We start from the raw sequence: 70,586 nt of genomic DNA, 5'->3' as shown, positions 1-70,586 counted from the left end.
ATCCGTTTGAAAGTATTCTTTGTTTCTCCAAACTGAGTTTGTTTAAAATGTTAACTGTTGATACACTGTAAACTTTAATAAGTTCACAGAACTCAAAAATTATTTTGTAACAGATTACACAAAAGCATTTAGGTGATGTTTTAAATGTTTAAAGTTTACATAAAATAAAAATTACATTTGCAGTTGCCTTAAATTATCTCAATGCCATCTTATAAATATTGATGTTCCTCAACTTATAATTTGGGAGTACTTCACTCAAGATTTTCAACATTTTTCAACTCATAATATTTGTAAAATATACTCAAAATGTTAATGTTTTTTATTTCAAATTCGATAAGTTGATATAACTAAAAAAATGTTGTACTACACTAACCGTAGTGATGTGTCGGTCGCGAACGAACCGGCTCTAAGAGCCGGCTCGTCATTGGGAACCGTCCGCTCCCCTCCCCCCTTCCCCCCTGCCTTGGTGAAAGCTACAGGCGATTGGTCAACATGTGTAACTGTGTGTCCAGACTGTCCACACACAGAGCAGTAGGGGCGGGGAAGAGGGAGGATCAGACTCAGACAGACACAGCAGAGCACATGTGGAAGGAGGGAGACGAGAGGGAATGAGGAGGAGGAAAAAGGCGAGCGCGAGGGAGGAGAGCGCGACGAAGACGGTGAGAAAATGAGCGCCAGCAGTCGGAAAGTGGAGATTTCTTAAAGTGTTCAGTTATTAAATCCATAGAAATGATAAATATTTAATATATTGCTTTTTTACATTATTTTACATATAGTTTAGCATTATTTTGGTTATAAATGTACTCTGCGCAACAGAAAATCTGAGGAGCCACTTGGGAGCAGAAAGAGCCAGCTCTTTTTGGTGAACTGAGCCAAAAGAACCAATTCCCATCACTAACTAACCGAGATAAGTTGCTCTCAGGACATGATTCACTCATCCAACAGGTGAGAGTGAAGCATCCAAAGCCAAGTCAAGAACATCTCGTGTGAACCACCACAGTATTAATTAAAGTGGAACGGCACAGGGTGGTGATTCCTTTGACCAACCTTCTCACTTATGGTGCCAACATGATACAAAAAGTAACACCACATTTTCACCACTGAATGAAGTAATAACTAAGAACAACAATGCCCCACAATAAGTATGCATAAACACCCCATAATAGAACAGAACACTAAAAACATAACTACCCACAATGCACCTCACCCACCAGTTCTTTGTTGTGCCTGAAATCCACCTAAATTGCTTGTTTGTGCTTGTTTTTTCCTATAAATCTACAAATATTTTAAGAAATATATGTCTGTTTATCAGACACACTTTAAGTTGACATAAAGATGAATCGAATAATATATAAACATACAATTATAAATTAATATTTTTAATTCACATTACTCGATCAAGTTAGGTTGTTCTTTACTGATTTATTTAAGTTATGCTCACAAAAAAAATTATTTTTCAGATGAATAAAAACATTGGAGTTCTATGTACTTAAAACAAGGAAAAGTTTGAACTAACTCAACACATTTGTGTTCTATAAATAATTTTTTAATGAGTGTCACCTACTCAATATATTTGATTATTTCCAACATTTTATATTTGATTATTTCCAACATTTGGGTTTACAGTGTAGCCTTTCTGCAGAAACCCACTTTAAAGAATGCAAACCATCAATTTAATCCTTGTTTATCTGATTTGAGTTTACCAGTGAAAGTTCTATCTGTAAATAAACACTTGATGTTCCCTTCTTTACTATTTTAGAGCAAACTAAGCTGATTTCATATCTAAAATGATATTTGTTTGTCTCAACTAACTTTTCTAAAATCAGCATGTCTTTGATTTAGAAGAGCTATTGTTGCCATAACTGCTGCTTAGACTCTAACACAAATGAGTCTTCCTGGGCATCTTAAAAGGAAACCTCCTCCTCTTCCTGTTTAGTCTACATTCAGATTGGTCCCAGAGCTGGAAAACACACAAAAAAGGCTTCAGCACCACATTTATCAATCTGTGAATACAAGCTTAAAGACACTTAAAACGAACACCAAAACACCACAGCTGATAACTTCCTTCCTAATGTTTTCTATCTTCTAAAATCTCCCTTTTAGGGCATTATTTAGCTTTTAAAAAGGGACTTCCATGATTAGCTCATCCATCAAAAGCATCATGTGTTTCGGACGGTCCATGTTTTTTTTTTATGACTCACATAGGGTTATACATACAAACACTAAAACAACATTTATTTTAGGATTTAACATGAATGCCAGATCCATATTTAGTGCAGTGTCATTCTGCAGAAGGATTTTTTGTTGTAATTTCTGTGTTTTCTGTGTGGTATTGTTGAAAACTTGAAAATAAAAAGTAAGGAATAATGCCAGACAGACAATTCCTCTTGTCTGACTCTCGTGTCATGCAGACAAGAGGAGGAGGGGGAAAAACAAGGAAATTAGCTCATCAGCAGACTGACGTAACCCTTAAGTAAAGATAACCAGATGACAGAAAAGCAGACGTGGTGTCATTCTCCCACTTTCACACGGGCACACCTTATTAGGACATCTGCAGCCGGCTGCCTGTTGTTGCATGGCACGCTGCAGATGTTGCTTTTTGTTTAGTGATTTCTCCAGTCAGCCTCCCTCTCATAGCTTCAGACGCTCTGAGTCATGTGACCCCCCAGAAGGTCAGGCCACTCACTCAGCACGGGACTAGGAAGCGCTGTCAAAAATTAAACAGTGGTGCTGCTGCAGGTAAATTTCCTGAAACAGAGAAACTGACAAGCAGGCTTTCCCATAAATTAAAAGATAATAGATTTTTGGCGCAGCTCCGCAAAAGTGTCAAGTGAAATCCTGCCGTACAAAGCTAGGATCAGTTTGGGATGAATTACAGCCTTCACAGACAACGCAAACAAACAAATAATGGGTCATTTATAAGTCTCATATTTCTGCTCCGCTGATAAATCTTCCAGCTTCCCTTTCTGATTCCAGGACGTGCCCAGTTAAAGGTGCATTTTTCTGTCTGATGTTAAAGCTAACAAGGGCTAAACTATTCACAGACAACAATGAGTGACACGTCAATCTGTTGTTTCACCAAATAGACCTGCTTTTATTTGTTTTAAACTATAAAACATTTCCCCTCATCTGTTGTGGATTAGTTGTTTAATCAATACATTTGGTATCTGTTAGGAATGAATCCCTTGCAGGCAGAACTCGGGGTGCAAAAAAGCCCACAAACCCCTGGCCCAGCAGGACCAGTCTGCAACATCAGAGCTGTGCTTCAAACGGGAGGGTCTAGAGCAGGACTATTGAAGTTCGCCTGGAGTGTTTTAGTTTTAACTCTGTTTCAACACACCTGATTTCAATCAGCAGGTGATTAACAGGCTTCTGCAGAACCTGATGAGCTGCTGAACAGGTGATTCACAATGTGTTGGAGCAGACAAACCACTAAAACATGCTGGATACCTGCCCCCGAGGCCTGGAATTGAATAGCCCTGATCTAGAGTCTTATTTTCTGAAATTTAATCATCCTGCCTTGGATTGGATGAAAACAATGCGACTCTATTAGCCAGTGAGCCATCTCGCCGTCATTTCGACGGCCTGACCTCAAAATGATGGCCTAAACAATAAGTGACTGCTTTAAATTTTGATGGGAAGCCGTCCCCATTTTCTGTTAATATAAAATCTAGAATTTGCCTTTTGTAAAAGTAAGATAAAAATAGAGTCTTGGGGCTAACAAAAAGCCAACCCCAGCCCTCCACCTCTCACCTGGAGCTACTCCAACAATGGAGAGTGTCCAACCCCTCTCAAGGACTTGGGTTCCAGAGCCAATGCTATGTGTCGAGGTGAGTCCGACTATTCTTAGCCGGTACAGCTCAACCTCTGCTACAAGCTCCTGCTCCTTCCACGCCAGCGAGGTGACATTCCATGTCCCAAAAACCAGTTTCCTTGTCCGGGGATCAGACCGCCAAGGCTCCTGCCTCGGTCTGCCACCCGATCCACACTGCACCGGACCCTTCCTGTTCCTCCTGCGGGTGGTGGGTCCACAGTTGGATGAGCCCATGTATCCGGTTCGGCCCGGCCACCAGGCGCTCGCTCACGGGCCCCAACCCCAGGCCTGGCTCCAGGGTGGGACCCCGGTAACCCTCCGGGCCGGGTACTCCGACTCTTTGATTGTATATCCATGAAAGATCCTCTGAACCGTTCTTTGTCTCACCCTTTACCTAAGACCAATTTGTCATGGGAGACCCTACCAGGGGCACAAAGTGCCCCAGACAGCATAGCTCCTAGGATCAGTAGGGCACTCAAACTCCTCCACCATGATAAGGTGACGGTTCAAGGAGGGTATCAAATCAAACCAAATCAAATCAAAATTTATTTATGAAGCGCTTTTCATGCAAATGCAGCTCAAAGCACTTTACAATATTGAAAACAACCAGACAGCAGTCGGTTTCCCACCCCTCCCACACAGATTCACATAAGAGATCCCCTTTGTATCTTGCCTTTGTCTGTCTCATCTTCGTGTCAGTTCAGCGTGGTTGTACAAGGTATTGGAATGACCTTTGTACCTGCTTCGCTACATAACATTCATATCAACTCGGCACTTGCAAATGGGGTTTTCAAAGTAGCCATCCTGCCCAACTTGCCCATTAAAGGAATTGATCTTATCCTGGGAAATGATCTGGTGGGTGGCCTAGTACGACCAGTGCCTGAGATGGTGGAGATGCATGACACCAGCCCAGGATTTGACTCTCAGACCTCAGCTGACACTTTTCCAGCCTGTGCAGTCACAAGGGCCCAGACGAAAAAATATGACCTTGACTTGACTGACACTCTTCTCTTGTCGGAACACCCCTTCGATGGTGGTGAACAAAGATGTGGCAAATCTGCTAAGGCTGCTGGGTTGCTAGCTCCTATATCGGTAGAGTTGCCTGCCTCTAGAGAGGAGTTTATTACTGCCCAGAAACAGGATCCCTCTCTTGCACAATGTCACTCTTCTGTTCTGTCTCAGGAGGACTCAAAATGTAAAAGGGTGGCCTACATCTTCGACGTGGGTCTCCTGCTGCGCCGCTGGGTTCGCCGTGACCTAATCGAATGGGGTGCTGCTTATCAGGTAGTGGTGCCACAAAGCTTTCGATCCCAGGTCTTAGCCCTAGCACATGAGCATCCGCTGGCCGGACACATTGGCATAACCAAGGCATATGATAAGATTCTCAAACATTTCTTCTGGCCAGGACTTAAGTCTGATGTTTGTTCTTACTGCCATACCATACTTGCCGTGTCTGTCAGGTTTCCGGAAAGCCAAACCAGGTAATCCCCCCAGCCCCACTATCCCCGATACCAGTTATGGGTGAACCATTTGGGAGGGTAATTGTTGACTGTGTAGGGCCTTTGCCTAGGTCTAAACGTGGCCATCGGTTCTTGCTAACAATTATCTGTGTTTCTACTAGGTTCCCAGAAGCGGTACCCTTGAGGAGGACCACAGCTGCTGTGATCATTAAGGAACTAACAAGGTTCTTTTCAGTGTTTGGTCTCCCGAGAGTTGTCCAAACGGACCAAGGGACCAACTTTACATCCAGAGCTTTTGAACATGCTTTAAAAGCTTTAAACGTGGAACACATCCGTTCAAGCTCGTACCATCCAGAAAGTCAAGGGGCACTTGGGAGGTTTCACCAAACCCTGAAGTCCATGCTGAGAAAGTTTTGTCTGACAACTGGTAGAGAGTGGGATAAGGGCATCCCCCTGCTCTTATTTGCAGTTTGAGAAGCTGTGCAGGAATCACTAGGTTTTAGTCCTGCAGAGTTTGTGTTTGGACATGGGGTTAGAGGTCCTTTGCAGGTACTCAAAGAAAGGCTAGTGGTACCAACTGACACTGTTCAAAGTATCCCTGAGTACATTTCCAAAATGAGGGACCGTCTTCAGATGGTTTGCTCTTTAGCACAGAAGGCCTTAGCCTCCAGTCAGGCCCGGATGAAGAGACGTTTTGACCAAAGAGCAGTGGCTCATGAGTTTATCCCTGGTGATAAGGTTTTACTTTGTAAGGGGTTAATTTACATCTGTTTAACGAACCATAAGATGTAAGGTTCCATTGTAAATTTGGAATCAATCTTATGGATCTTTGGGTATTTTTAACCAGAAGATTGGAACTTTTTATTGCAGGGATTATGTAACACTTCATATTAACTGAGAGACAACAGAAGAGAGCGTCACCTTTAAAATTTAAGAAGATTTATTTCTAAACAATTTTAAACAAGACTAACTCTTAATTCTAAGTGAATGGATGGATCTTGGTGTGAATGAGACGTGAGATGAAGGGTGTATGTGTGAGTGATGTTTGTCATCACAACTCTCGTATCTGGAGAAGCAAGTCTGATAGATGTTATGATGTTTTGCTCTTAAGCTATGATCGGAGTTTCATAAACACATAACGCCATGTTGTCGCTCCACACATACCCTTAAGATGAGACCTCCATACGGATCCAGAATGTCAGGTCCTCAGACCCCTCCTTTCGGTACCGGAGCCGATGAAACAGCGTCAGCAGTATGACAGACTAGTCTTTGGATTGTCTCCAGGTAAAAAGCGACAGTTGGTTGACAGCGTCAGATGGACCCAGAGGATCCGATACTTCTCTTAGAATGCGGTGAACTGCAGTGAACTGTAGAGAACTCAGAGAACTGAACTAAGATGGCGTGGGGACTGTTTTTATTAATCTGGAAGTTTTGATTTATGGTTGAATCAAAGTTAGCAGATTTATAAACACCACAGAGACTATGCCACACTTCAGAAAGGAAGGTTCTGATTGGATGAGTAAAAGCAATTTGTCATGCGTTTACATTACGTGTCATCAGGGTGTCTAGTGCAGCTATATTAAAGTCAAATTACTTATTGAAACTTACTAATCATAACATTTCATTTCACAGATCGGTCAACATCTTATTATTGACTAACACTTTGTTTGATTAGCTTTATTAAAAATAGAGTTCTTTGATTTATTTTAAAAAAAGAGTCCTTTGTCTTCATTTTTCTCTTGGGCTGGAAAGAAAGCAGTTTAGAAGAAAATGCATGACCTTGAGGCAGTCTCATGCAGATTAGTTCTGTGTCAGAGGCATCATAGGAGAGAGGGTAAATAACCTTCGGTGGAATAGCTCCATCATCACGTTACAACTTCTACTGCCTGTTCTTGGTTCAGCCCTAGAAACCAAGTTTTCTGGGCCCTACACGGTAGAGAAAAAGCTAAGTGAAGCTAACTATGTTATCCAGACCCCCGACCGCCGCCGCAAAACCAGGCACTGTCATGTAAATATGATAAAGCCCTATCACGCAAGAACTGAGGGGGGTAGTCAAACCACTACAGGCCAGATTACTACAATATCCCCTGTGGCCAGCATGGCAAATCTCTGCTGATGAGAGCCATGAAGAGTCTGTCTGGTGCAAGGAAGCCCCTCGGTCTGCGAGACTTAGCAAGAGTGAAATATTGTCTAACCTGTCCCATTACCTTTCACATTTGTCTTGTACACTGGCGCAGGATGTTCAGAAACTCCTTTTGGACTTCCAGTATCTGTTTGGAGAAGTTCCTACTCAAACAATGGTTCTATCTCACGACATCGTTCTTAAAAGTCCGACACCATAAAACAAAACGCCTACCGTGTAAACCCAACAAAAAGAGAAAAATTGAGGAGTGAAGTAGAGTATCTTGTAGAACATGGCTTTGCTATTTGAAACTGTAGCACATGGAGCTCACCGTGTTTGCTGGAACTAAAACCAGATGGAAGCCACCGGTTTTGTACAGACTTTCATAAAGTGAATGCTGTGACCGTGACTGATGCTCATCTTTTGCCCCTCATAGATGACTGCATTGATGAAGTAGGTCTGGCAAGGTATGTTACAAAACTTGATATGCTAAAAGGTTACTGGCAGGCTCCCTTAACCAAGAGGGTGTCAGAGATTTCTGCCATTGTAACACCTGATAGTTTTCTCCAGTACACAGTGATGTCTTTTGGTCTTTGTAATGCAGCAGCTACATTTCAAAGATTAGTAAGCAAAGTACTGGGTAATGTGCCAAACTGTAGGGCCTATCTCGATGATACTGTGGTGTATTCTGATGATTGGGCTGCCCATATTGTGTCACTACAGGAGGTTTTTCAGCGCCTCTCGACTGCGTCGTTGACACTTAACCTGTCCAAATGTGAGTTTGGAAAAGGCACCATTATCTGTCTTGGTCAACAGGTTGGCGGAGGGAAGGTGTGTCCTTTGGATGCAAAGAACCGATGCAACACTCGTCACTTCCCAGTTCCTTCCAGCAGGAGGGAGCTCCGCCGTTTCCTGGGAATGGCTGTATTTTATCGTAGATTCTGTACAAACTTCTTGACGGTGGCAGCTCCCCTAACTTCCTTGACCAGCCCCGCTTGCCCATTTGTTTGGTCCGAGGACTACCAACATGCCTTCGAAAACCTCAAAGGTTTGCTTTCTTGTTTTCCAGTTCTGGCTGCACCTGGTTTTAACCCCCAGTTTAAGCTGGACATTGATGCCAGTGCACACGGGGTGGGAGCTGTCCTCCTGCAGGAGGACAAAGATGGTTTTGACCATCCGGTGAGTTATTTCTCCAAGAAGTTTAAATCTCACCAGTGCAAATATTCCACAGTGGAAAAGCTAACACTGGCTTTGATCTCAGCCCTTTGTCACGTTGAGGTTTATGTTGGTTCCACTGCGGACCCTGTTTTGGTCTTTACAGATCACAACCCATTCGTTTTTCTGTCTCGCGTGTGTAACCAAAATCAGCGCCTCATGCGATGGGCGTTGATTGTCCAGGAATTCAACCTGGCTATAGTCACAGAAAGGGGTCAGACAATGTGTTGGCTGATACCCTATCACTTGCATTGCGATTATTTGTTTTTTTACTTGATCCCCAAGCCTTAACCCAGTGACGTGCTAGGGTCTCTTACCTAGGCTCCGTGACCTTCAGACACCTTCAAGTGTTGGAAAAATAGGAGATTGGCTGTTACTTTATGGGTGGGGGTGTTACATGTCAGTGCCGGCTGGACATGTATCTTCTTTTCCTGGCTGTGTTTGTGTTTGTCATCCCCAGGTGCAGAGCCTGGTTAGAGGACTGCTGGTGCTGCTGGAGCTGGACTGGGTAATGAAGTGCCCAGTCCTTTGCCAACAGACCAATCTGGATCCCCGAAGGTCTCTGCTGGACCAATCAGAAGCCGAGGAGTCACTATAAAGGCTGGCTGCAATCACCGCGGCTCTCTCTCTCCCTGGCACCTGTTGCTGATTGACTCACCTGTGTTGCAGCTAGAGCCTGTCTTTGGTTTGAAGGTTTGTGGTGGGGGTTGTTAGTGGAGCAGGTAAGTTTGGGGTACCCTGTACATTTTCAACACTTAGTAGTTTCTGTTATAAACACTAGGGAGACAGGGTGGTGCCACCCTTGTATGGTTTTAACCCCCATTATTGTTAGACAAGACAGATAGTGTTTTATTTAAGTTTTGGTTTCTGAAGATGGCTAGAAAGCTAGGCCTGGTTTTGTTTTGCTGGTTTCTTTGATTTGGCACCACCTAGCTGTTCCTCTCAACCCCCCCCACTCAGTGATGTTTTTGTAATAAAATCTGATTTATACTTTGAAAGGTTGATTGTGTCTTGTCACTTCATTGTGGTTGTCGTGTTGCATCTCCCCTTATTTTCTTCCACCTGAGGGGTTGTAACAATAGATGCCTTTGATGTGTTTGGTTAAAAGTAACTCATGAGGTGAAAAAGTAGAAAGTCTAGAAACTGCTTTTCTGTAGGACTGAGAGGAGATGCAGGAAGGACAGGAAAATGCACATAAGAAAACAAAAGTGTTTGAAATGGAAAAGGAAGGAATCCCACTACATGTTTTACCCTTATAAAGCAATAATTTATAAGCATGTAATATTTATATATTTGATACAATTCACCTTGAAAACTCAGTCTCAATGGCGTAAATTAATCTATCCCAATCCGTGCTGACCCGTCAACTCTATCCTTGATCGAATCCACCTTCTGTGCCAGAGTCTGAATCTCAGCCAAAGTTCCAAGCTTACGACTCATCTCGACAATTATATGAGTCTGTGCATTCACAGCGCGTGTAGTCCATCCCTGAGCTCCGGGATTGAGTCAATATTCCTCGACAGCTCATTAATTTTCCAGTAAGCCAGGTAACCGCTTACCAAGAAACCTGACACCAACACCACAAATATCCAGACGTCTTCAGAATAATGCTGCACGATTTCATAATTTTATCCTTCTCAGCAGCAGCACTGCAGGTGCTCTCCATGTCCAAAATGTGCGTAAGTTGCGCACATTTTTCCGCCAAGTTTTCTTTCATAAATCCCAAAGTTTGCGTGGAAAGTTGCTTACGCAGTTTTCTGACCCCATTTTGTGCCTAAGCAAGCTTGATAAATGCGACCCCAGGGCTTTATTGGCAGAGGAAGCTCTTGATCGGTGTTTAGGGAATCTGGCTTTACACCTGTGTGCAGGTGGCCTTATACAGAACATCTGTAGGCCCCCAGGGTGACGGCGTTCCTTTATTTTGGCTGGTTTTCCACTTTTCTCCATTGTAAAAAGATTGAATACCTGGCTTATTTGTTTTTTATTAAAATCTCCACATTTTATATTGGCAATGTGGTGCAAGCCTGAAATATTCAAATTTAAAGAGGGAAACAAACTATTGAAGCTATAGTAAAAAAATCTGCAAACAAGCTAGGTTTTGAACGTAAACATGGAACGCTCGTCCCTCCCCTTGCGCATCTTGTCTGAGACGCTTAGTGCTAAACATCAGCCGCCATTTTATAGGTCAGAGATAAAAATGAACAAAGACACAAACACACACACACTCCTGCGAAGAAACATGGCCTTTCCATCATTTTAAATGCAGTTTTTACAGCAAAAGATGGATTTAACAAATGTGAATACAATCAAATATGTTTAATTCAAAGGTAAATAGCATAGTACACTAACACAAACACTAAGTTATTTACTTAACCATTTAGAAAGGAACTGGTCTACAAAACAGCAGCAGGAAGAGCAAAGTTTCTAATATCAACAAGCGAGGCAAACTGGTTACACACACACACACACACACACAGCAAGGGCACAGGGGGTGGGGTGGGAGGGGTTGGAAAACAGTAGGCGTGAGCAGAAGTGCTCGATGGAAATTCTTGCCTGATGTGAACAGAGGAGCAGCGGGCAGCGTGCAAATTTCATGAGCCATACGCTTCGCAGCTGATGTGATCTCGGCGTAAGGCATTCCCTGGCCAGCCAAGAGACATAGGCTGTGTCTCAATTCAGGGTCTGCATCCTTCGTCAGCCAGATTCGTCGGCCGGTTACGTCACAGCGCCGCGACTAGGCCTGTCCCGATTCGACGACTCCTTCAAATGTGGCCGACAAATCCGGCCTTCTTTTCGCCTGTATGAAGGATGGGTCCGGTGTATCCTTCAGTGGTTTACATTTCCCAAGATGCCTTGCAGGCCGGACAGCAATGGCGGACAGAGAAGCGGGAGCTGTCGGAGAGGATTGCGCATATAAATGTCAGTTTAAACTTGAAAACTGTTAGGTTAAGGACTTTTTGTGATACATGAACGTTATTTTAGTTAGAAATGTTACAGTAAAAGTGCTTGTATTGCGGTCTTGGCTTGTACGTTCGGCCGCTCGGTGTCGCACTTCTCCCGCTACGTTTTCCCCCTGATTTTAATAGAAGTTTGTATTTTAGGGACAAAAGACAAAACCAGGGACTTTATTAAGCTTAGGGCGGAGATGGACCACATGTTCACCGGAGCAAAGTATTTGGCATGGAGGTACAATAACATCTCATCTTTTAAAAACTGTCGTTTGAGTTTAGTTGTTTCTGCGAAAACATGAAAGGAATAACCCGTTGTCCTCTTTTCTCTTCCTGTTTCTTTTCTTACATGTTAGGACTATTCTGGAGAAAATGGCCATCCAGGGGTAGGTGACCCCCATCCAGGCAAAAAAAATGGGATAATTTAAAGAAAAAATATAAAGTATGTAGATGTGTGTGGAAAAATATAACATGTTTACATGCTAAATCTAAAAAGGTTAAACAGGTTTGTAGTTATTTGTGTAAACTGACTTTTTTTTAACTAGGATTGCAAGTATCCAGGGTCAGGAGAGGGGGTTAGTGGGAGGCCCACTTGGCCCTGGTTTCACCTCATGGATGAGGTATTAGGACAGAGACCCTCAACCAGTCCACCTGCCCTAATTGCCTCTATCTGTGAGGACACTCCAGGGTCAAGTACAGCAGTGGAGGAAAGGGAGGAGAGTGAGGATGAAGATGGTCAGCCAGGAGGAAGAAAAAGGAGAAGGGACTGCGATGACCAGCTTCTGGAGCTGATCAGGGAGGACGTGAGGCTGCAGAGGGAGGCAGAGCAGCAGAGGGCACAGGAGAGAAGGGAGAATTGACAGGTTTGCTAGAAAAAATGGTTAATAAAGATTAAACATGTACATTTAAAAGAAATATCTGAATAAAATCAGTTCTGTATTAAACTCTTGAATTTTATTTTTGTTTACAAATGTGAATTGTTTACTATTACAGGGTATCCTGCTGGGTCTGAAAAGTCTTAAAAGGTGATAAATCGGTTTTGGTCAAATTAAGACCCTTAGAAAGTATTAAAAACTATTATCTCATCTTTGCTCAGGCTCAGCTTGTCGAAAGTATTTTCTCAGAATTACCTCTCCAACAGTCCCAAAAACATTGTTAAAGTGTGTGATTTTGATCATTTTACAAAAAAAAAACATAAAATTTTGCCTATTGTGAGTGCGTTTGAATAGCCTCTAAAAGCACCACAGTGGACTTCTAACTCCTCCAGAACCAAGGAAATTATTAAAAAGCTAAATAAAACCCGTCAAGCTCCATCGTTTAAAGTTCCTTCTCCCTTCTGCTCAGAGGTTCCACTGTCGCTAGGCGACGGAACGTTCGCCGAGGGAGTGGCGGGAATTCATGAAGGCTAGGCCTGTCCAAATTCATAGCCGTTAACATCCGGCCTACTCGGCCGACGGAGAACCCAGTCCATGTCGGCCGAGTAGGCTGGGTCCTTCGAAGGATGCAGACCCTGAATTGAGACACCCTCATAGTCCCTTCAGCGTGGTTTGGGTCTTCCTTTAGGTCTTTTCCCAGTTCGACGTGCCCGGAAAACCTCACCAGGGAGATAACTAGATGCCTGAGCCACCTCAGCTGGCTCCTCTCGATGTGGAGGAGCAGCGGGTCTACTCTGAGCCCCTCCCGGATGACCGAGCTTCTCACCCTATTGTTAAGGGAGAGCCCAGACACCCTGTGGAGAAAACTCATTTCAGTCGCTTGTATCTGTGATCTATTTCTTTTGGCCACTACCCAAAGCTCATGACCATAGGTGAGGGTAGGAACATAGGTCAACAGGTAAATCTCAGCTCTCTCTTCACCACGACAGACCGGTACAACGCCCGTATCACTGCAGATGCAGCACCAATCTGCCTATTGATCTCACGCTCCAGCTTTCCCTCACTCGTGAACACGACCCCAAAATACTTAAACTTCTCATCTTGGGGCAGGACCTCATCCCTGACCCAGAGAAGACATTCTGCCCCTTTCTGACTCAAGACCATGATCTCGGATTTAGAGGAGCTGATTTTCATCCCAGCGGCTTCACACTCGGCCGCAAACCGATCCAGTGAGACCAGAGATCATGTTCTGATGAACCAACAGGACCACATCATCTGCAAAAAGCAGAGACCCGATTCTCAGGCCACCAAAACGGATCCCCTCCACACCTGGGCTGCGCCTAGAAATCCTGTCCCTAAAGGTTATGAACAGAATCGGTGACAAAGGGCAGCCTTGGTGGAGTCCAGCTCTCAGTGGGAACGAGCCCGACTTACTGCCGGCAATACAGACCAAGCTCTGACACCGGTCATACAGGGACCTGATAGTCTAAACCAGAGGGCCTGGTACCCCAAACTCCCAAAGGGCCCACCAAGGGATGAGGTCAAACGCTTTCTCCAAATCCACAAAACACATATACATTTGTTGGGTTAAATCCCACACACCCTCCAGGACCCCCCTAAGAGTACAGAGCTGATCCAGTGTTCCATGGTCAGGACGAAAACCACATTGCTCCTCCTGAATCTGAGGTTTGACCCTCCTCTCCAGAACCCCTGACTAGAACTTACCAGGGAGGCTCAGGAGTGTGATCCCCTGTAGTTGGTACAAACTCTGTGGTCCGCCTTTTTAAATAGGGGCACCACCACCCTGGTCTGCCAGGTCAGTGGAACTGCCCTTTGCTCTTTCTCCTCCTCTGATATTACTGAGTGGAGAACCTCATACCAGTGGTGTTCGGTTGCTAAATAAGTGAGTGTGTAATGAATGAAACACCCAGGAAAGTGTGGTTTAGCGAGACTGATGACCAATAGTCCAATATTGCTTTCAATCCAAATCTTGGTATTCGTAGAGGTTTTTAGACAAATGCGTGAGAACCGCTTTTTAAATGTATGTTTTTATTATTTTGTTTATTTTTTAATCTCCACAATATACTTATAGCTATACAATGTTAGAACGTTGTTAAGAGACATAAAAAAATGTTTAAAGTTAATTAGTTTTCTAAATTTGCCATTGCAGATTTAATTATCTTGAGTTCCTATTTTCTGTATTTAAAGCAAGGCACATGTCGAAACTGTACTGTTGTCATTTTTTTCAACAAATTTATTCAATTTAAGATTACAAATATTTGAAAGACTTTTTGTAGCCATGTGGGTGTGTGTTTCAGTGTGAATTTTATAGAAATTTCTTGGAAATGTAGATGTGTTCATTTGGACAAGCCATTTAACTCGTCAAAGTATATATTTGATGTTCATTCTGGTTCACGCTAATGTTATTTTATAAACCTTTTCATATTACTAAATCAAGTTCTTAAGCCATATGTGCTAAAATTACCCTTTACAGGGTTAATGAAATGTCACTCAGACCCCCACCATCCCCTGTGGCCAGCATACCGCACTTGCAACTTCAGAGTGGCAGTCCAGTCCCTGTTGGACTTAGTAAAGTGGAACTGACATACCTGGTGCTGTAGTCTGCCTCCAGCACATTTGCTGCACATTTTAGATCATGAACACAGCTGGTTTCTTTAATTCAGCGATTAATCACTCCTGTAGACACTAATGAAGGCAGGGGAGCTGTTTAAGGTGCTAAAAACATGAGCGCATAGCAAGATAAGTTTGATTTTTGCTTTCATGAACGGACACTAGGAGGTGCTAAAAGCAAGCCAAAACAGCCTAGTTGTCATGTTGTGTGATAGGTATCTAACCCATGACATACAGAATCATACGGAGGCGTTGGTAAGAGTTGTTAAACAATAATTTCTTTAAAGGGGTAACCAAGGGAACAGCATAAAACATAGCTGAGATTAGGTGTGGGAATCTGCGGACAGATGAGAGTTAGATCCAGTTCGAAGGGGGAACAACAGGGAATCTGAATTTGGCGGAGGACTTACAGTCTGGAGAAGGGGAGAGAGCTCGAGGGGGAAGTGGTCCGGTCTGGGTTGAGAGGTTATCCAGGGGCGGAGATCCCGAGGGTGTGATGTGGAGGGAGCTGAGCTTGAGGAAGTGCAGATCCAGGAGAGCATAGGTGGGCTACCGGAGGTGGTACCTGACCAGGGAGGGGCTGAGAGACGAACGGGGTTGGCGTTCCAGAGGGTAGGGGTTCCAGAGTACTCCAGTCAGAGGTGAAGGTGGAGGTTTGTCTGGGGAACAAGAGCAAGAGGCAAAAATGTAAAATCCAAAAATCCAAGAAACATCAAATACTTAAAAGGTTCAAGAGCTCGAATATAATACGCTAGGTGGCTGTTAGAAGGTACCCAGGTAGAGTAATCATCCAGCAAAGTGAAGGTGTCTCTCAGCTGCTTAAATACTCCCTGGCCAGCTGATGAGATAGACTGCAGCTTGGTCACCTCCGGACACGCCCACCTGCAGCAGGAGACTCAAAACCCAAAGAGGAAATGGTAGAAGCAACCCAGACCGTGACACTGGTATCCCTGTACTACTGCAGTCATACATGGTAATTTTGGTAGAAACTTAAAGAAATTCCTGCTGAATTGGATCAAAGTGCTTCATTTCGCAGCTGCTGTCAGTATTTTTTAAATAATGTTACACGATCTTCTCAAAGACTTTGAAAACTGTTTAAAGATGTGAACAAACCGCTGTTGGCTTAGTTGGTGCCAGACTAGCCATTAGCGTATCAATCCTGGGGGGGGGGGGGGCATAAACTCGTTTTCTCCAAAGCTATCTTCAGTGGGTAAAAAAGTACCAATTTATAACTTTTGCACAAAATAAAAAAAATGAGGCAAATACCCCTTTAGAGACTTTGACGCAACTATTTGACCTATTTAACCTGTTATTGTGTTTCTCGGACAGATAGCCCTCTACTCCATATTCCCGGACAGTAAACAATGAAATGGCACGTCATCTTCCCACACAGGTAACGCATTTCCAGAATAATCCTCTGCTTGAGATATGCTCGTTTATGTATTTAAACTCCACACACAGAAAGAGGCTACTGTAGAAACATCCGGAGGAAATTTCCTCTCCTTTCAGGGCTTACATTGCGGAGGCATCAAAAGCCTGGACCACTGCCAACACGTCTGCAACAATAGAGACTTTAAATTCCTAAAACTATAAAGTCACAATCTTTTATACCACTTTAAAAACACTGATCAATTTTTCTGAATAATGTCCCCAGGTCTGATTCCTTTGAATTTAGTTAAATAACTGGAAATATGACAGTAATTTCTGTAGATAAGAAGGTCTCAGAAAGTCGTTTCCTTTTATTAAATCCAATGCTTGTTGTACTTCTACGGAAAAGGTGTAACCCATGAGTGATTGAGTGGAGAAACATGGATTTACACTGAAACATATCCAGGAGGAACATAAACTATCCATCGACGGGAAGAATCCCATGAAAACACATACTTCTATGTTATTCCTCAAGTCTTGCACAATCACACTCAAAACACATGTATGCCTACTGAAGACTGACAGATTAAGTTACAAAACACAAGAGGTAACTCTGGTTTTGAGACCTGATCTGGAAAACAAACTAGTCATACAGCAGTCGTCCTGCCATACAAGGACACACTCCTCCCTGTGAGCGTTCCCTGTTGTTGTAAACATGAGGCAAGTGTAGCGATCAGTCCGGTTTGATCCAGCTCTCTGCCTCTGCATAGCACCGTCTGACACCAGAGACAGAAAACTGCACCATCAGAATTAAGTATGCATGAAAGATGAGACATAAGACTTTTGTTTAAGAAGAAATGTAACATCTCAAAAACGCCATATTAATCATTTCAGAGCAAAAAAAAAAAAAAACAACAACCGAAAGCGGTTCAACGGGATCTAGAACTAAACACAGTTTATGTTCTTATCTCAGTTTTATTATAAAGTGCTCAAATGTTCATAAATAGTTTGCATTTATGATGAAATAATGTAAATTTAGTTGGACACAACTTTTGGGGTTGTTTTGTGTAGACCCCCCCCCCCCCCCCATCCCCACCCCCACACACACACTTTTGTATCTATTTGCTATAATTTTGTAGCATTTTCTTTCCGAGTTTATGTCCTGTAGCGTTACTTCACATCATGCCGAAGGTTAGTTTGTATCATTTCGTTGTAAATTCATTCATTCGTTCATGCTGCTTTGCGCTGTATAACATACGAAAGATCAGACCATACCTAACACAACATGCCACCCAGCTCCTGGTGCAATCTACTGTCATTTCCCGCCTCGACTACTGCAATGCCCTTCTAACTGGTCTTCCAGGCTGTACTGTGAGACCTCTTCAAATGGTCCAGAACGCAGCGGCGCGTTTGGTCTTCAGTCAGCCAAAAAGAGCACACGTCACCCCTCTGTTCATTGAGCTCCACTAGCTACCGCTATCAGCACGCATCAAGTTCAAATTGCTAACACTAGCAGACAAAGTCCGAGATGGTACGGCTCCCATCTACCTGAATCCTCTTGCAAAGGCTTACGTCTCGGCCCGGTCGCTCCAGTCATCACAGGGTCGTCGGCTAGCGGTGCCTACACCGCGCTCAGGACAATCCAGAACAGGGGCTTCCTTTTCAATTTTCAAGAAACTCCTGAGGACCCTGCTCTCCAGAGAGCATCTTCTAAACTAGCACCATCCCTGCACCCATCCCCCCTCTCTACGGTCCACTCCTTGTTCCCTCCTCTCCATGACTGATGTCAAGTTTTTGTTGTTATTGTTGTTGTTAGCCTCAGGGGCAACATGCCGATTATCACTTGTAAGTCGCTTTGGACAAAAGCGTCTGCTAAATACATAAACATAAACATAAACATAAATTATGGTGCATTCTGTCATATTTTATTGCAGTACTTTAGTTGCATTAATAAATACCTATTTTTACTTTGTGCATCTTCACTGTCGAGTTCCTTTTAACCATGTTTTTTGTAATCATCATATGAATGTCCTGGGATCTTTCTGCATGGAGTTTGCATGTTCTCCCTGTGCACGCGTGGGTTCTCTCTGGGCACTCCAGCTTCCTCCCACAGTCCAAGAACGTGGCTGTCAGGCTGATTGGTCTCTCTAAATTATCCTTAGATGTGAGTGTGTGTGTGTGTGTGTGTGTGCATGGTTGTTCGCCCTGTGTGTCTCTATGTTGCCCTGCGATGGATTGGCAACATGTTCCTACCTGGAACACCCCCTTGAGAATGATCGAGCCAAGCTCCTGTGGGACTTCCAGATCCAGACTGACAAAATGGTGATGGCGAACCAACTGGACATTGTGGTGGTGGGGGACGAACAACAGAGAACAGCTGTTGTGGTTGATGTGGCGATACCAAGTGATGCAACATCAGGAAAAAGGAACACGAGAAACTGGAGAAGTACCAGGACCTCAAAGAAGAACTTGAGAAAGCCTGGAGAGTGAAGACATAGGTGGTTCCCGTGGTCATCGGGGCAGTAACCCCCAAACTGGAGGAGCGGCTAAAGGAGATCCCAGGAAAAACAGACATCTCAGTCCAGAAAAGTGCAGTTCTAGGAACAGCTAAGATACTGCAGAACCCTCAAGCCCCCAGACCTCTGGTAGAGAACCCGAGCTTGGAAGGATGAGACCACCCGCGGAGGGTGAGATAGAAATTGTATCTATTTTTTGGTATTTTTAATGTTGATAGTTTGCTTTTCGAAAAAGAAATGTCAAAGGTCACTTCAGTCCGAGGCAGGATGACTGTAAAATCTTATTTTTCTCAACATCGTAATAATTACAAATATCTTTTCAATTCAATTCAAGTTTATTTATAAAGCGCCAAATCATGACAAGAGTCGTCTCAAGGCACTTCACAAAATAAACATTCCAATTCAGGTCAGTTCATTAAGCCAATCTGAAAATAGTTTCCTATATAAGGAACCCAGCAAATTGCATCGAGTCACTGACTAGTGTCAGTGACTTGATGCAATCCTCATCCTAAGCAAGCATGCAGCGACAGTGGAGAGGAAAACTCCCTTTAAACAGGAAGTAACCTCCAGAGGATCCTGGCTCAGTATAAGCAGCCATCCATCACGACTCACTGGGGATGGGGATCTTCAGTAAATGACATCGTTGTTTTGGCATTCAGCTGTTTGTGGAAATTTCTTTTGCAAAAACAATTTGTGTGGAAATCCAGCCTATAGCCCAAGGCAAACAAGTCCTGTGACCGTCATCATGACTAAGTTTGAGTTACCAAGAACCGGTTTGTAGACTAAATGGTGACTGGCAGCTCTTACAAAAATCACATGAAGGCAAAAGTTCACAGGGTTGTTTTAACAGGTCTAGTGCCAGGAGTAGTTCAGAGACAGAACATGGTGTGTTTCTTCTTCTCTAAAGAGGAATCAGGCATCAGTTGGTACATAAATACCCTTCTTTTACACAACAAGCCCAAAGGCTGCAGATACCCATGAGTAAATGTCAGCAACACTTGATTTAGAGCCTTAGGAAAAAGAGAACTGGCTGTAAAACCCAGTGAATGGGTGCAGACCTATGTGTCGTCTTTTTTTTTACTTCCCAGATTTTGTGTTTGCCTGGTTTCCAATAATAGAAGGCTGACATCCTTATTGCCAAGATGGACACCAGGTCAGAGGTTACAACTCTTTATCGGTTTGTCCCACATGATTCGGGAACAACAGAAAAACATTTTGAGACCCTTTGATTGATTGGTGTTGGAAGGTTTCCCAGTCTGTTATTTATTATGTCACTGTCATGTTAGTAGGACATATTGCACTAGTCAAACAGCCAGTTTTCTGCCATCGTGCACATTGTAGTCCAGAATTTCCTTTGATTGCCCACAATGACTCTTAATTACCCCCTGAGAGGGCTGCTGATCTGTCACTCTCAGTCACAAGCAGAGCTCAGGGCATTTGAATTAATAGCTGCCAATCTGTATCTGAACAACCGGGCGTGTCTGCAGTAGCCGGACCCCACTGATAATAATGTTATTTCTGTGTTCCCATGGTACCCTGTTAGCTGGATTATAAGGCACAGAGACAGGCCAAAAGAGTTGTATGTTTCCCAACTTTAGAATGGAAGGGTGAAAAACAACAACTCATATTTTACCCTTTTATATATATTTTTTTACTAAATATTTTAAATAGAAAAAGTTTTAAAAAGCTCATCAGGGAATACTGTAAGTGCATTGCAGTGGCGTGTCCAAATCTTTTAAAATGGGGTGGCCCACATGAGGCACTGCTTGGTGCATGGGTGGCACCAATGGTTATGCATTTATTTTTTTTACCCCAAGCCTTTTGTGGACAATGAAAAGCCTGTTTAAAGGGAATTCAGTGTGGTGGCACCTGGGGTGGCCAATCAGATTCCAAGGGTGGAATTTGCTACCCCAGGCCACTCCCTGGACACGCCCCTGGTGTACTGGTTTTTGTTTTTCTGATTAATTAAATCAGTATCTCACCGGGTCGTGCCTACTGGAGACGACTTGGAGAAACAAAGTTATGAAAAAATATTCAAATTTGTTTTAAAGTTGCACTTTGCAATAAGTTTTTTATTCGGCTGGGTCATCACAAGTATTTTATGCTATTGCAGAAAAACTGTGACAGTCGTACTAAAATTTGGGTCCACACCACAAAACAATCATTATGAAACACTTTCACAGGCATGCCGAGCCTGTAGGTTATGGTAATTCCCCAAATAGTTGGTGTTTTTTTCCAAAAAAAACATTCCTTGGGCATGGAAAAATTGGAGGCGAGCAATAACTCTCCATAACATTATCCTTCATCTGTGGTCGTCTACGTAAAGCAGTGACCTGTAAAAACAACCGAGTGTAAACAAGTGTGATGTCAGAGCATTCTTATCATGTAAAAGGACACTATTAAACTAAAACCCTGGTTAGTTACATGCTGGCAATGGAGAATTAAAAAAAAAACTCCACGCTGGTCAGAGGTTTTTAAAAGAATCACTTTTTCTGCCATATATCTTCACTTTCGTGTGAACAACAGGCCAAACCATAGAAAAATATCCTTGTTTGAATCGTTTTATTGGAGATCTGGATATGTGTGTGCTGGGCCCGCGTGCCTCAGCTATGTGACGGCTTGATTTCAATTTGGCCACCAACCCTTCCTATGGTTTTCTTGCATTTTGCTCACTGTTTAGCTCATGAGAAGGGTTCTAAACATCTGCAACAACCCAGAGACTTTTTGTTTTGCTCATTTTTGATTCGGAAAATGCCTTCTCCGGGTCAGGGATGAGGTTCTGCCCCAAGTGGAGGAGTTTAATGGGCCATTCCCATTTGTACCGGGTCGGCCCGGGCCGGGTAGCCCCAGTTGGCCCCAGCCTGGCCTGGTTGATTCCACACATCCTTGTCTTAAGTACATGTGGGCTGATTCTACCCACCAATCAGAGGCTTGCTCTAATGGAAGGTGTGAATTTGCTGTCAGCAGTGGGTGTGTTGGCCCTGGTCGGCCTGAAGCAGACCCCCTCGAGAAGAGGGCTGAGAATGAGCCTTGGTTGGCCCGGAAAAATACCAGGCCACCCAGATATGTAAACAACCTACGCTACCCGGCCCGGGCCGACCCGGTACAGATGGGAATGGCCCATAAGTATCTCGGGGTCTTGTCCACGAGTGAGGGAAAACTGGAGCGTGAGATCGATACGCGGATTGGTGCTGCATCTGCAGTGATGCGGGCGTTGTACCGGTCTGTCGTGGTGAAGAGAGAGCTGAGTCAGAAGCCGAAGCTCTCGATTTACCGGTCGATCTACGTTCCTACCCTCACCTATGGTCATGAGCTTTGGGTAGTGACCGAAAGAACAAGATCGCGGATACAAGCGGCCGAAATAAGTTTTCTCCGAAGAGTGGCTGGGCTCTCCCTTAGAGATAGGGTGAGAAGCTCGGTCATCCGGGAGGGGCTCGGAGTATACCCGCTGCTCCTCCGGATCGAAAGGAGCCAGTTGAGGTGGTTTGGGCATCTGGTCAGGATGCCTCCTGGATGCCTCCCTGGTGAGGTTTTCCGGGCACGTCCAATCAGGAGGAGACCTAAAGGTAGACCCAGAACACGGTGGAGGGACTACGTCTCTCACCTGGCCAGGGAACGCCTTGGGATTTCCTCTGAGGAGCTGGCCCAAGTGGCTGGGGAGAGGGAAGTCTGGGCCTCTCGCCTTAAGCTACTGCCCCCGCGACCCGACTCCGGAGAAGCAGATGAAAATGAATGGATGGATAATTTTTTAATATGTTAAAATTTTCTGTGACTCACTGAATTGCCTCTGTGTATGAAATGTGCTATATAAATAAAGCTGCCTTGCCTTGACATGGCCAGGGGCGTGTCCAGGGAGTGGCCTGGGGTAGCACATGCCACCCTTGGAATCTGATTGCCCACCCCAGGTGCCACCACACTAATTTACTTTTAAATAGGCTTTACATTGTCCACAAAAGGCTTGGGGGTAAAACAAAAAAAGCATAACCATTGGTGCCACCCATGCACAAAGTTGTGCCTCACCTGGGCCACCCCATTTTAAAAGATCTAGACACGCCACTGGACATGGCATAGATGTCCTGCGATTTTCACAAGAAACATGTGCATTTCTTAACATTTTAGTAGTTCCGTCATAAAAGCTGTTCATAATTTGTTAGATTTACCAATCTGCCACTCCATGCATTAACTAGCAGCTAACTTGTTATGTTGCTAACATGCAATAAAAACATAATTCAATGTAATACAAGTGACAACGTAGTCAACTACCACTGCTTTGACCATTAGGATCTTCACTCATCCCGTGCGCAAAGGAATACCAAAGGCCTGTTTGCATGTAATGAATAGGTTGCTTGATGAAACCAACAGTCAGTACCAACATGGCCGCGTGCCACAGCATGCTCTGTACCTGCAGCTGCAGCCCCGACTTAAGTCAAAGGCTTAGATGCTGAGTCTGTTCTTTCTGAGCGTTTCAGAGGGCGGATCCCGTCTGAGATGGTCCATTATGTCAGCGTTGCCCCGAGAATAGTTCCACTGTGCCATGCGAAGCACTGAGGCGAGTGTGACGTCCAGAACTTAACTGTTGTTGGGCCGAACCCAGGAGAAACAGGGGCTCTACTGTTTCCTTCCATCAGGCACACCCCAGCCATGCACACAGGCGCAAAACACACATGGACCCAATTTAGGTTTTCCTGTGCCACTGTTCATAATGTCCCCAGGATAAACACTTGAAGCAGATCTCAGCCGGTGAGGCCGCCGATCGCCGTTAGAAACGAGCTGTGACGCAACGTAATGGAAGGTAGTGGGTTTCAGATGTCGCCCAAAATGATGGTGCACAGACGCTTAACTAAAGAAACACGAAACCTCGTTGGTGTTTTGGTGTTATGCCGTCTCACATGGCATCGTAAACGTACTGCAGTTTTTAAACCTCTTGTAAAGTTTCTAGTTGTCTATGTGATAAATCGGCTAAAGAGAAGGAAATAAATCAAACCCAAGTGGGAGATGATGAACAGATGTCTGTATTAGGGTTTAGATTAGCGTAACCAACAAGTGTACTGGGGTTGAACTCAAAACCTTCCCCAAACACTTCCCATGTCCTTCTGAGCAAATCAATAACGACACTTTGACAACAAAATGGCCCTGTAATCCTTTTGGTTTTCTTGTCCAACTTGAAGTTCTCTTGTTTCTGACATTACAAATAAAACGATGCACTGCTCGTTTTAACCTGCCAGTGAGTTAAAATCTTAAATATTCAGATCAAACTTGACCTATTCAGTCCATTGTTTTGTTTAAATTGTGTAATTTTGCTGGATTTACAGACAAAAGCAACTTATAAGAGCTAAACCGCTCGAGTTATAGAATGAGGCAGTTTTGGTTTGCTCTTAGCACCCCCTAGTGTCCGTTTGTAAAATAAAAAGCAAAACTTATCTCCTCGCTGTGCGTTCATCTTTTTAACACCTTAATCTAACAGCTGAAATGTCTCCTCAGCTTTCATTAATATCTACAGGAGCGATTAATCACTAAATTAAACAAATCTACTTCCGGACCACAAGTCCCCGAAAGAATGACAACAATGAATGCAAGTCAATGGGGCTAAAAAGGCTATTTTCTAATTCTGCTTGTTACGTGCCATGGATTTCACATATGACGTCTGTGAATTTTAAATATGCATTTTGATGCCTAGAAAATGCTCATTTTCGAAAGGGGGGCAAAATGTTAGTTTAGGTTTTGTGTGAAAATACGTCCTGGACAAATGCGCTTCACCAAAGTGACGTCATCGAACCTGACACGGAGAAAAACAGAGGAAAATGGCTGTAAGTTCAGCAGACTTCAAAGATTTCAGGAGGAAAGAACCACGATAAATCTGGTCATGTGGTAAGTAGCAGCTACGCTAGGGGAGAGGAAAATCTGTGGCGACGTCATTTATGCGACATGTGGATGTCTGATTGCTAATCACAAACTTTTACAAGCGGATGAATCTAAAAGTGCCTGACTGGCGTGATCAACACACACATCATTAAGTTGAAGTGTAACATGTGATTCAGGGCGTAAGGCAAAGCGGATTAGTCTCCGCATAAAGAACTTATGAAAAGTCATCATCTTATCCAGTGTTGACTGCTTCCTTGATGACTTCATTATGAAGAAACAACATTTACGTCCTATAGAGCTGATGAGTTTATTAAAATTCAAGATTCAAGATAATTAATTGTTATTGCACAGGTAAGAAAACTGACTTTGCGCTCACTAAAGACAGCTCGCGTAAAGAGGTGGTAAAATATAAGTTAAATAAAATTGGAAAAGGGTAGAAAGCCTTCTCCGGGTCAGGGATGAGGTCCTGCCCCAAGTGGAGGAGTTTACGTATCTCGGGGTCTTGTTCACGAGTGAGGGAAAGCTGGAGCGTGAGGTCGATAGGCGGATTGGTGCTGCATCTGCAGTGATGCGGGCGTTGTACCGGTCTGTCGTGGTGAAGAGAGAGCTGAGTCAGAAGGTGAAGCTCTTGATTTACCGGTCGATCTACGTTCCTACCCTCACCTATGGTCACGAGCTTTGGGTAGTGACCGAAAGAACAAGATCGCGGATACAAGCGGCCGAAATAAGTTTTCTCCGAAGAGTGGCTGGGCTCTCCCTTAGAGATAGGGTGAGAAGCTCGGTCATCCGGGAGGGGCTCGGAGTATACCCGCTGCTCCTCCACATCGAGAGGAGCCAGTTGAGGTGGCTCGGGCATCTGGTCAGGATACCTCCTGGATGCCTCCCTGGTGAGGTTTTCCGGGCACGTCCAACCGGGAGGAGACCTAAAGGTAGACCCAGGACACGGTGGAGGGACTATGTCTCTCACCTGGACAGGGAACGCCTTGGTATTCCTCCAGAGGAGCTGGCCCAAGTGGCTGGGGAGAGGGAAGTCTGGGCCTCTCGCCTTAGGCTACTGCCCCCGCGACCCGACACCGGCTAAGCGGATGAAAATGGATGGATGAATAAAACAAGGCTAAAATTGATTTTACACACACACTCTCTCTCTCTGTCTGTCACACACACACACACACACACACACACACACACACACACACACACACACACACACACACACACACACACGCACGCACGCACACACACACACACACACAGACACACACAACCAGTTTTAGGTGCAAAAAATGTAAAAGTATAATAGTCTGAGCACAGCTAAGAGCAAACCTTTACGCTCGCTTCACATAATAGTTATTTCCATTTAATTCTGTAATTGGAGCAATTCTGGTTCAGCAGAATTTCTAAACATTTCGCCCTAAATAAGTTTGTAACATGAAACTGAGCAGGACTACATGAAATTATGCACGAGCTGCTGGGAAATTTGTAACTATTTTAAAATGCCAACCACAATACACTTGGTCAGTTAGTCCTGTAGGGTATAAACGGTTATTTCTTCAAACAGATGCCTTTCAGGAAGTAATAATTCTTGGATATTGATATAGATAAAAATAGCTGAGTTGACATAAAAATATGTTTTGTTACTTCTTATGTAAAAACGTCTCTATTGTTTATAGATTTTGGATGTAAAACTATACATTTTGTTGATTTGATTAAAAAAACGAATGTCTAATTATTAAGGGACATGCACCAAGTTAAATTTAATAAAAACAAATGTCTGTGTGATAAATGACCCATAAATAGGTTCCAGTAAGTGAAACAAAGGCAGGTTAATTATTCCCATGTACTGTAGAGCCAGCCCAGACTCCCCTCCAGTGCTCGTTCACGTGTGTCGGGCTCGCGCCTGCGCTTTTTAAAAGCGCTGGTCGCACGCGCTGTTGTGATTCAGTCACTTTCCGAGCCACCCACACTGAGAGCACAGACCTCCGTGAGTCAGTCCGTTCATTAACTTCTCTCCGTCTTATCTACGTCTGGTGTGCGTCTGAGGAGCTCTGCTTACAAACGCGGGCAGGAGACGAGTGGAAGACAAATTCGGCCGAGTTTGTTAAATAAAAATTTCTTTTGAAGGACAGAAAGTGGAGGCAGATTTCGACTTTCCCCTGAATGCGCTTTTCAAATATCGCAACGGTTCACCTGAAGCGGACTCCGGGACGTCGTTTGCATGAAACTGTGGCCAGGTAAGATTAGGAATGGAAGCCGTGCACGTGGACAACTTTAGCTATCAGATAAATCCAAATGTGACTTGTTAGAAATGTTTCCTGTTAGGAATGTTGGTGTTTTAATGGAAATGGTGTGTTTTACAGGAGTGAGTTGAACGCAGCTTTTCGGGGTCATGCCTAATTACGTTATAAAAAAATGTAATTTTTAGTTCCGTTATGATTTTTAGAATTAAATGTTGTAGGAAAATAGTTTTATCATTATTATTATTATTATTATTTTTTTTTTTTTTTACAAATTTAGACTGGCAGTTTATTCGGCTTTGATAATTAAACTGAATATTACACGTAAATTTACGTAAAAGTGAATAGGAACCTAAATAATTTGCCTCGGTGCAGCAGCATAACTTGGACCAAACAATTTTTTAATTTAATTTTTGCAAGTTTCAAAATAAAAAATGCACTTTTGTCTCCAAAATTCCCCAAGTGTTCCACAGATGTATCAGAATAAATTCCAAAGTGATCCCTTTTGAAAGGATTTTGCATGCACTAGTAAACAAGTTGCACTTTACTCAAATTATAATCACTTCCTGCAATCCCAGTGACGTTCAAACTGCACATTTGAATTCTATCTGTTGAATTATTGATTTGCACCTGTGTGCAATGTGACACCAGTGTTATGGTTCTGATGCAAAACTGGTGGCGCAAGTACTTTTCCATGTTTTCGACCCACTCCTGCAACAGTATATGTGTAAGCCGAGGGGTCATTGTGGACTGAGGGTCAGCTTGCATCTCTGTTTTTGTGACATGACACAGACTCAAAAGCATGCCATTGTTTGTGGGAGAAATGGCTTTTAAGGGAGGGGGATGCAAAGCTGTTTCCTGCACTGGGGTTTTCTCCAACAATGGCCTCAGACGTGTTGTTGGTTCTCTGTGAGAAGCAGATCCAAGGAGGGAAACTGGGATGTTTAAAAGAATAGCTGAGAAATGAGAGAGGAGGAAAAAATACAAGCAGGACAATGGGAGGCCGGGCGTGGACATGTGATGCTGGATTGGGACGCTCTTGTTCATCAGCTGTGATAAAAGTACGCTATGATCTTGTTCGGTTATTCGGCTTTTGTTTGAACAGATTATTTTGGCTCGTCTCCAGTCCCATCTGCAAGTCAAACCAGCCTGTAAATGAACATGCAACTCTCTGGCTTGCATCTGAATATTTCACTCTGCGTGCGTCACAGGTGTAACCAGTCCTGTTTGGTGACCTTTTACCACTTTATGCTGACTTGCATTTTCCTCAAATGAACGGTGATGCAAAAACTGCATCGTACTGAGGTTTGAATACAAATTTTTATATGCCTCGTTCCAGATAAAAACGGCCACGCTCCGTTTGTCAGCCCTTCAGCTGAAAAGTCTTCCAAGCCCAGCTCCAAGGACGCCATGGCTCTTGGAAGTTTCCACCTCATGCAGACCCTCAAGAACTCTCCTGCCGCCTTCCGACGCCACTTCCGCCGCGACCGGACGGAGTTGCTGTCCCACGGCGACCCCCTGTTCAAAGTTCACTACCTGGGCACGGTGAAGATCTTCTCCCTTGATCGAGCGCAGGCTCAGGACGCCATCGCGCAAATGCTAGAGGGGAATGCTAACCGGAAGAAGCTGAGCAAAGACCACGCGCTGGTGGTGCGGCCGAGGTACGTGGAGGTCAAGGAGCTGAGCACGGGGCGGCAGCTGACCAAAACGTACCTGCAGGACATAGCGTACTGCGCTGCGGACGCCAACAGACCCAACGTGTTCCTGTACATCTGCAAGCATCAGGGACAGCAGCTGCAGTGTCGGGTGTTCTGGTGCAGCCGTGCAGAGCGGGCGCGGGACATGACCGCCTGTCTGGCTGACTCCTTCCAGCGAGCGCTGAGCGACTGGCAGGATGGCTCGGCCACGTTGACGCCCGGAGACGTGAAACGTGGAGAGGAGCCGTCCAGCTCTCCTTCCAAGAGCTCCACGCTGCCTGCTGGCTTCGGTAAAGGTGAGGCTTTTTTTTTTTTTTACTTGCGTTTGCTCCTTTTTGCAAGATTTTAAGATTCCTTCGTCACTGACCCACCTTATCTCCTCAGGTCGCTGGAAGAGACAAGGTTCTGCATCTCGAAGCCCCATGAGAGCCATCACCAGAAGAGGATCAGCCTCTGACAGCTGAAGCTGAACTTCTGCACCAAAACAAGGCTCCACGTTGGCCTGCTGGCAGCTTCAAGAGGGAAGGAAGGAAGGGAGGGACTGATCATAAGATGTCAGGAAGGGTGGAAGGGTTCAAACTGCCACGTCCATATTTGGGCGTGTTGTAACTGTGTGAGACGATGTCATAATTGGCGAGTGAGTGATGCCGGCGGATGCACCGTCCTATGTGGCATCGAATGAATGAGTTGGATGACGGACTCGACGTGGTCCTCGTCTCTTTGGGTTTGTTTCAGGCGACCAAAATGTCGCCGAAAGCGGAGAAAACCTTGTGTTTTGTGTTTTTTTTTTTACCTGTGACGAGTCAGATTAACCCTGGCTTTTATCGAAAGCTGGCACATCAGAAGCAACCTCTACCACCTTTTATTAAATCCCCTCCTGCACAAACAACAACAGTCATGAGTTATTTGCATTGACGTGCACAAGCTACCGTGGCTCCTGTGAACAGTGGGCACATTGTGCTCCCCTGTGGCATCTCTGTGAGGAATGCACGGATGTGCACCTGCATTCCACGCCGGGGAAATCTGAGACCAGGAATCTTCCCAAAAGCCTTGAAATCTCTTTTGTGTCCAGCCACAACATTCCAGTTTGAGCAGCTTTGTCCTGAAACTCCAAAATTAGTCATTTTTTAACCTGACTGTTGGCCAATATGTGGCGCGTTGCATAACGAGCCCTCATGATGGGGATTTCTGCAGGGTTTACAAGTGTTGGAGGATTAGTGCCACACTCCGAGGCTGCAAACGTCTCCTTTTTGTTTTCTGACAATATTTAAGCTACAAACTTTGCCTTTTTTTTTTAACTGAAAGTTTTTTTATTGAGATGCACCACGTTATTTAGTAAATTGTTTTTTTTACAATCCGTATCTCGCAAAACGCCCAACTTTTTTCTAGAGAAGGGGTTATATGCCTGCTGTAGGATGCATTTTTATCAGTGTTCTGTTTTTGTCTGTACATATTTATCTAAATGTGTATTTTACGAGATATTAAAACTTTTATACAATGAGTGCAAACTGGTTATTTTGAGCAAGACAAATATTTAACTTCTGCACTGTGAACCCTGATGTGTGGTTCTGTTTCCAAGTTCAACTTTAAAAGTTTATATGTGGCCTGGTGAACGGTCTTGTGGGGTGGTTGAAGGGCGAGGGGGCGGCCCGTCAGGTCCTGGGAGTTTGGAGCTATCGCACGACTCCGTAGTGTTGCCCTCACATTTCAGCAGACTTCACGTGAGCGTCTTCAGACTAAAGCTACAGCTCAGTCTGGCTGCTGCAACCACAACCAGCTGAGTTTAGACTTAAACTCAAGTTCAGTATAGTTTTCTTAAATTATAAAGAACTTATTTTACACATTAAAAGTAAATTAAATCACATTTGAATAGTTGAGATATTTGGAAGTGGAATTCTGCGGAAAGAACTTTTGATGGGTCTTTGAACAGCCTCAGTTTGAAGAAATGGAGATTTGTTCTGCGATTTAAAAGCTAACGACTACTCTGATCAAACTTGATTTCAGCCATCTTTAAAACTTATTTTTGGGAGCTTTGTAGTGATGGGAATTCCGGCTCTTTTTACAGAGTCTGTTCTTTTGGCTCAGCTCACCAAAAAGAGGCTCCCAAGTGGCTCCTTAGATTTTTTTGTTGCGTAGAGTACATTTATAACCAAAATAATGAAACTATATGTAAAATGATTTACTGATGTAAAAAAATGCAATATATCAAATTTTTCTATGGATTTATTAACTGAACACTTTAAAAAATATCCACTTTCCGACTGCTGGCGCTCATTTTCTCACTTCACGTTCACTTCAAAGAGTCGGCTCTTAGAGCCGGTTCGTTCGCAACCGACACATCACTAGAGCTTTGACCTAATCATGGGCTAGCATTCTTGTGAGTACTTGTCCTAACCGGTCCACATGGGTTGGATCCTCCCACTGCTAAAACAGGAAGTGAGCAGCAGTAAATTTGGATGGTTTAGCCAAATATGCAAACAAATAGTCGTCCAGATTTGGGGAAAACAAGAACGCATTTCGAGCATCTTCAAATCTGGACAGCCTCGTTGCTTTGCTGTGAAGTTATCAGCTTTGAAATGTGCACTCGGAAGGATACGGTCCCTGGATTTGGACACTGCCGAAATTTGCTTTGGATGTTTGCAAGAATAAATAATGGTGGTAGCAGCTAGCTCTAATACTTCCAACATGTGTTTCTGCTTGCTCATCATTGGAAAAAAGTTTAGAGCTCAATAGTTTTTTGTGAAGACAGCAGCAGGCGAATTAAACAAAAAAAATAAAATTTCAAATAACCTAAATGTATTTGTCAGAAATGTTTGTTTCTCAAATTTGACTTAAGGGTTTGGATACATTTTTTATTTTTATTGTTTTAAATAAAAAGAGCAATGTGATGCATCGCCACAGGCTAAACTCTCCCAGAGTTACCACAAGGACCTATTTGGTGTTCCACCCCAATGTTGTCTTTGGACCCATCTGGCCACCCTTATCAAAATTTTCTGGGGTCGCCCCTGGACTTAACATGATGCCAGCAGAAGGTTTATTCAGTGTACCATGCCACTTTGATTTTGGCTCTGCTTAGACTAGCCATTAGCCCATCAATCCAGTGAGAACTAATCTATTTCTCCAAACTGAGGTTGCTCAAAGAGCTATCTACACCAGATCAGGTGTTTATTTTTCACAAGCTTCCTACAGAAACTGTCCCCTCGTGGAGAATTAATCTCAAAGTGCCTGTTGCTGTGGAACGTCCTCGGAGTCGCTGTAACTCCAACAGAGACTGGACATGCAGACGCCTCAGAGGTTTCACCTCCTCCACCACTGAAATGAAAATGGAAAAGTAATCAATTAAGTCATTTAAACTTATAATTTACAGTAAATACTAAAAAAGAGATGGGCCACCTTTGTCATAGTGCAGCTCATCCCGGTTCCCGTACACCACATACGTCTCCAGGAAGTTGAGAAGAGCTCCAGTGACCAGGAAGCGATCTGGCAGGGGAAGGTTTTTGATGTAACGCATGTCCAAGGCGAAGGGGTTGGTGGGAGAAGGAACGGTGCACAGGGACACCAGCTCACTCAGAACATCCCACACACGGATACCTGCAGAAACATTCAGTTTTCCTATTAAAGCACATGCCGTCCGATCCGCCTCATGGAAACTCACGTAATTATTAATTCTCCACACTGAAATGGTAACTTTCTCTCAGCTGGAACTCTACTCATTGTTTTCCGTACTTCGTGTCTGCCAGTCAGTGATGGACTTTAATTTCATGGGCGTGTCCCTGACCATCGAGTCGGTGCCGCCGATGTTGACCAGGCGCTCGTGGTTGGAGCGGATCCAGGCGTAAGGGCGTCCGTACTTGACGTAGCCGGCCAATAAAAACAGGGTGCAGTTCACCTCCTGTAGAGGGTACAAGAACGAGTCTGGGAGATCACCTCAAAGGGGATTGATGTTGACGTTTTCTAAACTGGTTCTTTTAGCATTCTTACTGGTACTGCCATCTCTCTTTCACTGGGAGAAGCTGGGAGAAGATGTTCCTCACTGCTGGGCTCCCTGGGGAAACCATAAAGAATCACTGGGATGCAAGTTATCAGCAGTGGCGCACCCAAGGGGTGGCCATGGCCACACCTAGAAAATTGCTGACCCCCTCCCAAGGCCCAAGGAAGACCAGTGTTAATAAATCATATTAATGTTCACTCAAACCATAAATCCCTCTTATTTTTGCAAGAAATAAATGTAAAACCAAATAAAGAATTAAAAAAAGTAATCAGTGTGCCACCCAACAGTTTTGCTTGTCCACGTCTGGCCACCCTTACCAACATTTTCTGGGTGCAACCCTGGTTATTGGAGCAGATTTACAGTAGTTGACAACATAGGTACACCAACATACAACATGGCAAGAGATATCAGCAAAATCATCAGCCCGTTATTAGGTAACACGGATCAACGCTGCAAAAACAGCATAGAACTGGCAAAAGAACTAAAGGAGATTACAACAGAAGACAACGACATACTCATCTCACATGACGTCACATCCCTGTTCACAAAAACACCAACCCAAAAAACCATAGACATAGTAGTTAACAGAATCAGACAGGACAAGACTTTACACAAAAGAACAAACCTCACAGCAGACGAGGTATGCTATGATGTAAACTGGTACATTATGATGTCACAATGCTGTCGTGAGCCTGTGTGTGTGTGTATTTGTTAGCAGCTCCACCCTCTCGGTCTGCTAGGCAACCGTATTTGTTGCATTTTTCAAACATGAAGTGGGAGTTGAGTTAGACTCTGGTAGGGGGTGACTTGCTCTTTAAAACAGTTTCCAAAGGTCTTAAATTACCAAAGACCCAATAAACAAGATTCTTTTATTTCTATAAAATTTTTGTGATTTTCTAGTTAGTGTTCAGCATTTTTTGTGTACGATGTTGGCGTAAGCGGAACCGTACACATTCAGTTGGTTGTGAAAGGGGGCTATTTTTAGATGAGCACATTAGCTGGTTAAGCTAGTGGGCGCTTGCATCATGGGGAAGTGCAAGTTTAATCAACACATTCTCACACCCAAGGCGTCAAAATATGACGCGTGTGACCAAGCCTCAATATATGACCATTCGGGATGCCCCAGCGCGTCAGGATAAGATGATCAGGGACAAACTGGTGACGCAGCGTCCCAGAGCATCGGTATCCAACGCTGGTGGTGAGACGGACATTAGAACTACTTGTGAACTACTTAACTTCCCCTCACCCCAATCCTAACCTTAAGGTCACAGTTTATGAACCTTAAGGTTAGGATTGGGGTGAGGGGAACGTTAAATAGTCGAATAATGTCCGTGTGACCGCGCGCGTCAAACAGTGACGCCAGCAGAGCCACGTGTCCCAGCGTGTCCCTGATCGTCGTCTACTGATGCGCTGGGGCGTCCCGAATCGTCATATATTGAGGCTTGGTTACACGCGGGATATTTTGATGCCTTGGGTGTGAGAATGTATTGGTTTAATGGTAACTGGATGGCTAATCCCACGTTCGCGACGTGGTTAGCACCGGTTCTAGGCAATAGCTGGAAATTATAGCTTAAACTAAGCCCCCTGCGGCCCTACGTGGACAAGCGGGTTCAGAAAATGGATGGATGGATAAACTGAGTCCAACATGGAAAAAGGCTGCTTTAAAACCAGAAAAAGCCTAATGCTTCCTTTAACACCACTGTTTAAAACAAAACACATACATGTTAATGTTTAAGCACACAAAATCCCATATGTTACCTAGGTGTCTGCGGCTGTGTCGTGGTATGCGTGCGAGACCGGGAGTCCATTGTGCCCCGAGGCTCCCCGGGTAGGGGGGAGCTGCTGCCACTGTCCAGGCTGGGAGAGCTGCTGCTGGGAGAGACGCCGCTACTGCTACAGCTGCTGCTGGAGCTGTTCAAGGATGCTCTGGATACCAGAAAACCTGGAGAACGCCAACCCTGCAAGGCAGCACACGCAAGGGCAGGACCCGTAAAAGGAGAATAAGAAACGTAATGAATCTGCGTGTTTTTGTACACATTCATGATAAGAAACTCACCAGATCCTCGTTGACGACAGTCAGCAGCAACTCCTCCTTCCCCCTTAGCCATGGTTGGAAGTACTTAAAACCCTGTGGGGTAAATAACACTTACATCATGGCAGATATGAATTTCTAAAAAACATTAATTTTAAGCTTGTTTAAGGCTATATTTTTGCCACCACGCTGATATTCTACCCTGTGTGGACAAGAAAAAAATCCACATATGCACACTGAATTGTTGCTGTGTGAGTTCTGATCAAACCTGTAATGATCCAAGTAAAGCCAAGTCACTCAGAAAGTGCTGCAGCTTCCTCTTCTGCTCCCTCTCCTTTTTCTAGTCACACACACACACACACACACACACACACACACACACACACACACACACACACACACACACACACACACACACATAAATGAAAAAAAACATGACCCTGCAGCTCTGCAGGTGATGCAACACATCAGCATCCTCCCTTATCTTGCATCCTAGCAACAAACGCTACCTCCGCACGGCTTCAGTCATCTCCTTCCACACACAAAAAGACACCCTGAATCGTGCAAGTGTGTGTCTAATGTCACAAATAAGATAAACGAAACGGCTGACTGGGAAGAGAAGGCATTGCATGAAAGACCCTGCGCAAATCGTAGACTACTTACAGTGCTCATTTTAAGGAAAAATCGCAAGAGACGTCCTTTAAATCATGATCAAACCGCTCTTTATCAACACAAAAAACGGAATTTCTTACTGTTTAACCACACACAGTCCATTTAGAGCTAATTATAGCTGGCTACAAACCGACATGTAGCGCTCGTTTGGGTGTTGTCACCGACAGAGACCGGTGGTAGAAATACGTGGGGCGTACAGACCTCTAGTGGTCAGGATTATGAACTGCATCTCTCTGATAAATTGCTATAAACAAATGAATGAATTAACTTAACTTAAATAAATAAATAAATACATTTTTGGAGAAAATTTGAAAAGGAACCATGCCACCTGACACATGGTCTTGGATTTAGAGGAGCTGATTCTCATCCCAGCAGCTTCAAACCCATCTGCGAACTGCTCCAGCGAAAGCTGGAGATCACGTTCTGATGAAGCCAGCAGGACCACATCATCTGCAAAATGCAGAGACCTGATCCATGGGCCGCCAATTCAATTCAATTCAAGTTTATTTATAAAGCGCCAAATCACGACAAGAGTCGTCTCAAGGCAATTCACATAATAAAAATTCCAATTCAGGTCAGTTCATTAAGCCCATCAGAAATAATTTTCCTATATAAGGAACCCAGCAAATTGCATCAAGTCACTGACTAGTGTCAGTGACTATACAGCAATCCTCATACCAAGCAAGCATAAAGCGACAGTGGAGAGGAAAACTCCCTTTTAACAGGAAGAAATCTCCAGAGAATCCTGGCTCAGTATAAGCAGCCATCCTCCACGACTCACTGGGGATGGAGAAGACAGAGCAGACACACACACACACACACACACACACACACACACACACACACACACACACACACACACACACACACACACAATGTGTGTGACCAAGCTCTGACACCGGTCATACAGGGACCTAACAGCCTGTATCAGAGGGCCTGGTACCCCATACTCCCAGAGAACCACCAGAGTTAGATTTTGAGCTTTATTTTCAGTTTGGAGAGGTGGGTGGGGCTGACTGTTGGTTTTGCCATCTCACTGCTGCCAGTTTACCCAACTACAAAATGTGAATCATCGGAGGAGTTCCAGTTTTTGTACGGCTTCCAGGCAGACTGTCGTTCACACAAACTGTGGTTCATGAGCTGAACATCTCTGGATATCTGCTCCCACAAGAGCACCAAATGTTCAGAAGCGTAACATAATGTTAATAATAATAATAATCTCTCGCCAAATAGAATATTTATTAAGAAATCACAATGTAACCATAGACAAATTGCTTGGTGTGTGTGTGTGTGTGTGTGTGTGTGTGTGTGTGTGTGTCTGCTCTGTCTTCTCCATCCCCAGTGAGTCGTGGTGGATGGCTGCTTATACTGAGCCAGGATCCTCTGGAGGTTTCTTCCTGTTAAAAGGGAGTTTTCCTCTCCACTGTCGCTATATGCTTGCTTAGTATGAGGTTGCTGTAAAGACTCTATAGTCAGTGACTTGATGCTATTTGCTGGGTTCCTTATATAGGAAACATTTTTTCTGACTGGCTTAATGAACTGACCTGTGTTGGAATGTTTATTATGTGACGTGCCTTGAGACGACTCTTGTCGTGATTTGGCGCTTTATAAACTTGAATTGAATAAATATACCTGAAAAATAATGTGCAACGCCGTCAGAGCAGCGGCTCTACTCCCAGCCTCTCCCGGACATCAGAGCTTCTCAAATATATAGAAAAAAGGAAAGAAAGAAAATGTTCTTGTCTATAGCGCCTCTCAAGATGAAAATCACGAGGCGCTTCACAAAAACAAAAAATTTTAAATATAAAAAGGATTTTTTAAAATGATTAATAATTAAATAGAAATATGACACACACATTTCATAGTTTCGGTTGAAGCTATGATTTTTTTGTGACAGTTTGCAAAAATGACATCCACATTTTTTTTAATATCCACAAATCTTTTATTCATGTCGATTGGCGTATTTACCTCATTAGTAAAGACATGGCTTTTATTCTTTGGAAAAAACGAAAAAGGCATTAAAACAAATGGGGGGGGGGGGGGGGGGGGGCACACTTTACTTAATGTGATCCACAAGTCCAGGATCAGCAAATCGCCTCCTTACAAATTCAGCATTTTGCGCACGAAGTAAATTAAATCAGAGTAACTGAGGATTTCATCTTTGAAAGCAGGATCATGGATCCTCAGAAGAGCCAGCCTAAAGGTTCCTGGAGCTGAAGTGGACAAAGAAGGTCCTGATCTCTTTGGGTGAGACGGTCACGGTAAAGTCTTCATCTCCACTGCTCGGACAGGATTCATTCTCTAAAACAAAAAGGACACTTCAATATTTTACAGGGAATACATTTTTAAAAACATTTATAAAATATGTCTATACTTCTACGGAACCGTACTTTTTGCTAAAGTATCAGCAGTTTTCCACTTCCACCTCTGCAGACCTGTGACATCCCAGGTCCCTGTGAGAGAGCGCTCCTCCAGCACCGTCACTTCCCCAATGCCTCGCAAAATATCCTGCTCACATAAGGAACAGGTGAAAAAAGTTTTTAAGAGCTTACATATGTATTAAAAAGTACTTGAAATGAGTATTTGTTTAATCTGCACCTTTAAGTTTATAGTGACTGGCTTTGATAGCTCCGGGTCTTCCTCCTCCTCAAACAGATGCATGATTCTCAGCAAAACCCGATCAAAGTCTGGCTCAGAGACCAAGTCTGTACCTATATGAAAAATAAACGAGTAAAAGAGCAAAAACATGGATTTTAAACTTTTGAAACTCAGAAGATGTCAAGGTGCTCCTCATGGCTCACTTGAGTGAATGTGGCTGAGGTGGATGCTATGATGGGAGCTGTAGTTCCAGCCTGGGATGCTGAGGCTGAGCAGGTGGAGGTTGGGAGGGAGAACAACCGGAGGCACCGGGGTACTCAGTGTGAGCTCCTTCTCCTTCTGGGGCAGCCCTACAGAAGACATTAAACTCTGTTTTTTTTCTTTGTTTCTACTGTCAATGTTTATCTCAGAGTTATTAATGAGGTAATTAATTAAATAATACCGATAAAAGTACAAGAGCAAGTGTAAAACCTCAACAGATGTAGCAGAATTTACAAACAGGAAAAAAATGGGTATAAATCATCGACATATATAATGGACAATTCATTTCCATAGACCACAATATCACGTTTTTTGAGGGGAAATGGGAGGTGGCCACCACCGCCATTTTGACCGTGTCACAGGTTCCGTCAAGCCCAAACAATCCCACAAAAGGGAAGAGAGGAGGAGCTGAGGGTGTGGCTGTAAGGCTGGGATCAACTGACGACACCCGGTCGAACTAGCTACAAGCTAATCTGAAGCTAACCCAAAGCTAACGCGGAGGTGGGAGCTAAGCTAACGGAGGTAGCAACCTAGCTACAACCGGAGTTAACTGTGCACAACACCAGAGCTTCTGAGTCAGAGATACGCCGGGCTGACAGCTGGGTAAAACCGGGTAGAACACAGAGGTCTCCCGAGAGCTCCACAAGCCGGCAGCCGCACAGCAGACAAATGCAGCTGCAATCTGAGACGCGCAGAGCTGCCGCTGGGGAGAACCGGGTGGAAAGGTTTCCATCCCAGAGCTCCACAAGCTGGCAGCCCGCGCAGCAGTCAGAAGCCGCGATCAGACAGAGATGCGCCGAGCTGCGGGGAGGAGAGAACGGGTGGAAAACATCGGTCTCCCGAGAGCTCCACAAGCCGATAGTCGGAACCCAGCTCCACCAACATGTTATATTTCAACCCATTTTCTAAAGTGCAGCATTATGTTAAATGCACTGGGTTTTACCCTATTACATTTAAATTTCATGGTTAAACAGTACATGTTAAAATGTAAGCTCAGCTCGGCAGTGACCTAAAATACATGAATATAATTTTACTTACCGAAAAAAATGAAGTGGAGACTCCTTGGACGCTCTATTAGTGCAATTAATGCCACAGCAAGTCATTTTGTCCAACAATTACACAAATAATATCCAAAAAAGAATACACAAACACAGAGACTCAAAATCCCAGAGCAGTTTCCAAGCCAGGCCGAGGCTCTACTGAGGCCTTTCCCCGGAGCTAGCTCTGTGGTCACGTGGGTCTGATGCTCATTAATTATACAGAATTTTAGGCTTTTAATACACTTAAACAGAAGAGTGAGAAAAAAAAATCACCCCCCTCAGAGTTGTCTTGAGTATAAACTAGATCATTTAAACAAAAAACATGTTTTGGAACCAGGCTGTAAACATGTTTATTTCTGCTGTGAAATTGGTATTTTTAACATGGGAGTCAATGAGGATTTGCTCGCTTCTGACACCAGCCCCTAGTGGATGAGGGTGGAACTGCAATTTATTTAACTTTATTGGCCTCAATTTCTGTCCCGCATTGTGGGGGCTTGATTTAAATAGTGGTGAAGTCCTCATGTGGATATATTTTTATGTTTTACAGCTGGAAGAAAGTGTTTGTGATAACAGAATTAGTTTGGGTGTTTATTCATTTAAGTTAAGAACAGTTTTGGTCACCGTGATAGTTGTGCTTCCATTGGCAAGAAAATCAAATCATGTCATGTTTACATATCTACTCCACCTAACCCGCACTAGGTAGAATGGACTTTCTAGTGTCCTTGCCAAGAACATACTTGTCTAGTACACAAGAACGCAGCGTCCCTGAGTATTGAGAAATGGCCAGTGTGTGCTCACTGTTCAATTGTAATTCTTTTTTGTAGGAAACATGAACGACTTTTATAAATAAATACTTCCTTATCTTTGTAACTGATATTTGGCCCAATAAATATTCCCAGACTGCCCACCACAAATAAATAAAGTGCTCTATGTCAGGGGTCACCAACCTGGTGCCCGCAGGCACCATGGTGTCCTCGGGAACCATAAAAGTGTTTGTCTATTAAACGTGAACTTTAGTTTAACTCTGATCTATTCAAAGGTCACTTGGTATCAACCTGGTAGCCCTACATATGGATCAAAACCAGGCCCCCACAATCTTGGGAAGTGGCTAAAGTTGCAGTTCCACCCTCATCCACTAGGGGCTGGCACCAGAAGTGAGCAAATCCTCATTGACTCCCATGTTAAAAATGCCAATTTCACAGCAGAAATGATCATGTTTACAGCCTGGTTCAAAAACCCATTTTAGGTTTAACTGATATAGTTTAGATTCATGACAACTCTGAGGGGGGTGAACTTTTTTGTAACTCTTCTGTTTAGGTGGAATTAAATGCTTAAAATTCTGAATAATTAATGATCATCAGACCCACGTCAGAGCCAGAGCTAGCGATGGGAGCTAGCTCAATTGAAGGCCTCAGCCTCGACATCAAGTTCATAGGTGTTTGGCCATTTTGACTCTGAACTTTGGTTGCGCCCGCTGTGTGTTCGTGGTTGGATGTTAATCATGGTGGAATTATTTGGACAAAGAGGGCAGGCTGTGGCTACTAACTGCACTAACAGATCGTCCAAGCAGTTCCTGCTTCTTTTTATCAGTAAAATTATATTTCTGTACTTGTTTTTGATGGTTGAACAGGGAAATGCTGTGTCTTTTAACTGCTTGGTCAAACATGTTAGTGGGGCTGCTGGCGGGATAAAAAACTTGAGCGGATGTCGGTCTTCTGTCTCCTGTCCGAGACGAGTTGCTAGAGCAGGCGGCTGGCTGTTCCCATTTCCCGGGGCAGCCGGGACAAGCGGACCGGCTCAAATGAGAAGGCTCTAGTCATGCTGGTCACATCGCCGTTGTGACAACGGCGTTGTCGACGGTCCCGACTCTGAAAGTGTCAACAGTACCCGGCTGTGTGTCGACACAGAGCTGGGAGTCAAGTTGACGCTCCCGTCGGGACCAGTGAGGCCCGATGTCCTCAGTCTGCTTACCTAGTTATCACTTTGTTACTAAGCAGGCCGGAGGTGCCTTCACTTTGGAGTCACTCCACCGCGGTTTTCTTGCTAAACATGGAAGAAAAAAACCCGTTAGCTTTGGGTTAGCATGTAACTAATGTCCTGCTGATCTCCGATTGTAGAGTATGAGCCGATGTAAAAGGCCACGGTGTTATGATCGCAGTGTTCTGTGCCTCGCACGGAGCCAGTCGGCCATGCGCGGGTGGGCTACCACAGTCCCCGGAGTCCTTCTTAGCTTCTTCGGCTAACTAAGTAAGCTAGTAGCTACATTGGTTCATTTGTTCCAACTGTAACAGCCCCACCCTCAGCTCCACCTCTTTTCCCATTCTTGGATTGTCTGGGCGATGCGTGTGACAAGGTCAAAAAGGCGGGGGTGGGAACCTCCCATTTTAAATCAAAAACTTATAATTCGAGCCTATGGGCATGATTTCTCCAGTATATATGTCGATGCTCAAAACCCATGAAGTAGCTCTCAGCTTCCCAAAGGTTGGTGACCTTTGTCTGAACATTTACTCACTCAACATTACTCACATGGGAAAAATAAGTTTTGGGGTATTTTTATGAAATGGGACGCTATTTTAGATAACTTTATTGAACAAAGTATGCAGAAGAATTCAATACATAGACAAGAGTCCAGGGGTGTAATTATACAACTACATACAAAAATTCACATATGAATTGTTTTGAGCCGTTTTGTTTGTATCGAAATATTGATTTTAGTGATTAGATGAGATTAAAATGGAGCACAATGTAGTTTGTCTGAGTGGTGTTGCCGTAATGAAAACATTGTCTAAATTTAATCACACAAATTTAGTATTAAACTAAATAGAATTATGTAGAAAAGTAAAACAGTATTAGGCCAAGAACACAACCCTGGGGAATCCCAACATACCACCCAGACTGAGAAAAGATTGTGATTTAAACTGTGTAAGGGACTACAGATATTTGGGTAACTGTTTACACTTACGAGGCTGGTCTATTGGCATGATGACAGGTCTGTGCTGCAGCTCTACTGCTCCCCGCGGATGCAGTTTGGAGGTGGCGCCTACAGAGCCCAGCACCATCCAAAGGGTTGGTGTCACCACCGAGCTGTCGTTTAAAGTCAGGTTGTAGCCAAGATTCCAGGCTAAATTATTCCAGAGCCGTCGATGGAGCATAACCTGAGGGAAGAATCCCATGGTGAAATGTTCCTGTGACGAGAAGCTCTAAGAAGGAGAGGTTTTTTTTGTACCTCTAGTTGTCCGTTGGCTTGACTGGACACACCGTGAGCTCTGTCACTGAGGAGCACCAAACGACTGAGATCATCTTCAATGTAGGCTGTCCGAACCATGGGGAAGTAATTCTACAAAACGATGCTTTTCATAAATAACATTCTTACTTCTACCAGCAATTATGCCGAATTCATCCACCTACCCTTGCTAAAGTGTTATTGGGGAATTTCTTGTATATCCTTTTCATCATCTGGTAGCCATTGTCATCCGAGTACAGAGTTCTGTTGTTCTTAAGGGACGAGCTGGTCCTGAGTACTACCTCGGTGTTGATATGAAGGGGACCTAGTGAGTAGCTCTGCTCCAACCTGTGGCACTGCAGTACGGTCCCAGAACATTCAGGGACACGGGTAGTGATTGAGAAAGCGTAGTCTTCATCACCGTCCTCTCTACAAGATGAAACGCGTAAGTCTAGAGTAAGTCTGAAGGTGTTACAACAAAACAGATAAGAAAACTGGATGGATTGTTGTACCCACCTGTAGAAGTACTGTCTGATCTCAGTAACAATCTTTCCTGGGATAATCTCCATCGCCACAGCCTTGTAGGCCCGAACAGCCGAGCCGTTGGCGCTGAAGATGTAGTTATCAGAGATGGGACCAGCTTTTACGTCTCCATTTGCATCGTATTCCCAGAAATCCTGTGTCATTCTAACTCGTCTATTTTCCTGACTACCAACGACAAAACAAGACAAAATGTTTAGTTTTCTAGCTCACACGTGATAAAAAAGTAAAGGCAAAAGCTTAGGCTGAATGAAACTTTACAGAACATACAGGTAGGTGATGCTGTGCAGGAGATTGGTGTCCCGGTCAAACATCAGTTTGTAACTTTCACTCAGGACTGGTAGAAGTCGCCGTCCTGTTTTCCTCCAGTCCTTCACACTACGCCTCTCAAACACTGCTGCTTTTGCTTCATACGTGTTCAAACATTTGGATTTCTTGGAGCATGGTGTCCCAGAGACCTTGATCAAGTATTTCTTGTGCTGAAGGCCGCCCAGTTCCACAAGGATGAAAAGATCGTAGGATATGTTGGACTGTGCTGAACGCTGGATCTAGCAACCAAGAACGTCTAATTAGATGACATTCAAGACAAGGTCAATCACAGCAAACAGGATGAGGAATACTTGTGCAGGAACCGGCTGTCCGTCATCATCGTAGACGATCGCACTTGGGAATGTTATGGTAACGTTAACCATGGTGGTGACATTCCAGGCTAACGGGTTGTAAATGATGACATGCTGCTCCAAACTATGATCAGCATCTGGAAACAGGAAATCCCGGATCAGCTCATTTCAATTCAATTCAAATTCAAATTCAAAAATACTTTATTAATTATTTCAGAGTAATTTTTCCAGAACTTTCCACAATGCGTCTCCACTTCACCAGGTTGGCCAAACATGTAGTTTACCAGGCCAATTTCAGGAGCTAATGGAGCACCTGGTCAGGGGTAGGTAACCCACAACATCCAGAGCTTTAAGGAACTCTGGGAGGATCTTGTCCACCCCCGGAACCTTGCCACCAAGGAGCTGTTTGACCACCTCAGTGACCTCAGCACCAGAGATTGCAGAGTCCAACCCAAAGTCCCCAGACTCTGCTTCCTCACTGGAAGACGTGCCAGTGGGACTGAGGAGGTCTTCGAAGTATTCTGCCCACCGATCCACAACATATTGACTCGAGGTCAGCAGCACACCGTCCCCACTGTAAACAGCGTTGGTCCACCAGCGGGTTCAGGGATTGCCACCACGACAGGCACCGACGACCCTGCGGCCATGTCCGGTCATCATAAGGGGTCTTTGGGCTGCTCTTTGTCTGACCCCTCACCTAAGACCTGTTTTCCATGGGTGACCCTACCAGAATAAAGCCTCAGACAACTTTGCTCCGAGGATCACTGCGACAATCCAACCCAGAGGTGGACCTTTAAAGGGCCCGGGCGCCAATGGCTTTAAATTTTCTTGTCGGGCGGTAAATAATTGACGACTTACCACCCGGGTGGCGCCCAAGCTTTGTTTGTCATTTACACACCGGCTTTCACCTCCCCCTGTGGCCGTGCGTAGTAGTGTTGGGATACATCATGGCCGCGCCCTGTAGGAAGCCGCCGTTTTCGATTCCACTGCGCACTGCACAGGTTCATGTGACTAGAGGCGAGTTCACTGTAAAAGACGGAGTGAAACCACACTAGAAACACACAAACACGCAGGAAGATGGCGCCACCACAGGGATGGGACTCCCTGATGAAACCTCCGGCAAAACGGTTTAAAACTGGTGAGGAGAAGCGAGACAGTTCGAAAAGGTATGAAGCAGAGAAGCGTGTGCGTAGGTGGAATGATTCTTGGCGGTTTAAAGAAGACGGGAGGCACCAAGAATGGCTCGAGTACAGCAAAGCGGAGGAGGTGATGTATTGCGTTGTATGCCGGAAGTATGCAACGACAAAATCGAGTTTTGTTGAGGGAACAAACAAATTCAAACTAGAATACATTAAAGACCACGAAAAAACAGCGAGCCACATGAAGGCAGAAAAGACTGCAAATACAGCAATGGTAGGAGAGTCGCCAGCTGCAAAGGCCCTCGTGGCGACGACGAAAGCACAGCAAGATAAACTGGAAAAGCCAGCCATAAACGTATGGTTTCATGATGTCCAACGGCGAAGGCGTCTTGATTTCATGGATGGAAAGACTCCCACTGCTGCTGAGATGGACGACGCAGAGCCAGAGGAAGATTTCATGTGCGTGGGTCAGCGCCGCTTGCTCTCCACGATGAGCAAGAAATAAGAGGACGAGCTTGACAAGAACTTTGAGGTGGAGTAACATACTAGTCCACCACTAGCCAAATATTCAGCCTGCATCACAATGGTGCCAGAGACTGACACAGTGCTGGTTGTAAATATGTAAATATATACAGAAAAGTTTATTATGTTCATGAATGTGTACAAAATAATGGTTTATTATATTTAAAACGGTTCAGTTGTTATTTTGACTCGTTTTGGCAGCTGACCTGTGGGGCCGGTAGATTTTCCGCGTGGCCGGTTGGTTTTGAAGTTAATGTCCACCCCTGCAACCCCTCCACCACAGTAAGGAGGCAGCCCAGGGAGGGGCAATTCCCTCCTCTCATAAACTACCGTATTTTCCGGACTATAAGTCACACTTTTTTTCATAGTCTGGCTGGTTCTGCGACTTATATACCAAATGATGTAGGCTATACCGCGCTGCTGCTGGCCGGCTCCGGCCCAGGAATGAGCTCCCCTGTCCCACTGGGAGGGTTTGAAACACCGCCATCCTCTGCTGGAGACCGTGGCGCACTGCTGCGCATACCGCTGATGCAACAGCCGGTTGTTTCTTCTGTTATTGTTACCGGTACTTGTCTTGCCATGTGAAATGCTTGGTCTCAGATTTTGTAAGAAAAATAATAAAATTTCCCCCCAAAATGCGACTTATATATGTTACTTTCTTCTTCATTATACATTTCATGGCTGGTGCGACTTATACTCCGGAAAATACGGTATCCTGAATTCTCACCAGTGGAAACATGCCTATTAAAATAAAGATCTGATGAACCTTAATTAGTTGTTCCACTGTTACGATGGGTTACAGTGGATGATTGGTTCAGACAAATACGCAGGAGCCTGATCACGAAGAGTTTAAAAAACAAAAGGGAGGATCTTTAACGTCATTCCGTGAAAAACAGGAATCCTGTATGAGTTTAACATATATAGGGGTCAAATGCGAACATGTATTTGTGCTGGTTAGAAATGAGCTGCTGCATTTTGGACTTTCTGCAGACGTTCTAGAGCGGACCCAAGAGAAGTGAGTCCAGCCTGGATGTGATGAAAGCACGAGAAATCTGTTTAAGCTGTGCAACGTGACCTAGTTGAATGAAGCACGATTTGACAGTGGCATTTACTTGACGTAACACAGAGAGGCCCGAGTCCAGTTTAACCTCCAGGCACCGCTTTAGATGAACAGAAAGTGAAGACAGGTGTGAGATAGCGAGGGATTCTGGAGAAGAAAACTGGATTCTACCTATTAGAGCAACATGCATTTAGAGGCCCTCCTGTGTTCATGGAGGCCGTCGCTTTAACAAGCCGATTTGCACCTTTTCTGTGGAAGTTCGTGTCCCGGATGTTGGAGGCGGCGAGGTTATGCGGCAGCAGAAAGAGCGCGGCTAAAAGCTCGTCCACTCCCATCATGGCCTGGACGAGGTGCTGTGTGTACATTTCAGCCACTTTAGGAGACTCCGTACCAGTGATGCCATCGTGATGCTGGACCTGAGAAAAAACACTGGAAGTTTTATGTGAAAATTTACCAAACTGTTTTTCATTCAGATGCAGACGGGGACTAAGGCCTAGTCCACACGTAGCTGTTTTTTTTTTTAAACGAATATCCGCCCCTCCAAAAACTTGCATCCACACCACCTCGTTTTAATAAATAACTCTGTCCACACGTACCCCGATAAATACGTTGTTAAGAGCGCAGCTCTGAGGGCATCCATGCTGTCGGCTAGTGTGAACACAGGTCACACACGTGATGTCAGCATTTTTTTGTCGCGGAAAGTGACGTTGCGGACCTTAAAACTCCGGTTTTGTCTGTCCACACGCAGACACCCAAAACGGAGAAAACGCAGATCTTCACTTTGGCCGGAGTTTTTAAAAAGATCCGTTTCCGTGTGAAAAAACTCAGTTTTCGTGTGGATGACAGGCCAAAACGTAGAAAAATATCTACGTTTTGGCAGATCCCCGGCTACGTGTGGACAGGGCCTAAGAAATGACCTCTGAGACGGCCCAGCGCAGAGCTCGGAGTTTTTCCAGGGCCCAGTCCTTCGCTACAGGCCCATCTGGGAAGCTGACTCTGTAACGGGTGAAAAGAGTCTCTGCTGCGTACAGCTGGGAACTGGCCCGCCTCGCCACTCCTTTCAGAACGTTCCTGGAGGCGTAAAACCCCGTCCATGCCTGGTACGGCTCTAGGAAACATTACACATTAGTTCTTACTGATTAGAACGAGTTCTTTCCTGGGCTTTTTTTTATTGAGACACACATTTCTCACCAGACGAATAAGGAAGAAAGTCTTCAGCCCCGCGAACATCCCAGGAGAGATTTGTCTGATGGACGGATTGGAAGTACTCGCTCAGCGTGGCGTACTGAACCGTCACACCGAACTCTTTGCTGTTCTGGTTGATGTACTTCATTAGAGGATCCATGTTTCTGAACTGCACTGAAGAGTTATAGAACTGTTTGTCACACCCCTTAAAAATAAAAAAAAGCACACCTAGTGAGAAACTTTTCAAAATAAAAGCCCACATTAGCCAAGTTATTTACTGACCCAGGGCCAGAGAACGTGGCTCGTCCTGAACCAAGCAGCCCTCTGCTTGATGTTCTCCACCATGGTCTTGGCGTAGAGTTGTACCGTCTCCTTGGTGACGGGGAGGCTCATGTTGGGGTAGACACCATCTATAGGAGGGTCTGGGAACAAGGCGATGCCGTTCCAATAGAAACCAGAACTGATGAGGACGAAGAGCTCATTTTTAAGATGTGTTAGCTCAGAAATGCTTCACTTACATCTGAATACGTAAAAAAAATTTTAAGTAAAATTAATTACATGATTTGTTTAAATAACAAATGTTAACAAATTGCCTTTATTACCAGTTATTTTGACACATATTTAGTAAATAAATCGTTTAGGAATGCACCGATATGAAAATTTGGACCAATATTCATATTTGATATTAATATTCCTGTTATGGCCGATAACTGATGCTTACAGATTTTTAAAATTATATATATATATTCACACACACACACGAAAACATAGAAATTACAAATACATACATATATTTTTTATGTGCACACATCAATGCTTCTGAGATGGTTCTTAATATGGTCACATGACCAGACAATTACAGCAAAACAAAACAGACAGCGTTGATGTTTTATCTCCCCAAATAACACAAGCCTGGAGGAGTTCTGCTGTGTGGTGGAGTTACTAATGCTAACGGTTAGCTTCTACTAGCCGAGACGTTCTCTGCTGTTTTCTAGACGCTAAACCAACAGCAGCCTTCCCCGTTGTGAGTCAAGATGTGAATGTCACGTGACAGTGTGACGTAGATCTGTCAGGATTTTTAATCCTAGAGTTTCAGCGTCTATTTTCTATCAGAAGCTAATGCAGTAGATAGGTGTAGGAGAATATTTTCATGTTAAACTCAGGGTGTGTGGTAATTTTCAAAAGTACTAAGTAAAATGTGGTTTCTCAGTGAAGGACCTCTTTAATACCACCAGTATGGTTAAAAACAGACTAACATCAGCTGATACTGATGTTGATGCCGATATCTTGTGCCTCCCTAGTGACTTCTTCTTCCGGCTCTTGGAGGGTGCAGACGCTTTTTTCCTCCTCTCCTCCCTATCTTATCCTCAAGGCCTTTGTCTTTCTGTGTGTGCTGGTGCACGGCTGCTTCTGCATTTTTCTGGACACTGGAGACTGAAATACACTAAAATGGATCTCATCAGTTGGTCACTCAACGCGATTGATCACATTTTTTCAACAGTGAGAACGGGAAAAGGGGCTCCTGGATGCCCCGCCGGGACAGACCCAGTTGGACACATCATGGACTCGTGGAAACAGCGGAACTTGATTTGTTTATCTCAGCTGTCTGTGGAGGACTCAGAAGACGTGTGGATATTCGTGGTGTTGGTCTCAGGTTTCCTGCTCATTGGCCTTGGAGGCTACCTGGCTGACCGGAAAATTAACGAGCTGTCGAGGAATATTGGCCTGATCCCACAGCTCAGAGATGGTTTGCACCGCGCTGTGAATTCACAGACTCAAACAATTGTCGAGATGAGTCGTAAGCTTGGATCTTTGGCTGCGATTCATGCTTTGGCACAAAAGATGGATGCCATCAAGGAGAGAGTGGATGAATCAGCACAGATTGGGATAGATTAATGTCCATTATTGGATTTTGAGAGGTTGAGGACCAACAAACTGTAAGACAGAGAGGATTTTATCTCTGTCTGGCCCCAAAACAGTTTCTAATCAGAATCTGGCGTCCTTGAGCCTGCAAGACTCCAACGAAAACTCCCCCCTCAGAAGATATGTGGAATGTGCCGTCGCTATGGCAACTCAACTCTGTCTCCTATCCCAGCATGGGTGGGACTGCGGGAAGGCTGCTGAAACATTCCAGGGTCACTGCAACCCTCCAACCCTCAATGCTCCTCCCCCTATCCACACTGAGGTGACATGCGCTGCTTATCGTGGCTGCAGGAACTGAAGTTGGGATAGTCCCAACCCACCACCCCACCTAGTGGACACTTATGTTGTGTTGTCTGAAGTCTGTTGCATATATGTATGAGGTGTTTTTTGCAGAGCAAAGCTGCCCTCCTGGTGGGAGAGTAACTCTGAAGTTCCTTTTTTTTTCCCTCCACCTGAACCAATCCTCATGTAACCCTCTTATCTCTGTTAAGGTAGCGTGACTCAGGGTTGCGAATGACCACAGTCACCAATTCGTGTCATGTGTCTTGCCCATGTATGTCTGATCTCTGAATTGTGTGTAATGAAACTCTATTTTCCCTCTGGGATTAATAAAGTATCTTTGATTTGATTTGATTTGTGTTTAGTTTCAAGAATAAACTATTAATAATGCACAAATTGTTGGTTAAATTTCAAAATGTTGAAAAATGAGGGCAGTATGAACGTAAACATGGTTCACCTGCTGGAGAATGGCAGGTGTGACGGCGTGCAGTAGCTGAACTGGTCCATGGTGTGGGTGAAGATCTCCTGCTTGGCTTTTAAAGAGGGCGAACCTCGCCACACAAACTGTAGCTTCTATTTAAAAACAAGAAACTAAGTGAACCATTAGTCTGTTTTCACCATCCCCGCGACTAAGAGTGTTCCGATCCGACCTTGTTTTTCTGCATGCTGTGTTTCAGGTCGTAGTCGATGCGGGAGATGAGGTGTGCGTCAAACCCGGCCAGAGCGAACAGGACCGGCGTGGTGGCGGAGGCTCCAAATGGATCCACATGCCAGGAGAAACGAGGGCGAACCCCGAACGTCTGGTACAGGAACCCGTGGCCCTCTGAAACAACGGTGACCTTAAGTCTCAGAAACAAACCTGAAGGTTAGAAAGAGGTCCTGGATTTACCCGTCATCTGCAAGATCTGATCGTCCAGATCCGTCACGGCCTCGTCATGCATCACTTGGCCTCCGATGATGAACTCAAGTCGACCTTCTGTCACAAGCTGTCGAACCTGGAAGGACATCGACACACAAAGGTCAGCTGAGCTTTCGCGGGATAAAGAACTAGATGTGTTGCATCCCGGTTTTCATTCAGACATAAGTTTAAGGTTTATTTAAAATGTCTACGAGATGTTTGGATAAAAATACCTGAGATACAGAACTCCGGCTTCTTTTTTAACAGTTTTAGAGGCAAACGACAAGAGCTGCTGGTCATCAGAGCAGCATTCCTGTTGCATATGGATGATGCAACCAGTCACAACATGGAATGTTGAATTTCCAACTTCCTTACATTCTTGGAATGAAAAAAGGGCGCGACCACCACATAGTTCTGTCCTAACCTTTACTGGAACTGAAAGTGTTGAAAAGTAACCCAAACATAAAGATAAGTGCTCCGCAGAGGATAAAAGTGCATGAATTATTTAAAAACAAACAATGTAGTACCACTAAACTGCACCTCCCCACGGCTCACGCCCCCACTAGTTAAAGCAAACAGGGGCAAATGTATGTACCCATAAATAAAGATTGTCTTATTTTGGTGTTTTTGATTCAAGAAAACTAAAATGGGATCATAATGTGTGTCTTTCCTGGTAACTAAGCCCCCAAGAATGAAAATTTCAGCTGATATTTTCATTGATGAATGCAGACACAATCATCTGACTAAAGAACTGAGTTCTTACTTGTTTCTTTAGGGAGTCTGAGGCGACAGTGTCCCACCACAGGCGAAAGAACTCCTGTTCCACAGCGATGAACCTTCGATCTTTGTACTTTGACAGCTCCTGGGTCACACTGGTGTACACGTTAGCTGCATAGGCATGCATGCTCTCCTGCAAAACACACACACACACACACACACACACACACACACACACACACACACACACACACACACACACACACATACACACACGCACGCACGCACGCACGTTTAGAGGGGAAAACACACATATTCATTTGGAATTCAAGATCACCCTCCACTACCTGAATGGTGTAAACCCAGCCAACATCCATGTGACTGTGAGGAATGACAAACGTTTGAATGGGCTGATCCTCAGCTGTCGATTCATGTGAACAAAATAAACAAAAACACACAAAAACTGTAAAAAACATATTTTTTTCCATCCTGAAAATGAGAAAATTCGTTCGACAAAATCCACCAGCTTCACTTCCTTATCATGTTGTTGTTTAGAATGACTGGCATTTCATACGGAAGCCCTGGTAGCCCAAAAGAAGTGACGCGAGTGACGTTCAACACTGGTGTTACATTCAAATGCGCCCCCTATTGTGTTTAAATCATGCCCATGCTATTTCACACTTATATAGTTCAAAATAATTTTAAAAAACTGCTATAAGGAAAAATCTTCATAAGTTATTTTTAAACAAATTTTAGCAAGTAGCAAACTGAAATAAAACAAAAAAATCTCAGTGTTCAGTTGGATAATAAGCTCACACATATCAAATAAATGAACTTATCTCATATTGTCAAAGACAATTTTGTTCTTTGAAGCTAAAATGTGTAAAAGTTAGCAAGACGGAAAATATTTTGATGTCTAGTTTGGGAACATTTTCAGCGGACACATTTCTATGTAGAACATATCATGACGTAATGGCCGGAAGCTGTCGCTGTAAACGCAAGTAAACACGCTTGGAGGTGAGAGACCGCCTCTGATGTAAGAAAATGTCCAAAAACGCTAAAATAGTGTTAATATTCGGAGGCTTCGTTACGGCGGTGGCCGCTGCGTTTTACCCCATATTTTTTTATCCTCTAACACACAAAGACGATTACAGTAAGTGCTTATTTTCCAACACGAGCACTCAACTGCTTCATATTGTGTTTTAACTTGAAATCCAGCAATGCTAAATGTTGTTTGACACGATTGAAACGCTAGCTAACTTTAGCTTGTTTACCACTGACTTTCTATGACAGAGTTTTTAATCCCGTAGTGAAGAAATCAAACCAGCAAAAATAAAATAAAAATCTTAACCAACAAATATGTTTTAATATTAATCTTGTGTTCTGTGTTTCTGTGATTTTGCCAGGAGAAGTCCAAAAGGTAAACCGGGCAGGAATTAACCAGGCAGATGTGCAGCCAGTTGGTAAGAACTAATAATAAAACAAAAATCAGCAATAGTGATCGGCTGTTATCTGGGTCACTCCATTCCCTCAGACTCTACCCAGCTGTTGCCGCCATTACTTTCTGTTATTTATCTGTATATTCAGTGTTTTGATACAAAAAGTAGATTTATCTCCCATTTAATTAAATTCCAACCCTTAAATCACTTTCAGCTTTTTTCAACTAACAAAATCAATTTATTAAAATGTACCCTTAAAGCTCATTATCTTAAATTTTAATTATTATTTTTATTTATCTCACTTATCCGTGGGTCCAAGGCATTTTCTAGGACTGTAAGAAGTTCAACTTCTTTTTTGTAGAGCTCGTTCTGCCCTTCAGTTAGTCTTTCATAAAACTGCATTCATAAACTCTGTTTTTCTGTCAATAAGGGGTTCTGTGTGTACAATGAGAAAAAAATGAATGTATTGTTTTCCACAAAAACTGCAATATAAGAGGAAGAAGAAGAAAATATAATTTCTATAGTGCCTCTGAAGATAAAAATCATGAGGTGCTTCACATAAACAAAAAATGTAAAAATATCAAAAAGAATTTAGAAAATTGTTAAAATATATTTAAAATTAGCAAAAAAATAATAGACAATTGTGATTAGAAAATGTAAAGAGAGAGAGTGAATAGGAAAGAGGGAAATCAGTGGATCCTGAGGAAAGTGGAATAGGTGGGGAGAGCAGAATAAAGAGAGAGTGGTGAAGAAGGTCATGCAAAAGCCACTTTGAACAGCTGATTCTTCAGCTGCTTTTTGAAGGAGACCACTGAGTCCACTGATCTCAGGCTCAGGGGGAGAGAGTTCCAGAGTCTGGGGGGCCACAGCAGCAGATGATCTGTCACCTTTGGTCTTTAGCCTGGTGCTGCACAACCAGTAGGCTTTGATCACTGGCCTCAGGGACCTGCTGGGGGTGTAGGGACTAAGAAGATCACCAATGTAAGATGGTGCTTGTTCATGTAAGGCCCTGTAGACCTGAACCAGGATCTTGAAATGAACCCTGAAGTTGACTGGCAGCCAGTGAAGCTGGAGGAGAAGCGGGGTGATGTGGGTGTGTTTGGAGGACTTGGTCAGAAGCCGAGCACAGGCATTCTGAACCACCTGTAGACGGTTCAGGGAGGTTCTGCTCAGACACGTGAAAAGAGAGTTACAGTAGTCTAAGCGTGAGGAGATGAAGGTGGGGGTAACGATCTCAAGTTCAGAGTGGGACAGAATGGGACTCAGCTTAGCAACGTGCCTGAGATGGAAGAAGGAAGAGCGAACAAGAGAACTGACATGAGAATCCAGGGTGAGAGCTGGGTCAAAGGTCACGCCAAGATTCCTGACGGAAGGTTTGGTGTGGGAAGCAAGCTGACCAAGAGAGTCTCTGACTTTGGGAACCAGCTTGTCTGGGGCACAGATGAGGATATCAGTCTTATCTTCATTCAGCTGTAGAAAGCTCCCAGCCATCCAGGTTTTGATAGAGTCTAAGTAGGTGTGTAACATCTGCAGCTTAGACATCTCATGGGGCTTAAAGGAGATGTACAGCTGGATGTCATCTGCATAAAGATGGTAGGAGATTCCTTTGAAGGAGCTCAGGATGTGCTGAAGAGGAAGCAGATAGAAGAGGAAGAGCAGAGGCCCCAGCACAGAACCTTGTGGGACACCATGGGTAAGAGAGGTGGTGGAGGACCTAAACTTGGAGACGGCCACAGAGAAGGAGCGCTCAGAGAGATAAGAGCCACTCCAGAGCAGTTCCTTGATATAATAAAGTAGGGCTGCAACAACGAATCGATGAATTCGATGAAAATCGATTACTAAAAGCGTTGGCAACGAATTGCGTCATCGATTCGTTGTGTCGCACAACTCTTCCAAAAGCGCCCCCCCTTCCCGCCCACCGTTGCGCGCAGACAGATCAGCGCGAGAGAGAGCCGGCAGTTGTTTGGAAGAGGAACATGACAGAAGCAGCGAGAGTCAAAAAAGTAAAAGCTTTTTAAGTTTGGGAGCATTTTCAGTTAAATCAGGCGAAGACATGCGTTACCTGCAACGTTTAGGTCAGACTGGGATGCACGGGATGATGCAGCGTCTTAAACGCAAGCATGTCGGGATCATCAGCGAGGAAGGAGAGAACTCTGTGTCCGGGTAAATTAAAAACTTTTCAAAAGTGATTCATCCAAGTCCCGGATTATTACACAGGCTAGACATGCCCTAAATTCGTAAAAAAAGAGTCTAAAGTCGTGAGCGCGACGCTTATTAGATGAGCGGGGGGACTCGCACTGCTGCGAACCGGTTCCGCCCAAGGCCGGATTAACTGGGCAATTGCCCAGGGCCCACGAACTCTAAAGGGCCCAGGGCACGAGCACAATACTGTATCTATAATTTCCCGCTTTATGAGGACTATGGTGACCGTACGTTCCGTTTTCCCCGGCCGTGTCCACTTTTCACTCTCTGTCCGGCGCGTCCGGACTGCGGGTTCTTGTATTGATGAAAATGTCCGGCTTTTCATCCAGGAGCAGGGATCGAATTATGGGGGAGCTGTATATCCTACACATCCGGGGAGCCGGAAAAAGTTTTCTATATTATATCATTTTTGGACTCTTTTGAGCAGAGAGCGGCACAGCGCATTGCTGCGCAGCGATCCAGGCAGCTGCTTCCAGCGCACGGTCCATTCTCAAAGTGGCCCAACCAAAAAACTATAATTAGCACACGATCGTTCATGTCTGCACATGTTCTCTATTTTCTGTCTTATTTGTGCCTGAAGCTCGCTACTGCGGAGCTCATCACCTGTGCTGCGGTGATTTCACCTCACGCAGCATCGAAAACGCGCTCTGCGCTTTGTGGTCACGAGATCTTTGATCTGCTCAAAAGTAACTGATGAGGTGAACAAGTAAGAATCCAGGCAGCAGTTTTTCTGGAGAATTAAGAGGAGATGTAGGAAGAAGAGAGACAGACAGGACAGGAAAATAGTTCAATAAAAACAACAAAACAAAAGAAAGTGTTGAAAAGTAAAATGTAGGTAGATTTATCTCCACGACACATGTTTTTACCTATAAAACAATAAGTTACACACATGTAATATTTATAAATTTGATATTATTCAGGTCACCTTCAACACTCAGTCACACACCCAGGGCCGTTTCAAGACATTTTGGGGGCCAAGGCAAAATGACCCCCCCCCCCCCAACTGGGCTCCCCAGAAGCCTCTGTGTAATTCATACCCTCTCCAGTAGTGTTAGTTATACAGTGTTTATAAAAGCCCCTCGGGCATTACTGACATGTTCTAATATTATCAGATGAAAAACTAAATTATCAGACATGCTGTCTCATCTGCTGCTTTTCTAAACTTGCAGAAAGTAACAAAACCATTCGAAAGCCACTATTTGTAGATTCTCTGAAAGTTTCCATGGAGTGTGGGACAACTTATTTTTTCAGTCATTTTTGGAAATAGTGATCAATTTTGATTAATTCACAGCCTATGTATGATTACATTTAAAAATTAGTTGTTTGACATCCCCAGTTATAATAAATTTCTACAGATGAGATCAAACAAAACAGATGAGAATTGCCCTTAAGCTGTTTAATTGGACCAAGCATTTTAGGTCACAGATAGATGTAGCTTAGGGTCTCTGTCTATACACCTTATAAGACAATTTAGGCGATGGCATGTTGTTTTTCTGCTATTGAACTGTTTTCTAATAATGTTGTGTTAAATAAAGTGAAGGAAGGAGCGAAATAACGTTTCCCTAGCAGTTTTAAAAAATTTCCCCATGTAATCCGATTAATCGATTAATCGTGTCGAGACCCCATCCGATTAATCGATTATCCAAATAATCGTTTGTTGCAGCCCTATAATAAAGACTTACAAACTGATGGGGGTCTGAATACCTTCTGTACCCTCTGTAAGTGTGTGTGTATGTGTGTGTGTGTGTGTGTGTGTGTGTGTGTGTGTGTGTGTGTGTGTGTGTGTGTGTGTGTGTGTGTGTGTGTGTGTGTGTGTGTGTGTGTGTACTTTATATGTTGAAGTGGGCCAATTTTTAGTTTAACCTGCATTTAGCTGGTCCACACAATGCTACGATAATGATAAATGACCTGCACTTGTGTAGCGCTTTTTAGAGTCAGAGGACTCCAAAGCGCTTTACACTACAGTGCATCATTCACCCATTGACACACAATGATGAGGATGAGCTACATTGTAGCACAGCTGCCCTGGGGCGCACTGACAGAGGTGAGGCTGCTGAATACAGGTGCCACTGACCACCACCAGCAAGCAAGGTTAAGTGTCTTGCCCAAGAACACAACAGCAATTGGGAAATTACAGGTAGGGGACGATCTTTAGAAGCTGTTAAAAGTAATTGTTTAGCTTACTCTTCAGATTGGGCCCAAAATTTCCGTTTTGAGGAAGCAGCAGTCGGCGGGATCTGACTAATTACTGGAACGGCTTGGACTAATTTGTGAAAGACACTTCCAACCAGCATAAGCTGGTTCAAACTCCCATCAAGTTGGTGAAAGAGTCACATGTAAAAAACACTAAACTACAATCTAACAGCCAAGCTACGCAAACTAAATAATTATACTAGAAGCTTTGCTTGGACTCTGACTCAATGCTAATGCTAACTACAGCACAACTCACTTGCGGCTAATCCGAGCCCCGACTGCTACAAGGCTGGTTGAGACCGCAGTGCTTTTATAACCTACAGCCACAGAGCTGCTACTTAGTACTTTTCTTAGCTACGTAGCATCGTTCTCGTTAGCCATTGGCTAAAACCGACTCGAAATAAACATGGTCTATACTTTTGAGCTGAAGAGGGCGCTAGACTGACGTCTTTAGACAGAATTTAGAGTTTTCAAAGAAAATGCATCAAAATGCAAAAAGAATGGCTACATATGTCTACAACACTATTAGACACTCATTTATGCTAGTTATCATCTAAAAAAGGTTGATTTTGATGTGACTTGCTCTTTAAAGATGGTCATCATAGATGGTGTCAGCTAAAACGCTTCAACCAATAATCTACAGTCAAACAGACATTTACCTAAGAAAATGTCCGTGTTTGGTTTTTGAAGCCCCAAACCAGAAATGTTCATTTTTGTAAAATGGAAAACATGCAGAAGATTCTGGGTTTTTCATTTTCTTCTTTATACAAAAAGTAAAGTTACACTCATTAACATCTAAGCTTTTGCACAGATAAGTGTGCAGATTGTTGTTAAGCGAAGAGGAGCAAGACTGTTTTGTTGGCTTCCCTCTGGTTTATATGATGCAGGGACTCTAGACAGATTTTATAGATTTGTATATGCAGTTTAAACATTTGATAAATGTAGATTATATCAGATTAGAGTCTCTTATCTGCTCAAAACACTCCTGCAAGCACTTTTCTTACATGAACATAAGTCAGGTTTGTTCGATGTGATTTTTCCATTGATCTAATTGAAAACAAGTGAGTACACACTGAAATAATCATGTAAACGGCTATAAATAAACTATTTAATGACGTGTAAAAATATGTTTGCATCCATGCTACCACTGTTTTTGTTTGTTTGGTCCAAAGGGCTGAAGGTGTGGTCTGATCCATTCAAACCAGCAGATAAGTGATGGCTGGTGTGAGCTGGGCCTTGGGACATGTTAATGAAGAACGTCTCTGATGAGTGCTTAGTGTGCGTCTCAGTGAATTTTATTGCATTTTTTCATTGTAAATAAAGTTTAATGGTTCAAGAATGCAACTCTGGTGTTGTTTTTTAAATGTGATATTTGGCCGGATGTAAAAAAGAAAACATTAAAATAAAGGCTGTCCAGTAAAATTCATAATGGTGCTAATGTGTTGTCCAACAGGGGGCGCCCTGTCCCTTCTGTGTTGGACCTAAAAAAGGACTGAACCTTGTAGGGTTTTATTTTTGGGGGGAAACTTTGTATTTCCAAGTTTCACTCTGGTATGCAGCCTGCAGGAAATTATAACAAACAGCAGAAGTTTGTTTACACCATTCTTTTCAAAACATGGTTGGTGTTTTATTTAGTATTAGTTCATGTCAGAGCTGTAAAATCTCTTCAGCCAAAATAGGAACAACCATCTCCAGTAATCTGTTGAATCCTCTTCTTAAAACGGACCAGAGTTATTCCAAGACGCGTCGCTTTAGATCATCATTTCCCTGTCACAGACGCAGGGTTTAATTGGTGCCCAGCTGGGTTAACTGGCCTCTGCTTTGCCTTTAGGCTGAAGGGACACGGCAGATCTGCGGTCAGCTTGTTCAGAAACCCACTCCATTCGATCCAGACTCCCTTTATGAGACCACTGGTGCTGTAAAAGCAGAGAATTCCAAAACTGCTATTTTTTCCCCTGTACTTTTGTGGTTTCCTGACATTGACCAGCTTCCCCCTTTAGGAGTTTTGTCCATCAAAGTCCTCTTTGGAGGAAAGTTGGATTAAGAACGAACTAAAGCATGTGTTTATGGTTCTTCAGAGATGGTGCAGTTTGAAAAAAGAATGACCTTAAATCTCTTACAGTCCTCCGTGTAGCCTGTACTTTAGGGATTTAAGGGCCGTTGGGCGGAACTGCTGCCAGTAGAGCTGCAGGCCAACGATGGCCACTCTCCCTTTAAACTCCCCCCACACCCCCCTGCAATCAACAAGCCTCTTTTGTTTATGAGAGGTTGTTATTGTTGGACGGCATTCAGAAACAAGAGAAAACTCAAGAGCCCGGCTGTGCTGAAAGGCATCCAGAGCGAAGAGAGCAAGGGGACGAGGGGGTGGTTAAGGGGAAATCGAAAAGCAGAAAATTCCTCTCATTCCCTGCCGGTGTTTTCCAGATTCCTCAAGCGACAGCTCCGCGGCTGTGTGAGTGAAGTAGGCAACCCAAGGGGGAAACTGAAGTGAACGACGAGAGGAAGAGAACCACATTCTTGAGGGGACGCGTCACCTTCACAGAGAATAGGACACTCGATCTGTTTTCTTCCCCGCCAGGGTGGTGTGGTCCTTTAGGCCTCACGAATGAGGGTTTGAATCCCTGAAGTTTCCTTGGATGTGTCCATAAAGGCAACACTCTTAAGTTGCTGGCAATCTGTTGTCTGGTTCTATTTATGTGCTTCTCATCCCATTCCGAGGAATATGTAGATAGACACCCATCTCTATAAAACCAGGAATCGGGTCACGGCACAGTAATGACCCAACGCCGTCCCAACAACGTCCCCGCTGAAGGACTTTTACTATCCTACCATTAACCCATCACACAAATCTCTCCCTTCCATTGAGAGCGTCTTGGAAGGTAGTGACTCGTCTTCGAGCGCTTCGAGGAGTTTGTTGCGTCGCGCTAATTGGCTGAGGTTTTTAGCTAATTGCCATGGGAACGGGTCGGCAGGCAGGTCTGCAGAGACAAGAGGGAGTGTACGGGAAGAGGACTTGCATGTAAAATAAAAACAGACCAAACATTTCTTGTTTCGATGGCAGACAGCTGCGGCATTCATTTGTTTCCCTAAATGTTTTGCCTTAAGTCTTCTTTTTTTAAAGACTGTTTTTGATGTTTCTTTGCTTTTCATCAAAGAAAATGGATTTTCCCCGCATTCATAACCCAGAGACATTTGTTAAATTTAGACTTTTTATGAGTTACTGTTGCTTTCTTCTGATTCAAGCAGATAAACTGTGAATCTCCACAGTTAAGAGCCTACGCCTGTAAGAGGAGTCAAGAGGTTTATGGAAAAATGATTAAATCTTGGTTAAAATGTGTGATTGGACATGAAAATTCTTTAGTCCATTTTATATAGTTGGAGCTCCAAAAGGAAAATATTCTCTCTAAAATGTACAGAACAGTACAAATACTATAAAAATCAGTGTTAGGTATTAGTATGCCCAGAACCTCACCAGGCTGGGACTGTTGTTGGCTACATTTAGACATGAAATCGTGCAACTTTTCACTTGTAATCGCGTGACTTTATGTATGTTGTTGGGTCAAATGGTACATAAACGTAAGTGAAAACAAACTGCAATAGTTATGTGAAAATATGTTCTTGTTGTATTTCCAGTGTGATTCCATTTGTTCGAGGTACTTTAATTGTATTAGCTTTTTTCCACCACCCCTTTTGAATTCCGTTTATTCCTTCTGACTCAAGAATGTTAACATGAGAAGAGTTCCAGATTTCTGCAACAATCCTGTGATATTTCTTGGAGGAAATTTGCTCTTTGACGTTTTTTGCCATAAATTTTTATTATTCAGACGTTTTAACAACACCGTAACACACCACTCGACAACAAACTTCCTGTTTATAACGTTAACCAGCCCTTCCCCGTGTCCACCGGTCAGTATATCCCACACCAGTCGGTAAGTATTCTTATTTGGGGTTCGCAAATCAAGTCTATCCAGGATGTCGTGGTATCTGAAGTGATTCTTTGCTGATGATGGTAAATGGCTTGCATTTGATATAGCACCTTCTAGAGTCATAGAACCCTCCAAAGTGTGTTATAACACAATCAGTCATTCATCCATTCACAAACACATTTCACACCCTGGTGATGAGCTATATTGTAGCCACAGCTGCCCCTGGGTGCACAGACAAAGGTAAGGCTGCTGTGCACGGGTGCTACCGGTCCATCCAACCGTAGATATATAAAAGCTACATGGCTCACCTGCACTGTTTGCCAATGGAGTGTGACGTAGCAACGTGGCGGCCATCTTACCTCAAACAGCTGCCCCCTTTTCCAGCATTGGTGTAAATGCTGCATGTACTATTTAAAGCGGCATTCCTTAATTTGGAAAACAAATTAGCTTAAAACGTTTATTTTTTTCATGCCTCTTAACAACGTGCTAACGTAGCATGGCTATAAATATATTGTGGAGATTTTAAATGGAAAATTTTTGCATTATTTGAAGGAATGCATGAGAAATTTGCCACTAAAATACTAGAATGACTGCAATGGAAAATTACGTAGTGAGAAGATTTTGCTCAGTCTACTGGTCCTTGAGTATGTGTTGGGTATTTCTTTCAGCTACAATAATGTCACTGTTACTAGGTTAGTGCTGTTTTATTCATGCCAAATGCCCTGGAACATTTGAAGGGGTGGTTTTGTGCAAAGTGGCAAGAAAGAAGAAAGAAAGATTTATTTGCAATAGTGCCTTTCAAGACAAATCACAAGGCAGTTCGCAAGCACAATAAAAATAGAAAATAAAAACATAAGAGAGATAGAAATACACAGAAATGACAGAAACTCAAGCAGGAAAACATCCCTGCTGTTCAGGGGTAAATTCCAGATGGCTTCTTGCGGCTTTCCAAAGCTGTTTTTTTTTTCTTAACCTAAACGAGAATTGTCCCGTGTGGTCCAGGGGCCATTTGCAGCTGATTTTGTTTGGCCCCCATGTGCATTTCTAGACTTATCACCAGTAGGCTGTTGATGTAGACTGATACTTTCTAATATTTTTATGTTCCAATTTTTATTAACATTTTGGCCAAGTTTGAGAAAGTCATCTTAAAATAGTTTTTGTACTTTTTAAGTGGAAAAAAACATCACATTTGTTGCCTATGTGGACAATTAACATGATGATTATCACCCTTGTCTTGAATGGTTTGGACACCCCTGACCTTAGCCATGTAAGATAGGCAGCTGTTGGTTTTAAAAGACTTATTCACAGAGAAACCGTTTAATACTTTTTTCTTTTTTTAATACGACCAGTCACTCTGAGCTGCATATACATATGGTGTGGTGTTGGTGTCAGGTTTCCTGCTTTTTGGCCTAGGAGGCTACCTGGCTTACCTGAAAATTAACGAGCTGTCGAGGAATATTGGCTCTTTCCCGGAGCTCAGGGATGGATTACACCGCGCTGCGAATGCACAGACATATATAATTGTCGAGATGAGTCGTAAGCTTGGAACTTTGGCTGAGATTCATGCGTTGGCACAAAAGGTGGATGCGATCAAGGAGCGATTGGACGAATCAGCACGGATTGGGATAGATCAATTTACGCCATTATTGGATTCAGAGGGGTTGAGGACCAACAGAACTTTAAGATAGGGAGGAAATTATCTCTGGCCCCAAAACAATTTCTTATCTGAATCTGGTGCCCTTGAGCCTGTGAGGCTTAAACCCTCTGATCTCTATTAAGGTAGCGCGACTCGGGTTGTGAATGACCACAGTCACCAATTCTTGTCATGTGTCTTTGCCTATGTTTGTATGTCTGATCTCAGAATTGTGTGTACTGAAACTTTAATTTCCCTCTGGGATTAATAAAGTATCTTTGAATTGAACTGAATTGAATTGAATATACAGGATAAACGTGAACATTTTCTTCAGCCCCCATTGCCTGCCTTAGGACATAGATGGGGAAAATTTCGGGTCAGAAAAAGTTAGTTCCTTCTATATCACAGGGAAAAGTAGCATTCACTGCCCCGCCTACCTAGGCTTGGAACCGCCCATGGGAAGGATCAAGCAGAGCGTGTCTGCGCTAGTAGAAGCAAACCATTAGCAGCTCTGCAGCGTGGCGGAACACATTCAGGTGTATGGTGTTGTTGGAGATAACACATAAACATTGTCCTTTGATAATATTAGGTGAAGACCCCTGGTTTAATCTCTCATTTTTGTTCAAGTGGCAAAGTACTCTTCATTATTTCTGTTGTTTCTTGTTAGCTAACCAGCATAACCAACATAGCTGCGGCTGTCCCACAGAAACATAAGCTCATATGTGCTTTTCTCATATCAATTGGATGATCTGAGCTTGGGGCCAGACTCTCTGGGCCCTACGGCTTACCAGTGAGAATGAGTTGAGCATGCACACTGATTTTGGATATCCCATGTTTAAAACCAACACATTCTCACAACCAAGCGGCTAAAACTGATGAAGGGTGACCAAGCGTGTGTTTCCGACGCGTTGGGTGCCTCAACGCATTGTGAAACGGAGATTTCACCAAATTGTGAACTTCACCCTCTTACAATTTAACCTTCCCCTCACCCCCATCCTAACCTTAACCCACTTGCGCATGCAAATCTTTGATTCTAGTTGCATCGTTCCTCTCAAACATGTTAATGGGAAATTTAGAACGAGAAACTGAGTTAAGGTTAGGATGGGGGTGAGGGGAAGGTTAAATCGCTAGAGGTTAGACGTTAAATGTCGGTGAAATCTCCATTTTACTGTGGGCATCAGAAAGCGACACTCTGGCACAGCGCGTCGTTGAGGCTCCCAAAGCGCCGGAAACAAATGCTTGGTCACCCTTTGCCAGTTTCAGCCGCTTCGGGTATGAGAACGTGTTGTTAAACCAGACGCTGATTGGCCAGCACAACAACGGCCCCATCCCTGATTTTTCAAGAATGAGCTGGTCGGTATCCTGGCAAAAACTTAAACATCAATATATTTGTAACAGAATCTTCTTGGTGACAGAACAGGTTTTTACACAATATTACTTTGAAACAAATCATTATGTTCCACTGAAAGCTAGGGCTGGGCAATAAATCGAAAATGTATCATTATCAAATTTTCTGACACTTATCGAGATAAATTTTTCCATGCCAATAAATTTGATAATAAAAAGATGTGTGTGTAGGTTGGCAACATTCAGCTGTACCACCGTGAGTCATGTAAAAATGTGACTCCATGTAGTACATGTGACAGCCCCGTCTCGTGGACAACTTTTGTTTCTGCGCATACCTGTAGTTGTCGTCCATTTATCGTTATCGAGGTGAAATCCTCAAATATCGTGATATTGATTTTAGGCCGCATTGCCCAGCCCTACTGAAAGCACAGAGCTCCACGTCGCCGTTTGGCGGGGCCCGGCGCCACTGGCCCCACCTACAGAGACTTAGCTGCATGCCGGGTATAGCGTGGTCACATTTTTAATCGCACCAATGTTCGTGGTGTTTAATTTAATTTACAGTGAAGACTTTTGTTTCATCCCCTAAATAGCATCTGACCTCAGTGAGGTCTTTGTCAGTGGGTGAGTGTGATGAAGCAACGCTTCTGAATGAGGTACGGAGGAAATTATTAAATATAAAACCCATCTGCTGGCAGTTTTCCACTCACACAAACCTTTAGAGGAAACGTTTAAGTAATCAGTTGGAGGATAAGGTTAACAGACAACCCTTTTTATTTCCTTTATTTTTATTTCATCGATTTTTCTTTTTTTTCCCCCTTTTAATGGAGGAAAATCCTATAATCAGATCACATTTTCCTCTATGCAGTCTGATGTTCCACCAATTCTGTGGAAGCAAAATCCTGCAAATTACAGTGACATTGTACTTGGATCCATCTGATTACCTGACAACCATACACACACACACACACGCTAGCTGATTGAGACATCACCATCAGCTCCCCGGTCAGCACGTGTCGTCAATCATGTCGTACGGCAGCTTTCCGTTTTACTGGCCCATTATAATCGTTAAAACTTTCATACGCACCAGAGCTGCAGGGCGACTGTTGATTTAGGCAAAAGTTACTGACATCAAGGGCCAGAGCAGCAAGCAGGCGTGCTGTTCCTCCAAACCTCTTAAGAGAGGAAAAGAAACGAGAGGTGTGGAAGGAGAGACGTGATTCATGCGCCACTTTAACATTTGACACATGCATTTGTTTGAATGACTCTGCAGCCTATCAAAGCCATCACTTACCTTTGAAAAACACACAAAAACTTCCTTTAAACTGCTTTCTTTAAAGCTTGGCGAGCCGGTTTTCATTCATTTTCCTGGCACAGTGTTTAACTTCCCGTCAATCTGTAGAACTGCAGCAAAATAAACAGTTAAACCCAGACACAGCCTTTAAAAATTACACTATGAACAACAGAGCATGTGTGCAATTTCACACAGTCTTTAAACAGCATTTAATGCAGTAAAAAATTATAAAAAGTGCAATACTGTGATCTAACGCGACAGTCCGGGTCTTGTTTTGGTCAATCTCAGCATGCAACTGGGCTGGATGACTCACACCAACCTGCTGTTTTCATTCAGCAACATTAGAGCGGTTTTATTAGTGGCTAGTTTATAAGGATAATTAATTTAATCAGTCCTTTTGGCAAACCAGCCTCTGTGATGAATGAAATAGTTGTGATGAATGTCACACAGCAGCGCTTAATGAGTCAAATTTGGAGTGTGCGTTCCATTTTACAGTGAATGGCGTGTGGTCGAGCAGACGAGATGTGCCTCCGTGTTCCACTCGGGTTTTCATTAGGGCCTTGTGGGTGACAACAGAATAGATGACTTGGCTCTGAGAGGGAATTCTGGGAAAGTCGTGGAATTTTGGAAGCCTTGACGGAACACAGGCTGTCTGCTTTTGGCTTGTTCCCTCCACCAAAAGAAAGGGAGGCACAGAGTTATAGTGTGTGTGTGTTTGTATCTGTGTGTGTGTGTGGTGGGCCTTAAAGACATCCTTAGGGATCTAACCCAGAACAATGACAGGTTTTACAGCAAGTACCCTCATGTGTGGCTAACATCAAGCAAAACCAGCATCAGTCTGGGAGTAACGGCAGATTTAACACAACCCGATCATCCTGATGATTAGTACGGGGTTGGTAATCTGTTTTTCTACTGAATCTGTTTGATAGATTCAACAAAAATTCATAAGGCTTCTAAGATAAAAAAAAATCTGCAAGGAATCACTCAGTCTCTTGTTTTATGGAACAACTGCATTTTTGTGTTTTTGACAGCTGTGCGACAGTCCAGTGGACATGAAAACGATCCAGAAAGAAGGCGGTTGGTGTGCAGCTGTTACTCTCGTATGCCAGCAAGAGAAATTAAAGCATCTCATTGTTACGGATTCTTGCAAACCTCTGCCTCTGCAACACCTTTTTTTTAACACCAACTTTATGCTTCACATCAGTGCTTGTGGAGGTTTGGTTGTTTTGGAAAAGCAATGCAGAAGTGAGGACATGTTTGCTTGGATCTCTTTAGACTCAAAACTTGAAGATGTATGTTCAACCTCAAGACTACTGTATACGGCTCATATACTGTACTGTACAAGGACATCACATGGTTCAATAATTCATGAATCATGTGTTCACGTTGTGCAACCGGATGCTCCAATGAGATGCAACTTGCTGGACTCTTAAATCTGAAACTGCGAAGAAGAAGACGACGAAGAAGAAAACCTGATAAGAAATCATGAATATACCAGTGTGTGATAGGCTGCAACTTAGCAAACGCTATACAAAAACCACTTTCACTCACTGACACTTCCCGTTCAGACCAGATATCTGACATGAAACGTAAGCAAACATGGTGAAGAAGGATTGTTTTGTACATCTCCATCACCTCTTTCTGATTGGTTAAACGTTATTTTCAACAGGCAGCACGTTCATTTGTCCCCAAAAGTAATCCAATGTTTGAAAGGCTCGATCTTTGATTGGAACGGTCCCAACATCCTTCAAAGGATGCCAGAGTGCTTGTAGCACACCACAAAATGTAGAACTCTTTACGATTGTCGGAGATGGAGAAGTGGGTCAAACATCGGCATGATGAACCAGGCTTTGGGCAGGGCGCCTTTATTTGTGTGCTTTCCAGGAGCAAGAACAGCAAAAACATTTAAATCAACATGACAGCATAAAACAGCACATTTTAAAGTCAGAATTAAAATACACAAATACAATTTTATGTAAGAATAAGATAATTAAAAAAAAGCGAGTTAAAGACTGAGCAGTTACAGTGCAGAAGGTGCAGCATAAAGGTTGGTTTATGCTTGACGCGTCCGCAAGGTCCGTGCGGCGAAATTGCGTCATTTTAACAACCACGCCCCTCCACCGCGTGTCCGCACGGCCCAAAATTTCCGCAACGCGCACCTAGGAAAATTTCTAACCACGCGGACGGACGGACGCAGAAAAACATGGCGGACCAGCAAGAACTAGTATGGCAGAGGTTCGTAAATACAGACATTTGTATGATTTAGCTCTCAGAGATCACCGTGATCAACATGTTGTAAATAATTCTTAGAGAGAAATAACTCGCACTGTCGGAAAAGACAAGGACACTGTTAAAAATGCTGAAATGCCATGTTGTAAACAGTAATTTCTACTTCTACTATGGTGTAGTGTTGGATGCATGCCGTAGAGCTCCATGCTGCCTCCTACAGTTTGGGAGAATATTGGCTCACCGCAGAGACAAGCCGCACGAGCCATAAACGCTGCGAGTTGTGAAGCGCGTTCCATCCGCGAGCCACATCACCGTGAGGAAAGTGAATACGTAAAGCATAAACCAAGCTTAAGAAACATTCGTTCATGATGAATACATGAAGGTTTTCAATTTTGATCTAAAAGTTTCTAGAATTGGGGCACATTTGAGGTCATGAGGACGCTGAATCTATCTGTGAGCAGCATAGTAGCTAAAAGCAGCTTCACCCTGTTTGGTTCTGACCCGAGGTTCTATAACAGCTCTGCTTGGTGTTTATACAGGAAAGAGATCCAACATGTACTTTGGATCTCCTTCCCATTTAGAGGTTTATAAACTAGTAGAAGCACTTTAAAATAGATTCTCTTGGTTCTTGTTAAAAGAAGTTTAGCTTGGTCTGCTTCCACAATGGGATACCCTCACGAGGGGCGATCAGAGTTTAAAAGTTTTCATAAGAGTGTATCGGAAACTTGTACATTACATGATCCATGACCCGCGATTGAATCGAAACTCGGCCCAATCACAGCATTTGTTGCTCTAGTGGAAAATTAGCTCAAAATGGCCCAAAAATCTCAAGTACGCCCAACTTGGTACAAAATCTGTCACTGAAAACATTTTTTAATGAATCCTGAAGGTTTTTCCCAGTATTTTTGTTACAAGCCTTCAACTATTCGACGATTACCAACAAAGGTCTGTTTCATGTTGTCATACAAGCTAAACAAAGCTCTGACTGTGTCTTTGTGAAACTTACTATGGTTTCAACAAAGTGGCACGCTCTTCAACGACAACATGTGTTCCTTTGATTTGTCCAATTAAGTATAATGACTCTCGTGTACAAAATGTCTCCCTCCCATAGCCAAAATAAACATTTTTAAGTGTGTCCCTGAAACATCTAACTTGGTACAAAAAGATAACTTCAACTTCACCATCTGGCTCCATTACAAAATAACTGGGTCACACTAAGTCTTGGAATGAGCGTTTAGGGATATGGCTCAGACTTGTTTTGGTCAGATTCTCTTGGAAACAAGTTTTTTCTTCTGAAATCCTCAAAAATTTCCCATACTTTCATTGACCTCACTGTGTTTGCTGTCAAAGTAATAAAACAGTAGAAAGTAGTTTCTGTTTTTCTTTTGGCTCTATTTGGACTTGAGCCAGTTTCAGGTTTGTACACTGTAAAAAGAAAAAGTTGATCCAACTTAAAAAATTGCTTCAATTGGTAACAAGCACTTTAAGTTTATCCATCTTAAATTATTAGTACAATTTTAATAATTCAGGTTGGATAAACTTAATTAAATTGCTTGTTACCAATTGAAGCAATTCAGTTAGGTTGATTAATCATTCTCTTTTTTCAGTGTATTACGAAACTTAACCATAATCACTGATGACTCCCACTTGTCTTAAGAACTTGAAATTCAGTTGGTAACCTGTTTGAGTTGTTGTCTGGACGCTCAAGTCGTCGTGGATTACTCTTTACTCTGAGTATGTCTCAATGTAACTAGATTGTCTTTAAAAACACTTGAGACTTCCTCTCAGATTATTTGAGACTCGACTTGAGCTTCATAATATAGACCTAATGATTGTTGCCATTTATTTAATTTCAAAACAGACCTGTAAGAGATCATTTTAAAGATGTGATTTTTAGAAGGATTCAGCCTAAAAAGAGCTGCTTAGGACAGCTTCATAAATCAGTTGAAGATTGTGGAAATCCTATTATTGTGTCCGTCTGAGTTACTTTAAAGCCTTGGAAACGACTCACTTTCCCCAACTGCTGAAAAAATTCATTATTTCCCTCATTTATTGCCTCTACGTGCAATAGACGGTCAAAAATAAACTTCGGTCATGTCATGTGCATAACCCTAAACCCAACCACAGGATTAAATAGCACCCATATGCCCTGATGTCAGTAGGAAAATTGCAAGAACGATTGAGGTGCATGCTTAAACCTTGTCCTCATATTTTATCCAAAGGGTATATTTCAGCTCTATAATGCCTTCCGCAAAGGAAAGCCACTCTGAGATGAAAGCAGATTCATATCCCACCTGAGCTACAAATGATCTCTTCCTCTGGGTTATGAGCTTTCTTTGTGGTCTCCCTCTTTCCCTGCTCCACGGTCTCCTCGTCCCACCATCCTTCTGTTTGAGCTCCGTTCAGATGGAGAAACAAACCACATGTTTCTGGGAGGAATCCTTCATGGGCACCATCCCAGACCAGAGCACCCCCAGCTCTTCTGCCCCCTGGCATCACTTTGCTCTACCCTGTCATTAAAAGGATGGGCGATTTGTGTTGGAACACAGCCCTTTATTAGACCAGGATGGCTGAGGAGGAGAGAGGGGGCAGAAGCAGTACAAATGACATCATCTCAGGTCGGGACTTGAAGGGAATCGAGACCTGTGGTGTTGAGGATCAGTGTTGCATTTGGGCTCTGTTGTTGGAAAAGACAGTTTGTGTGTGTGTGTGTGTGTGTGTGTGTGTGTGTGTGTGTGTGTGTGTGTGTGTGTGTGTGTGTGTGTGTGTGTGTGTGTGTGTGTGTGTGTGTGTGTGTGTCTGTGTGTGTGTGTGTGTGTGTGTGTGTGTGTGTGTGTGTGTGTGTGTGTGTGTGTGTGTGTGTGTGGCTGGTGATAAAATCAGG

General features: G+C 43.6%; 4 protein-coding genes across 6 annotated transcripts; 2 read left to right on the top strand and 2 right to left on the bottom strand.

Moving 5' to 3' along the window:
• Window positions 1–26,797: 26,797 nt before the first annotated feature.
• si:dkey-19b23.8 (low density lipoprotein receptor adapter protein 1) lies at window positions 26,798–29,928 on the top strand. Its single transcript, XM_015946839.3, has 3 exons — window positions 26,798–27,042; window positions 28,385–29,038; window positions 29,127–29,928. The coding sequence occupies exons 1-3, from the start codon at window positions 27,027–27,029 to the stop codon at window positions 29,204–29,206; spliced, it is 750 nt and encodes a 249-aa protein (XP_015802325.1). The 5' UTR covers window positions 26,798–27,026; the 3' UTR covers window positions 29,207–29,928.
• A 1,964-nt stretch (window positions 29,929–31,892) lies between these two features.
• On the bottom strand, window positions 31,893–35,566 carry si:dkey-19b23.7 (uncharacterized). The gene is made up of 8 exons (XM_054747747.2): window positions 35,429–35,566; window positions 35,034–35,105; window positions 34,790–34,861; window positions 34,492–34,691; window positions 32,724–32,787; window positions 32,469–32,634; window positions 32,136–32,333; window positions 31,893–32,054 (listed from the first exon to the last, which is right to left on the bottom strand). The coding sequence occupies exons 1-8, from the start codon at window positions 35,435–35,437 to the stop codon at window positions 31,915–31,917; spliced, it is 921 nt and encodes a 306-aa protein (XP_054603722.1). The 5' UTR covers window positions 35,438–35,566; the 3' UTR covers window positions 31,893–31,914.
• Window positions 35,567–37,505: 1,939 nt separating this feature from the next.
• man2b2 (mannosidase, alpha, class 2B, member 2) lies at window positions 37,506–52,026 on the bottom strand. Of its 2 annotated transcripts, XM_015946842.3 has the most exons (19): window positions 51,790–52,026; window positions 51,489–51,635; window positions 50,717–50,822; window positions 50,478–50,650; window positions 50,285–50,400; window positions 47,908–48,085; window positions 47,632–47,830; window positions 47,358–47,548; window positions 46,685–46,856; window positions 43,720–43,856; window positions 43,370–43,647; window positions 43,076–43,267; window positions 42,745–42,988; window positions 42,563–42,673; window positions 42,299–42,491; window positions 38,239–38,385; window positions 38,036–38,148; window positions 37,828–37,945; window positions 37,506–37,738 (listed from the first exon to the last, which is right to left on the bottom strand). In XM_015946842.3, exons 1-19 carry the CDS (start codon window positions 51,928–51,930, stop codon window positions 37,635–37,637), a joined length of 3,060 nt encoding a protein of 1,019 aa, XP_015802328.3. In that variant the 5' UTR covers window positions 51,931–52,026; the 3' UTR covers window positions 37,506–37,634. The 2 variants fall into 2 exon arrangements, with proteins under 2 accessions (XP_015802328.3, XP_015802329.3); XM_015946843.3 differs by lacking the exons at window positions 37,506–37,738; window positions 37,828–37,945; window positions 38,036–38,148 and adding an exon at window positions 41,308–41,379 and having other exon boundaries at window positions 38,249–38,385.
• Window positions 52,027–52,388: 362 nt separating this feature from the next.
• smim20 (small integral membrane protein 20) lies at window positions 52,389–63,717 on the top strand. 2 transcript variants are annotated; one of them, XM_070546748.1, is made up of 3 exons: window positions 52,389–52,595; window positions 52,849–52,905; window positions 59,701–63,717. In XM_070546748.1, the coding sequence occupies exons 1-3, from the start codon at window positions 52,487–52,489 to the stop codon at window positions 59,730–59,732; spliced, it is 198 nt and encodes a 65-aa protein (XP_070402849.1). In that variant the 5' UTR covers window positions 52,389–52,486; the 3' UTR covers window positions 59,733–63,717. The 2 variants fall into 2 exon arrangements, with proteins under 2 accessions (XP_070402849.1, XP_015802330.1); XM_015946844.3 differs by lacking the exon at window positions 59,701–63,717 and adding an exon at window positions 58,449–58,615 and having other exon boundaries at window positions 52,394–52,595.
• Window positions 63,718–70,586: the final 6,869 nt, after the last annotated feature.

This window comes from Nothobranchius furzeri, chromosome 2 (assembly GCF_043380555.1).
Source record: "Nothobranchius furzeri strain GRZ-AD chromosome 2, NfurGRZ-RIMD1, whole genome shotgun sequence".
NCBI lineage: Eukaryota > Metazoa > Chordata > Actinopteri > Cyprinodontiformes > Nothobranchiidae > Nothobranchius > Nothobranchius furzeri.
The sequence above is the reverse complement of the archived record's forward strand: the minus strand, read 5'-3'. Positions and strand labels throughout refer to the sequence as shown.

Coding starts and splice junctions, on each gene's coding strand:
- si:dkey-19b23.8 (XM_015946839.3), top strand. Junction 29,039..29,126: donor GCCTGCTGGCTTCGGTAAAG/GTGAGGCTTTTT, acceptor TTATCTCCTCAG/GTCGCTGGAAGAGACAAGGT.
- si:dkey-19b23.7 (XM_054747747.2), bottom strand. Junction 34,862..35,033: donor CTTTACTTGGATCATTACAG/GTTTGATCAGAA, acceptor TTTACCCCACAG/GGTTTTAAGTACTTCCAACC. Junction 34,692..34,789: donor CTGTCGTCAACGAGGATCTG/GTGAGTTTCTTA, acceptor GCTGCCTTGCAG/GGTTGGCGTTCTCCAGGTTT.
- man2b2 (XM_015946842.3), bottom strand. CDS start 51,930: ATGGAAAAAAATATGTTTTTTACAGTTTTTGTGTGTTTTTGTTTATTT. Junction 46,857..47,357: donor TGCGCTGGGCCGTCTCAGAG/GTCATTTCTTAG, acceptor GTTTTTTCTCAG/GTCCAGCATCACGATGGCAT. Junction 38,149..38,238: donor CCTCAGCCACATTCACTCAA/GTGAGCCATGAG, acceptor TTTTTCATATAG/GTACAGACTTGGTCTCTGAG.
- smim20 (XM_015946844.3), top strand. CDS start 52,487: ATGTCCAAAAACGCTAAAATAGTGTTAATATTCGGAGGCTTCGTTACG. Junction 52,596..52,848: donor AACACACAAAGACGATTACA/GTAAGTGCTTAT, acceptor TGATTTTGCCAG/GAGAAGTCCAAAAGGTAAAC. Junction 52,906..58,448: donor GGCAGATGTGCAGCCAGTTG/GTAAGAACTAAT, acceptor TTTGGTCCAAAG/GGCTGAAGGTGTGGTCTGAT.